Source organism: Dipodomys merriami, unplaced genomic scaffold (genome assembly GCF_024711535.1).
Source record: "Dipodomys merriami isolate MVZ:Mamm:240054 unplaced genomic scaffold, mDipMer1.0.p SCAF_4, whole genome shotgun sequence".
Taxonomy (NCBI): Eukaryota; Metazoa; Chordata; class Mammalia; order Rodentia; family Heteromyidae; genus Dipodomys; species Dipodomys merriami.
The window spans coordinates 38,936,432-39,008,520 of record NW_027205603.1 but is presented as its reverse complement, the minus strand read 5'-3'; the positions used below and the strand labels follow the sequence as shown (position 1 = coordinate 39,008,520).

General features: G+C 38.8%; 1 protein-coding gene and 1 non-coding gene across 3 annotated transcripts; one reads left to right on the top strand and one right to left on the bottom strand.

The window, feature by feature from the left end:
• Window positions 1-4,189: 4,189 nt before the first annotated feature.
• LOC138806371 (U6 spliceosomal RNA) lies at window positions 4,190-4,296 on the bottom strand. The gene has a single exon (XR_011365824.1). It is a non-coding gene; the product is annotated as a U6 spliceosomal RNA (small nuclear RNA).
• Window positions 4,297-16,999: 12,703 nt separating this feature from the next.
• On the top strand, window positions 17,000-55,406 carry Armc1 (armadillo repeat containing 1). Of its 2 annotated transcripts, XM_069990813.1 has the most exons (7): window positions 17,000-17,190; window positions 23,053-23,273; window positions 32,568-32,659; window positions 43,596-43,785; window positions 50,922-51,038; window positions 51,125-51,199; window positions 53,189-55,406. In XM_069990813.1, the coding sequence occupies exons 2-7, from the start codon at window positions 23,091-23,093 to the stop codon at window positions 53,378-53,380; spliced, it is 849 nt and encodes a 282-aa protein (XP_069846914.1). In that variant the 5' UTR covers window positions 17,000-17,190; window positions 23,053-23,090; the 3' UTR covers window positions 53,381-55,406. The 2 variants fall into 2 exon arrangements, with proteins under 2 accessions (XP_069846914.1, XP_069846915.1); XM_069990814.1 differs by lacking the exons at window positions 17,000-17,190; window positions 43,596-43,785 and having other exon boundaries at window positions 23,122-23,273.
• Window positions 55,407-72,089: the final 16,683 nt, after the last annotated feature.

Sequence of the window (72,089 nt, the reverse complement as noted above, 5' to 3'; positions counted from 1 at the left end):
GTACAAAGATGGTTTCAAAAGCCTGTAACCACACCCTGAGTGAGCCTTCAGTATAACAGGAAGGTGAAAGCCTGTGTAATCTAATGTCTTCGTGGACAAGGGGCCTAAGAGACTCGTCTGAGTCTGTAAGGTGGCTCAGAAAACACTAAAAGTTGGACCGAGTTCTTGGTGTTAGGCTTGCTGAAAAAGCAAGAGCCTCTGAGCTGAAACAGGTGGGCGAATAGTAACGTTTCAAATAAAGGTGGCCTGCTTCTTCTGACATATTTTGAAGGTCTACTTGCTGCTAATGCTTGCGTTTGAGGCTCGCTACCTTTCATCAGCCCGGTTCACATGGTCCTATGTTCCTTTTTAAAAGGAAGTGCCTGAAAGTGTCCAGCAAATGAAGATGTTTTGGAGTGGTTTTAGTACAATAGTGTTTGAACTCAGGGATGAATGCTCTACCACTTGAACCACACATCCAGCCTTTTTTGCTTTTTTGTTTTTTTTCTTTTTCAGATAGGCTCTAGTGCTTTTACCTGGGGTCAGCCTTGGACCATGATCCTCCTACATATTTATCCCATGTAGTTGGAATTATATGTAGTTGGAAGTATGAGCCATTCCATCTAGATTTTTTGGAGACAGGATTCTTACTGTGTAACCCAGGCTGACCTCTAGTTTGTGACCCTCCTGCCTCACCTCTGAGTGCTGAGATTACAGTTACAGAGCACCACACTCTGTATAAGTCCTATCTTTTTTCCCCCTAACTTCCTACTTCCCTTCCTTTACACTTTCCTTATCCTAAGTGCCCTGGAGTGGCACTCGACATTTTCGGAATCAGGACGAGATTGAACTTGGGTCATTTCATCTGATTGTGGAATGGCTTCCAAGAATTCTCATAGCCAACCTGTAGCTATCTCACTCAAAGCTGTGACACAAATTCTTGGTAAGTTCCTTCCATTAGAACTATGTATCTGGTAAAAGAAAAAGATAGTTTTAAATGCTTTCAGCAGAAGTTAATGTAGGGGAGACATCTTCCAATCATCTCACCTCACCCTGGGTCAGTGGGACACATGTTAAGAAGTTAAAATACTGTTAAATAATGCTAAGTCACTTTTGTTGATTATTTGCTACAAAGAAGTTGTCATTCAACAAAGCAGTTTATGAATATAGTGCATCTTGAACAATGCCACCCCTTCAACATTCTCACCCATTGCTCACAACCCTTACTCTCACTTTTTTTAATTTTGTAAGATATACACAGATTATTTTTTTTATATCTGAGATCAGAATTCATTGGCTTTCACCCTACCAACTGAGCCACACCTCCAAGCCCATATATTGAATTTTTTTGTTGTTGTTATTTTTTTTTTTTTTTTTTTTTGGTTCTGGTCGTGGGGCCTGAACTCTGGGCCTGGGCGCTGTCCCTCAGCTCTTCAGCTCAAGGCTAGCGCTCTACCACTTGAGCCACAGTGCCACTTCCAGCTTTTTTTCTTTTTGCTTATGTGGTGCTGAGGAATCGAACCCAGGGTCTCATGCATGCAAGGCAAGCGCTCTACCACTGAGCTACCTTCCCAACCCTATATTGAATTTTTTATTGCGTTCTCCCCAACTTTTTCTCTTCATTCACCTACCTTCCACCCCTCTCCCCTTAACATTACCCCCACCCCTTTCAAGTACCCATTTCCTGGTGTTCATTTTGTTGAATCTTAATTTTGCCTTTCCAAGGAATTATACTGTTTGGATCTCTTAATACTAATGATTAGCTTTTATTATAAAAGCCCTTTTTAGTGCTTGTTTTTCCTTTAAATAAGCTAAGATGTTGGGGACCAGGACAACTTGAGTCCCTAATTGAGAGCTGTTAGATCCTACCCTGGTACCCCAACTACCTTGAGTGAAGGTCCATCAGCCTAAAAGACACTAGACTACACTCTTGCCAGCAACAGGTGCTTTGACACTCCATGGATGCTTTGAGGAAGCTACATGACAACCATTGATGCTTACTGCCAAAGCACAACTGTAGTTCCTAAAAATATTGTTCCAACCATGACTGTTTCAGTTTGAACCAAACTTTGTGTCATCACAAGACGTGGTGAACTGTAGATGACTCTGCAGCTACTTCCACCCAGGCTAGAGCACTTCTCTGGCTCAGCAGAAGGCACATAAGTGGTCCAAACACACTGGCACCCTTGCCATTCCCATTTCTTTTTTATTTTTAATGTTTTTATTGTAAAAAAATACTGTACAGAGGGGTTACAGTTACACGAGCAAGGTAATGAGTACATTTCCTATCAAGCATTGTTACTTACTTTTTTTTTCCCTACTATCCCTTCCCTCCCACCTCCACAACTACAACCCCCTCCACCTAAATTGTGAAGTTCATTTTTCAACATAGTGTCTTGTACATCTCATTATTACAATGGGTCAACCTGTATCCCTATTTAAGCATTGCTATTCCCATTTCTAACTCATAAGCATATCATTGGGCACCCTGTGTAAATTAGTAGGGAGATATCCTCAGCTATTAGGTACTCACTGGTGTTACAGCATTGGGGGAAATAAAAGGCTTCTCTCCAGTGGTCTTTCCTTGGCTACTTTGGATCTTTATAATTGCTAGAGTGGGCTGAGATGACAACAAGAAGCAGTAATGGAGTGGTAGCAACAGAGTGATAGCAATAGTATGTCAAGAGAGTGCCTGGAGAATTCCAGAGAAAAAAGCACACAGATAGACAATGTGAAGACACAGAAATATGCAGCCATACATGAGATTGGACTGATGCATCTGTAAGGCAAGGAATCCAAGATTGTAGGACACCACCAGATGCTGTGCTTGTGGTTGAATCCAGGGCTTCATGCATGCAATTTGCATTGAGCTACATCTCCAGTCTTCATTACATTTATTTGTTTAGTTTTTGCTATATGTGTGAAACTTCCCATAATATCTTTTTTTCTTTTTAGGAATTTTATTTTTTTATTATTTAAAAAAAAAAAAAACATGGAACCACCTTACCCCAGTCAAAATGGCCCACATCCTAAAGTCAGCCAACGACAAATGCTGGAAGGGATACAGAGAAAGAGGAACCCTATTGCATTGCTGGTGGGAATGTATACTAATACAACCACTTTGGAAAACAGGCTAGAGATAGCTCAGAAAACTAAATATAGACCTCCCTTATGACCCAGCCATACCACTCCTAGGTATCTACCCTGAGCAACAGAAAACAGTATACAAAGACACATGCACCTCCATGTTTATTGCAGCACTGTTCATAATTGCTAAGATTTGGAAACAACCCAGATACCCCACTACTGATGAGTGGATCCAAAAATTGTGGTACCTATATACAATGGAATATTATGCAGCCATTAGAAAGGACAAAATAATGGCATTTGCAGGGAAATGGATGGAACTAGAGCAGATTATTTTGAGCCCAGTAAACCAAGAACAAAGAGACAAACGGCACATTGTCTCCCTGATATGTGGATGCTAAAGCTAAAATACAAGAAGATATGGCAAAGTAATAGGACTCAAGAAACAAAGGACAGCCAGCCATTTTGTCATATCATTGCTAAATGACTCCATGTTCTTAACCATATAAATGGTAGATATATGTATACAACAGAGGGAAGCCAGGAGGAGGAACAGAATAAGTGGGAATAGCCTACACTAAGCAAAAGGAAACAAATGTAAACATCATCTGATGTGGAAAAAATAACTTGTATTGTCAAAGCTCATAGAATTCGTAATGACAATTTGCCTTGTGAAAGTTAAAATGTGTTTTCGACTCTTAAGTATCACTATTCCACAATACTGTGAAATATGTGAAATTTATGTAATCACCTAATCTCTATTAAAGAAAAAAAGTGACAGAAGGGATGGGTCAAGAGAGATGGGTGACAATGTTGTCAGATACTTTGTACTCATATACTGTTTTGTTGAATGAGAACTTCTTTGTACAACTACTTCAAGAAAATTTTAAAAAATTTAAATGGAATGCTTCACAATTTTTTTTCCAGTCATGGGGCTTGAACTTAGGGTTCTTAGCACTGTATCTGAGATTCTTTTGCTCTACCACTTTGAGCCACAGCTACACTTCCAGTTTTTAGGTAGTTAATTGGAGATAAAAGTCTCATGGCCTTCCCTTTCCTGGGCTGACTTTGAACTGCAATCCCTAGATCTCAACCTCCTTAGTAGCTAGATTATAGCTGTGAGCCATCAGCGCCCAGCTTCACTAATATGCATGTTATACTTGCACAGGGGCCATGCTAATATTCTCTATATCACTCCCGGTTTAGTATATGTACTGCCAAAGTGAGCACCACAATAAAATATTTTAAAAGTGAGCTTGAGCAGAAATGACAGTGAATAGAGAAAATGAAGCTGTGAAAAGCTGCAGGTAAGAAACTATTAGCTATGATCACTAGAAGAGGGTCAAAGAGTTAATAAGCCTTAAGAACCAAGGGTTTCAGACATCCTGAGCACAGGAGGTATAAACACTAGACATTATAGGGCTGATGGTCTCTATACCCAGGGCCTAACCAAGAGTTTATAATTCTACAAGGCACAGGCTGGTGCTATTTGCTGCTTCCCACAACTGCTGGAAGCCAAGAATTACAGTAACTACCAAAATTCTGGGACTACTAGTGGTTAAAGCCAAGAGTGCAAAGCTTTCTACCTGAGTTCCACAGCCACAAGTCTGTGCTTATAAAGCTTGGAGAAATAGACCTTTTGCTCTCAAACTGTAACCCTCTAGGTCTGCTCTAGGCTTTGGGCACTCAAGGGCCCAGAATTTCCAGCACTGGAAGATCTTTTCCTTACGTACAATTTCTATCTGTCAGAGCTAAAAGACCCCACCCAAATGATTCAGAACAACACATTTTAAATGATAAGATACTTTTGATATTTCTAGAATAATTTTACATTTACAGAAAATCCCTGTAATCCCTTCACCAAGTTTTCCCCAATGTTAACATCCTGAATTACCAAAATAGCTAGCATTGGTACATTGTAATTGCCTAAATGCCAGATTTTCTTCAGGTTACACTAATGTAAAGTTGTCACATTTGAATTTAGTCATTAATTTGAAAGGATGATGTCTCCTTAGTCACTTCTGGTCTATGAAAGTTTCCTAATCTTTTCTTGTTCTTATCTTCTCATAATTACAACAATTAAGAGTAACTGATTAGGCATTTCATAAGAGACTCCTTTATTTGAGGTTATTCTTTTTTTTCCATAGATTGGGTTCATAGGGTTTGAGGAAACACCTACCTTATCACGTCATATCAGATTCTGGTGATATTAACCTTGAAAAAGTTGACCATGACCAAGATCATTTATATCCCTTTACTATATTCTCTTAAAAAAAAAAGTCACTCATTTCTCCCTACTCTCAATGGTAATACAAGATTAAACTTTAATTCCTGAAAGGAAATACCTCTATATATTATTTGGAATTTTGTTTGTAAGGGTGATTTTTCTTGTCTTTCTACTTATTTATGTTCAATTATTTATATAGATATGTACATTTTTATGTTGTTATACACACACACACACACACACACACACACACACACACACGTGTGTGTGTGCACGCTGTGGCTGGAGCTTGAATACAAGGTCCTGTGCTCTCTTACTTGGCTTTTCCCCAAGTATGGTGTTCTAGCTCTACTTTTTTTTTTTATTGTTTAATTGGAGATAAGAGTCTAAAAGATGTGTATGCCTAGGCTAGCTTTAAACTGAGATCCTCAGATCTCAGCCTCCTGAGTAGCTAGGATTATAGGTATGAGCCATTAGTGTCCAGCTTATATTATGACTTATGTTTTGCTCAAATTATTTCATCCTTGACCATTGGGAATGCTTTTAAGAGTAGCTCATATTTCTTGGCTTTTTAAAAACTACCTTCTTTTTTTTTTTTTTAGGACCACAACATACTCAGGTTCACCTATATTTTCTGCCTTGGCCCAATCATTTCATTATAACCGATCATTTCTCCAGGGGATCCTAGAATGGTATTTAGAAACCAAACACTAAGTATCTAATTTTCTCATTGCTATTCGAATATTTTTCAGTATTGTATCTGGTAGCAGACAAGGTGGTAAATATATCACTGCCTTGATTTTCAGTTATTTATTTATATCTCTGTGATAGGTAGTCTCCAGTCACAATAAGATATGCCTCCTGGCACTCATACTCTTGTGTGATTTTTCTCCTTGAGCATGAACTGCACGTTGGGACTTGCTTTTATTGGGCAGACTATAGTAAAAATGAGAGAATATCTTTTCTAGGATAACATTACAAAAAGAGTGACTTCCATCTGGCTGGATTGCTTTTGCTTGGTCTCTGCTTTACTCTGAAAGATGCCAGTATTATACCATGAACTGCCTAAAGAAATGTCCCTCAGGAAGAAACTGAGGAAGCTTCTGGCCAACAGCCAGTAATGAACCTCTATCCATCAGCCTGTAGGGAACTAAATCTTGCTAAAAGCCATGTGACCTGAACTTGGAACATGATCCAGTCTTACTGGCTTACTGGAGCCTTGGGATGACGGCAGCCCTGTCTGACACCTTGACTGCAGCCTTGTGAAATGCTCAGCTAAGATACACATGGATTTCTCATGTACTGGAACTTGAAGATAATGAAAGATTGTGTTATTTTTTTGTAGCAATTTGATAGGAAACAATAGATAACTAATAAAAGTTTTGTCTTCCATGAGATAAATGGTTCTTAAATATCATTCTGGAGCTATTTAGAAATGTATATATGTATGTATATACCATATGCACAAGCCCCCTACAATCACTACGGTAATTGTTCCTGGATGGGAGAGTTTGGAAATAAAATTTGAAGGTTACAAGGCACTCTTTTTGGGGGATGTTAGAGAAGAAAATGGACTTTTCTTTTCTCTTTAGTGAATTTGATACTGGAGGATTTGACCCAAACAAATGGCTCAGCTTTTCTCTCAGAACCAAGAATAACTGATATTTCATCTATTTGGCATATTTATTAAAGAAAGGAAAATCAATCAGAAGTCTTTCACAGTGTGACCTTCAAAAACTCCTTTGATTTTTCTGTGCCTCTAGATAGATTCCCAGCAGATCAAAAGATTATAACACTTATTTAGACAAAGAGATTTATCCATTATTAGGCATTTTAGACTATAGAAAGTGACAAAGTTAATTATGAGCTTCTTTCCTTCTAGAAAGTTCAAGAAGAGATTTTCATTAATTCGTGTTGGTAGCCAGTGAGGCTGGTTTCTGCTGTAGAAACAATGTGAACTTTGGAGTCAGGCAGACTGGTACCTAGGCTAATCAGCTGTGTGCCATTAGGCAAGCCAACCAACCCCGCTGGCTCTATTTCCTGATGAGTACAGCAGGAAACAGTAGCCACCTCATAGCCTTGTTACTGATTATGTAATGTTTTTAAATGTTAAGGACAATTCCAGGATTATCACAAAAACCTAAGCCATCACCATGAAGGACAATAGTCAGCTTGTGTGCTTGTGACCCAGTGGTTAGAAAAGTAAAAACCAGACAAATGTCCACATTAGTGTTGTTTCTCACATTAGGTTTAATGACACCTCCACTTAACCTGAAAGTCTAAATGGTATCTTTCTAGAAACAAAGGCCTCTTATTTCTAATTCCATTATTCTCCCCAGTTCTAATTGTCTCTAGAAAATATAACACCCTGAAGTGAGCCTCAAGAAGTGTTGTATTAGAATCCAGGAACCCCTTCTGGATAGTAAAACATCCTCCAATGTGGCAATGAGGTATTGATGGATAGTTCCAGGTGGGCAGAATTGATGCTTGAACTCAGAACCTTAAGTTTGTTAGGCAGGTGCTTTGAACCACACTCCTGCCCATTTATGCTTTAGTTATTTTTCAGAGAAGGTTTCATGTTTTTGTTCAAGATAAACCTCAGACTAAGAGCTACCTATGGCCTCCCATTTAGCAAGGATCACAGGTGTACACCATTTTGCCCAGCTTGGGTGGGGTGTTCACACTTTTTGCCCAGGCTGGCATCATACTTTAATCCTCCCAATTTCTACCACACAGGCAAAATCTACTGTTCCTTTTGGTCCCATAGCTATTTTAAAGTAGGCTGTGTTTTGGAGAGGCAGGGCTGCAGGACAGCCCAGCCAAGTGGATAATTGAAAAGTCAACATCACCTTACTGGGAGACCAAAGTCAGATAGGCAGGCAGTGCTCATTATTATCAAAGCTCCTTTAATCACTATTAAGGCAGATATTGTTGGGAGATGGGAAGATTTTAATCTTTTTTACTCACATAAATCTCAAAGCAAAAAAATTCTTTTACCTTGTTGCCTAATGACAAATCCTTGAACTATTTTAATTTCATCATATAGTTTCTTCTGAACCTTGAAATTATTTTATTCTTTTCAGATCACTGACAGAAAGGTCTGTATGTAAAGACCACAGAATAACTAAAATAAAAATAAAAGAGGGCATGGCTCAAGCAACCACAAAATCCTGAGTTCAAACCCAGGGAATAATTTTTTTAAAAAAAAGATTTCAGAGCCTTTTGAAAATATTCACAATACTATGATCAGATCTTAAACATTATTTCTTCATGTCCCAGTGCCAACTATACATGGCTGGTTTTTTGTTTTGGCTTGTTTTTGCCAGTCCCGGGGCTTGAATTCAGGGCCTGGGCTCTGACCCTAAGCTTCTTTTGCTCTAAGTTAGCACTTTACCACTTGAGCCACAGCACTACTTCTGGCCTTTTTTGTTTAAGTGGTACTGAGGAACGAGATCCAAGGCTTCATGCATGCTAAGCAAGCACTCTACCACTAAGCCACATTCCCAGGCAGACTGTTTTTGTTGTTTTTGCTTTTGTTTTAAATCTAGCTAGATAGCTAAATTGATTCAGGATCTCAAAACCTCACACATTACATCTGAATCTGTGCTCTTTAGTAGTTAGGGTTACATCTGAATCTGTGCTCTCTTTCTTTCTTTCTTTCTTTCTTTCTTTCTTTCTTTCTTTCTTTCTTTCTTTCTTTCTTTCTTTCTTTCCTTCCTTCCTTCCTTCCTTCCTTCCTTCCTTCCTCCCTCTCTCCCTTCCTTCCTCCCTTCATTTCTTCTTTCCTTTTTCTTTCCATGTTCCTACCTACCTTCCTTCCTTTCATTCTCTCTTCCTTTTCTTTCTTCCCTTTTCTCCAATAAAAACTTACCTCACACATTACATCAATGTCCTTCCTTTCTTCTTTCTTCCTTTTTTTCTTTCTTCCTTGCCTTTTCTCCAAAAACCTTACCTCACACATTACATTTGTGTCCTTCCTTCCTTTTCTGTTTCTTTTCCTCCCTCCCTCCCCCCTCTCCCTCCCTCCCTCTCCCTCCCTCCCTCCCTCCCTCCCTCCCTCCCTCCCTCCCTCCCTTCCTCCCTCCCTCCTTCCTTCCTTCCTTCTTTCTCCTTCCTTCCTTCCTTCCTTCCTTCCTTCCTTCCTTCCTTCCTTCCTTCCTTCCTTCCTTCCTTCCTTCCTTCCTTCCTTGTGTTTGCTAGGCTGGTACTCTACCACTTGAGCCACATCTCCAGTCTTGTCTTCTGCTGGTTATTTTGAAGATGACATTCAGTGAACTTTTCTGCCTGGACCAGCTTTGAACTGTAGATTTGCAGATCTATTTCCTGAGTAGTTAGGGTTACAAGGTAAGCCACTGGAGCCTACTACCTCTGTGAATATGTATTTAAATCTTCAAACTTTTGCCTCTGCATTTTGTTTTGTTAAGAAACTGATTTTATCCAGGCACTGGTGGCTCATGCCTGTAATCTTAGCTACTCAGGAGGCTGAAATCTGAGGACCATGGTTCAAAGTCAGCTCAGACAGGAAAGTCTTTAATCAACTACCAAAAAAGTTGGAAATGGAGTTGTGGGGCAAGTGGTAGAATGCTAGCCTTGGGGGAAAAAGTTCAAGTTCAAGCCCAGGACCAATACTAACTAACTAAATAAATAAATGAAAAGAAACGGATTTTCTGTAGTGTTCCCCCACATTCAGAGTTTGCTGATTGTATCATTATGGTGGCAACAAAGAACTGCATTCTTTTGTTATTTTGTTTTGCAAACTCTTAGATACACAGGCTTGATGTGATGCCAATTTTTTCCTGCAAGAATACTTCAACAAGCTAGGCACTAGTGGGTCACCACTGTAATCCGAGATTAGTGGTTGAAAGCCAGTCTAAGCAAGAAAGTTTGTGAGACTCTTATCTCCAATTAACTACCAAAAAGCCAAAAGTAGAGCTGTGATTCAAGTGGTGGAGTGCTATCCTTAAGCAAAGAAAGGAAAAAACAAACTACATATATGATTTTGCTGAATGCAAACTGATTACATTACATACACACACACATCCTCTTCCTCTTCTCACAGTAAAGGCTTTAATTTTAAACCTATTGTGTGATGGATTTCTTGTCCTACTCATTTCAGGTAAAAATCTCGATTTATTTTGGTTTTAAAAATAATGAGTCATGGGGCTGGGAAGGTGGCTCAGTGGTAGAGCGCTTGCCTTGCATGCATGAGACCCTGGATTTGATTCCTCAGCACCACATAAGCAAAAAGAAAAAAGCCGGAAGTGGCGCTGTGGCTCAAGTGGTAGAACGCTAGCCTTGAGCTGAAGAGCTGAGGGACAGTGCCCAGGCCCAGAGTTCAGGCCCCACGACTGGACCCAAAAAATAAAATAATGAGTCATGCATTTTCCAAGCACATATGCTTTTGAATTTACTTCTATAAACATGATTTGATTTTTCAAAAATAAGATTATATAAATAACATTAAATATATACTGTATTGAAATATATACTATTATACATTATATATTATATATTTTTATTATATTGTATAATATTGTAAGATTAAATTTTATATACAATATATAATTATGTGTTATATAAAATACAATATGATATATAAATTTATAAATGAATATATATTATATATTTATGTTACAAATATATAATATATTTATATATTATAAATATATCATTTAAATTTCAGTATTATACATATTATTTATATGTATACTAATATATAATATACATATTATATAATGTACATATGTATATTAGACATGTAACATACATAATATAATATACACACACACATATATATATTTATATATATATATAATATATATATATATGAACTTTTCAGCACTTTTTTTTAATGTGTGTGCTGTCCTGGAGCTTGAACTCAGAGCATGATGACTGTCCCTAAACTTTTTGCTAAAGGCTACCACTTGAGCCACAGCTCCATTTCTGGCCTTTTTGGTGCTTCAGTGGAAATAAGAGCCTCACAACCTTTTATGCCCAGGCTGTCTTTGAACCTTGATCCTAAGATCTTAGCCTCCTGAATAGTTAGGATTACAGAAATGAGACACAGGTGCCCAGCTCAGCACCTTACTTAGATTACATGATGTAGCAATCTTCCAAGTCTATTTCTACTGTTCTAAGTTTTTGAGATGGTGGTAGGGCAGGATCTTGCTATTGTAGCTAGATCAAACTCATGATCCTCCTGATTTAGCCTCCCAAGTACTAAGATACAGGCATGTGTCATCATGCCCAACTTTAATTTTAGTAATGGTTCTATTATGACCTTTAGCTTGTAGACTTTGTGCTATGATTTAATAAAATATTTTACTACTTCCCTTAGTTGCAATAACTAGTATATGTCTGAGTCAAGCAGAAAAGGTCAGATAAGTTGATGTTAGGGAAATGAACCCTAAAATATGTATTCAAATGTTTTTTCTTTCATGCGATTGTTTCTAACACATAAGATTATTTCTTTGTTGCTTTGTATGTCCCTCCCCCACAGTAATACCCTGCTTTCACTGTATTTGATGTTGTTATAATTGTGGAGGGGAAGGGAAAAAAACAAATCGTTTAAATAGGGATACAGGTGGACCCATTGCAACAATGAGATGTACAAGTCGTTATGTCGAAAACGAACTTTACAACTTTGGTGGGGGGCGGGGAGGAGGATGGGATGGGAAGGGGAAACAAAGGAGGAGGCTACAATGCTTGATAAGAAATGTACTCATTATCTTGCCCATGTAATTGTAACCCCTCTGTACAGTATTTTCACAATAAAAAAACGTTTTACTACTGATAAGAGTTGGTTGGCCATTTTTTTTGTTTTCTAGTATAACCAACGTTGCAAAAAACATTTATCTTCCTTATTTGCTAGTATTTATTCCTATGATTTATATTTTTGATATCACAATTGTGAGGTAAAATGTAATATTAATTTTCTTGTTATTGGAAAATTGTAACCAATTATTTATAATTTGACCAAAGTAGTGTGTGTGTGTGTGTGTGTGTGTGTATGTGTGTGTGCGCGTGCGTGTGTGTGTGTACATGTGCTAGACATGGGGCTTGAACTCAGGGCCTGGGCTCTATCCCTGAAATGTACTTCAGACTACCATTTGAGCCAGAGCTCCACTTTTGGGTTTCTGGTGGTTAATTAGAGATGAGTCTCATGGACTTTTCCTGCCCTGCCTGGCTGGCTTTGAAACTCGATCCTCAGATTTCACCTTTCTGAGTAGCTAGGATTACAGGTGTGAGCCACCAGTGCCTGGTCCAGCAAGAAAGTTTTTTTTATAAAATTTTTTTATTACAAAACATTGTTTTGTAAATGTGTAAGACACATGAAACAGAACCCTTTTTGTAGAAGAGTTTAATCAACGAAAATCAGTAAATCTCCATTGAATTCTCTCATAATTTTACAAAAACAAATTTCTCATTGTCCATGGGAAATGGGCTAGAAAGACTGAAATTCTTTTTCCATCATTACAAACATCTGTTGCCTTGAGTTAGCATCACAATTTGCAAAGACTTCATTGCTACATCATCACTAGATTGCCATTCAAACAAGTGTCACCCATGTTCTGGTGGGTAGCTGTGCTTTAGGACTCTCATTGCAAAAAATTTTTTTTCTTTTCTTTTTTTTTTGGGGGGGGTCTGGTAGTGGGGCCTGAACTCTGGGGTTGGGCGCTGTCCCTCAGCTCTTCAGCTCAAGGCTAGCGCTCTACCACTTGAGCCACAGCGCCACTTCCGGCTTTTTTCTTTTTGCTTATGTGGTGCTGAGGAATTGAACCCAGGGCCTCGAGCATGCAAGGCAAGCGCTCTACCACTGAGCCACCTTCCCAGCCCCCCAAATTTTTTTCTTATACTGCATTTAGAAACATAAATAGATTGTTCTTTGGCGGGTCTATCTCTTCCTGGAATTGAGTTTTCTTTCTTCCATAGACATCTGACTAATGAGCAGGGAGAAATATCACTTCTGTATGGCTTATTATTGCATGTGCTCCTTACTAAGTTCATCTTGAGATTGCTGGTGCATGTGCAGAACAATTCATGGAGCATTGAGAATGCATCTTTCACTTAGTAGAAGGGTCACAGACTTGGTAGTACCTTCCCAAAGTTTATCCAGCTGTCTTAACCATGTTTCACAATTCTCAGAGATGTTTGGAACCAACTCTTTAAATTTGTTCAGCATGCTAGGCAACCTTTCAGTTAAATCAAAAGGGCTTGTGAAAAATCCAGATGTCACTTTTATTCATTTATGTTGGTGTCTTCTTCAACATTCACTTGCTTGATTACACTCTCTGTATAGCTTTGTTGAATTATTACAGCTGTTAGTTCTGTGATGTTCACTGCTTTTCCTTGAGGAAAAGCTGCTGCAGGAATTTCTTCCCTCCCTCCCTCCTTATTTTTGTGTCAGTACTAAGGTTTGAATTCAGGGTCCTACACTTCTGCTTAGTGCCCTTCACCCAGCTTAAGACTGCCACTCTACCATTCGGGCTACCTCTACTTCTTGCTTTTTGCTAGTTAGAATGTCTCATAGATTTGTTTTGAACCTCAATTCTAAGATTTCAGATTTTTGATAGCTAGGATTTCAGTTGTGAGAGACTGACACCAGAATTTTCTTCATTTTTTTTAACATCATAATCATTATCTGAGATGGATTACACTACAAATTCACTTAACTTCCTGTCAGTGATCTTGTGTCCATCCCTTTTGTAGTCACTGTTTTCAACTTTATTGCCTATCTTCCACCTCATCTTTCCCTTCTTCCTTATCCCACTGGATCTGAGCTTCCAGTGGCCACTTGCCCTGGACCTCTCTATGTATTTGTGTCTGTGTGACACACACACACACTGGTATTTGCTACAGGTGAGCACTTGCAACTCGAGCCACACACACACACACACACACACACACACACACACACACACACACACACACTGGAATTTGCTACAGGTGAGCACTTGCAACTCGACACACACACACACACACACACACACACACACACACACACACACACACACACACACACACACACACACACACACTAGAATCTGCTACAGGTGAGCACTTGCAACTCGAGCCACAGCTGTACTTCTGGCGCTTGCAACTCGAGACACACACACACACACACACACACACACACACACGAATTTGCTACAGGTGAGCACTTGCAACTCGAGACACACACACACACACACACACACACACACACACACACACACACACACACACACACACACACACACACACACACACTCGAGCCACAGCTGTACTTCTGGCTTTTTGGTAGTTAACTGGAGATAAGAGCCTCATGGACTTTTTTGCCTTGCTACCTTTATGATCCTCATATATTAACTCCCTGAACAGTAAGGATTATAGGCATGGGCCACTAGTACCTAGCTTCAACAAACTTTTTAAGTGGAAAAGGATTGATCAAAAACTTCTTGAAACCATTGCTCCTTGAGATCCTTAGACTCTTTGAGGGCAAGGGTTGTCTACCTTTGAATTCATAGGTTAGATTATCTATGTATGTTCAAAGTGAGGATTGTTAAGTAATTCAATAAATCAAACAGCTAGTATATAAATGTGTCTTAAGCAACTAAGCTATTAAGAAACATGGCATTCCAGCTCTGTCCTGTGGCATGATGTCCAAGACTAAGAACAAGCAATGATTTATAGTGGTTGGTAGTATAATTTCATTGGTGTCAAGTTCAGATACTTTTAGTGTTGGATTATGAATTCTTAAAACTGTAAAGACATCTCTGAGGCCATAATCCATAGCTTAAGAAACTGGTAATTTTTTTGTATGACTGCATGCACTGGTTTTTAATGCCAGTCATATTTTTGTTGTAACAGAAGTTTGCAGGAAGAATTAATCTCCTCAATAATTTAATGACAAAGGCAAAGAGTATGTTTGATTTTAGATTGTGAATTTCTAAAAGATACTCTGTGGAACACATATTCTGGACATTGTCAAAAAATCTGCCACAGAATAGTACTTGAAAAAATGCAGTCTTTTCCCCTAATATACAAATTAACATTAGCAAAAGCAACAAATTTATCAAGTCTATTTTCCTGTTAATACTAAAACATCATTTATTTAACCAGATGGTTTATGTTTAACCTTGACTTGCCCTTTGGACTTTATTTACTTTTTGAGTTTTAAAAAGAGATTTCTACTTTTTTTTCTCCCTTCTCTTTTATTTTGCCAACAGTAGATGGTCTAGCATATTGTTACAAAGGAGCTGGGCATTATTCTTCATATCACTTTTCTCCCCCTTTTTCTTTTAGACTCAGAATTCACCTATCATTACTCTACCTATCATCCTCTTGTGGCTTTGGGAAATCCAAACCACATTAAACTTGTTTTTGTTTTAGGTCAAATGGTGTGACAGAGACTAGTAATTGTTTTCTACTTAGCTTTATTATTAAAGCTACTGTTTTCTTTTGGACTTGATTACAATAGATAACCCCAAACAAGAGAACACAGAGACTTTCAAGTAAAGTAACCATTTGGTTTTTAAATTCATTTATGAGGTATCCAAGATACTAGCAAAAGGATATTTATTCTCACCCAAATTCTCCATTAGAAGTCTAACTTTAACATATGAGTGAGATAGCAGAATCAAACCGTAAAAGGGCAAATCCAAACTATCCAGAAGGGTTGAGTGCAATCAATGCACTATTCTCAAAAATTGGTGTGGGGCATTTAGATTACATGTCGAGAATTTCTGTAAGAAATAAAACCCAAAGCCGGGCACCAGTGACTCATACCTGTAATCTTAGCTACTAAAAAGGCTGGGATCTGAGAATCGCGGTTCGTAGCCAGCCTGGCAGTAAAATGTCCAATTAACCAATAAAAAGCCAGAAGTGGAAGAGTGACCCAAGTGACAAACAGGAGACAATATTAAAGAAAAACAACTATATTTCAATTGGTTTAAAAAAGTTATCACTCCAACGAAGAAAACGGTACTTTGCATCTTTAGCTTTGTTAGCGTGATAGCGGACACGAACATGAGACAAATGAAACGCAGGGATCGCCGAAGGGGACAATCTTGGCGGTTAAAAGACAACAAACTTTGAGCGGGTGCCAGTGGCTCACACCTGTAATCCTGGCTACTCAGGAGAATGAGATCTGAGGATCGCGGTTCGAAGTCAGCCTGGACATAAGGAGTCCGTGAGACTCGTCCTCAACCACCAGAAAGCCAGAGGTGACTAGCCTCGAACACAAAAGCTCAGGGACAGCGCCCGGGCCTTGAGTTCAAGGCCCAGGATCGGCATAAACAACAACAATAAAAAACACTAACTTTTAAAGACGGTTCAGACTCACAGAAGCAGATGAAATGGGAAACTACTTTATTAGCAATGAAAACGTCGCCAAAGGAGGAATCATTCCGTTTAAGTCTCCGGTGACCGCAGCGGAGAAGCCATGCCGCGCCAGGAACGCCGGGAACTGTAGTCAGGAAATGCCGCCGGCTCTCCTTGGAATATCAAATTTCTCCGTTTAGCGCTGGATGGAAGGCGATCCTTGAGGGTCAATCCAGTGTTCTGGGTTCTCATTGGGCCAGTCCTTTGAGCCCTTTCCGTGCATTTCTCCAGTTCACCAATGAGCGCTTCGCTTTAAGAAGGCCCTCTTTGATTGGGTAATTTTCCTCTCTTTGGAGCCACAATTAACCAATGGGAGAGCAAAACCGGCCGAAGCGACAGGTCACTTGGGGCGAGTCTGCAGAGCCTTCCCCACCAGGCCTTCGCTCTTTGGTTCCTTGAGTTAGGCCGGTTGTTTGCCATTGCCCAGGCCGCGGTTCCCGTCGCGGGGACTCGCTCTGCGCTGCCTGGCTCCCGCTACCTCGTTCGGTGCGTCCCTGATGGTGCGACTCGATTTGGACGCCTAGACCTTTGAAGCGGTACGTGGGGTCCAGGGACGGCGGACAAAGCGGTGGGGCGGGGAAGGCCTTGGAAGGCGGCCCCGGTACTGAGGCGGCCGATTGGCCGGGGGAGGAGCGTCGTCGCCTTTGCCCACCGTTCAGGGCGCTGGGCTGCGGCTCCTGGGGCGCTTTAAAACACCCCCCTTCTCGTGCCCGGTGGAAAGGTTAGCTTCCTCTTCGTCCCCCCCGACCCAACTTTGACGAAGCTCTTGCTTTGTCAGGAAAGGATGTCACCTCTTCTGGTTCTCTGGTGACCGTCTCATGCACCCGTAGGTTTTCCCAAGAGCAGAACGGTGTGGTGTGTTTGGCCTAAAAAGCAACTCGCGTTCATATCTCTGTATGGCATCTCTGTGGGCTTTTGTGCTTTCAGCACCTGGTTTAGTGACACCTCCCCAACACCAGGCAGGATTGACATCCTCATAGGAGAAAGTATTTTGCTAGCATGACAGTTGCTGTGCTGACAATTAAGAGTCACTTCACGTTGTTATTTTCCGTGATTTTTGACATCCGTACCAGATCGTTTTTTGAGGAATCTGAAGCTTGGAGGAGGGAACGGAACTCTCAATGAGTTAGAGTTACTATGGAGGAGAAAGCCAGATCTGATTTCAACGCTTGTTTCAGAAGTTGTTTTCTGTTTTTTGTTTTTAAACCTCTTCTCAATAAAGACTCTGCAGCTCTTAGCTTGTGAGACGAAATAATCGTATGACTTAAATGGTGGTCTTGGCTGAGAGGAAAGAAAACCTTCCAGGCATCTGTCCAATTACAGGTGTCTCACACAGATCAAGCTCCTTGCTTCTAGAATGTCACCTCTTCCTTATCTGGAAGTTTGTTAGAACTCTGAGAACCTCAGGCCCACTCCTCCAACTACCCAGTCAGAATTTGCTTTTAACACAAGATGCCTTAGGTGATTCCATAAAGATTAGGGAGCATAGTGCGTGTGTGTGTGCGCGCGCGTAGATTAGAGAGCATTGTGTATGTGTGTGTGTGTGCGCGCGCGCCAACCAGGGGTTTGAACTCAGAGACCTTTGCTCTTGCTTTGTTTTTCACTCAAGGCCGGCGTTCTACCACTTGAGCCACTCTTTCAAACATTCATTCTCTTAGAATTTTTGTCCAAATTTAACTAAACATAAGAGAAAATAAAGGCACATGTCCATTAGTGTTCTAAAGAGACCGAAATATAGAAAGACAAAGCAAAAATAATTGGCTATGAATTTTTAAAAATTTAAATATATTGATTCTGACAAATTTAGCTTAGCAGGCCAAAATCTTAAAATATAGTCATCAATATTTAAGCTAACTCAAAACTAACTTGTTAGACATCAGTTGCTGATTTTAAAATAAAAGGCAGACTGAGACAAAAGAAATGTTAACTACTGTTGACATTAAATAAAAATCTAGGAACATTCTGTTTACTTACAATCTGTGTAGAATCTAATTTCCTATTATAATTTTCCTCACAGATGTATTCCATTTATCTAGACTCTAAGCAGTTTCTTTGGAAGGAAGGGGTAGATTTACTACTGCCTGTGGGTTTTTTTCCCCCTGTTTATTGGATATCTGATAATAAAACAAACCTAATGCCAAATTTGCATAACCTTATGTTGCTCACTCATGAAAGTCTCTTGTAGAGTTCTAAATTATCACGGTTTTATTCAGGTGTTCGTTACCATATTAAAAGGAAATTCATTCTCTTATACAACAATATATAATTTTAGTGGCTCTTATTTGCACCAGAAATTACCTAGTGTGCTTAAGTCTTGAGGCCTACTAAGTAGTGCTGTTAAGATAGATTCCTACTTAGATCTGGTGTTGTACCTAGGAATTTGCATTGTAACAAGATTTTAGTTTATTCTAGTGTAGGTTGCCCAGTACTTATTGGCATTAGTGCTTTCAATAAAAATACAACTAGAAAATTTGTTTGCTTTTGAGCCTAGTGTAGTGTATTAGAAGGTAGGAGAAAGGTTTTGTGTTTTTTTTAAAACTTGCATTATGGTTTATTGGTTGTGTAAAATTGATTTGGGTTATTAATTTTTTTTTTTTTTTTGTCGGTTGTGGGGCTTGAACTCTGGGCCTTGGCGCTATCCCTCAGCTCTTCAGCTCAAGGCTAGCATTCTATCACTTGAGCTACAGCACCACACAATAAACCACTTCTAGTGGTTTAGGAGATAGGAGTCTCACGTTCTTTCCTGCTCCGGCTGGCTTTGAACCGAGATCCTCAGATCTCAGCCTCCTGAGTAGCTAGGATTACAGGCGTGAGCAACCAGCACCCAGCTTATTAAAATGTTTTTAACTAAGTGTGGTGGCTCACGCTTATAATCTCAGTGTTCTGGAGACACAGGCAGTTCTCTACCCTGGAGTACATGGTGAGATCCTGCCTCAGAAATCAAGCAAAGAAAAAAAAAGAATAATAAAATAAAAATGAACTCTTGCCAGGTGCCAGTGGCTAATGCTTGTAATCCTAGCTACTCAGGAGGCTTAGATCTGGAGGATCAAGTTTAAAGCCAGACTGACAGAAAAGTTCTTGAGATTCCATCTGCAATTAACCAGCAATAAGATGGCTCAGGAGTCAGAATGACAACGGTGAGCAATGAAGCCAACCAAACTTGAGGCCCCAAGTTCAAGCTCTGGCACTGGCAAAAACAACAGCAACAAAAACCCTCTTAATATTGAGGAGTTTTACATAAAACCAGTAATTTGGAGGGTACATCTCAGTTTCTGTGTGTTTTTCTTACCTTCATTTAAGTATCATAAGAAATGTGTCATTTGACCACAACTGTGTTAAGCTATGTTCATCAAATTCTTTGATGCCTCCATGCATTCCTGACCTTTTCTGAGACAGGTCCTGGGTGAGTCCTTTTCTTTTCTGTGGACTATAAAGGTTGAAAGTTTTAATTGTACTTTAGTTTATCTCAAAGGAACAGGAAGATATATGTTACTTTCGAGATTTCCATTGAATAATTATTAAGGACATCTTAGATAAGAATGTAACTTTCAGTTGCAAGGCTTATGTTTTATGAAAAAGTCATTTTTCTAGAGTATTTGGTCTTTCACTATGACTTGGCTTTTGGGCCTTTGAGCCTGTAGGTTCCAGTTTGGATAGGACTCTTACTGATGATAGTGCATAAAAATGTACAGAAGATGGCTTATAAACAGATTTTTCAGGACACTGACAATAGAGGCACTTAAGAGACAATATGCCCTAAACTCCTTAGTTTTTTCCTGTGTTATGTTCATTACCTTTTCTTCCATCCTGACTTTAAAATTACAATAGTAACTATAATATTTCATGTTGAGAATAGCAAATACCTGCTATATAAAGTCCTCTTTTCCCCAAATTCTTTGTTTTACATTAGCTTGAAGATTGAAAAAAAATTCAGCTTAATATATTTTCTTTGGAATGTGACTTTTTTTTTGGTCAGTCGTGGTACTTAAACTTAGGGCCTGGGCACTGTCCTTGAGCTTTTGTGCTCAAGCTAGTGCTCTACCACTTTGAGCCATAGTACCACTTCCAGTGCTATGGCTATGGCTTTCTGGTGGTTAATTTGGAGATTAGAGTCTCACAGAGTTTCTTGCCTGGAAGGCTTTTAACCAAGATCTTCAGATCTCAGCCTCCTGAGTTAGGGTTACAGGTGTGAGCCACCATTACCTCCTTGTGATTAAAACATTGTGTGTGTGTGTGTGTGTGTGTGTGTGTGTGTGTGTGTGTGTGTTTAACTATCTTTAATTGTTCAAAGGAGTTACCATTCAACATTCCTTAACAGTTTTAATATTGCTAAGTTGGAATTTTAAAACTTTTAAAATTGCTAAGTTTCTCAAATACTGTTTATTGAATAATACTTTTCATTGATATTTGATACTATGTAACTTTAAACAACTATTTATTGAACATTTACAATGTGTTAGGCACTTAGACTTCACCTTTATATATGTGTTGTCATTTCATTCACCAGTAAGCTATTTGGTAGCTGCTGTGATTAACCTTATTTTACAGCTGAGTTGTGAGTCAGGCCAGATAGGTCTATATAGTGAGACCCTGAATATGTCTCCGAAGGTCATTCCTTGACATTTTTTCTTTAGTTTTGTTTCTTGACTTGCATATTATATTTACTCAAATACTCTGTACTTTTTTTTTGGGGGGGGGGAGGTTGGTCATGGGGACTGAACTCTGGGCCTGGGCATTATCCCTCAGTTCTTGAGCTCAAGGCTAGTGCTCTACCATTTGAGTCACAGCACCACTTCCTGCTTTTTCTGCTTATGAGGTGTTGAGGAATCGAACCCAGGGCCTCATGCATGCGAGGTAAGCACTCTACCACTGAGCCACCTTCCCAGCCCCATTCTGTACTTTTTGTCTGTGTGTGCCAGGCCTATGGCTTAGACTCAAGGCCTATGTGCAGTCTCTGAGCTGCTTTTAATCAAGGCTAGTGCTTTACCACTTGAGCCATGGCTCTACTTTTGACTTTTAATTTTTATTTATTTATTTATTTTTGCTAGTTTAGTAGAGGTAAAAGTCTCACAGACTTTTCTACCTGGGCTGGCTTTGAACCTTGATCCTCAGATCTCAGCCTTCTGAGTAGCTAGGATTACAGGCATAAATGATCAGTGCCCAGCTTTTTAATTTAGTTTTTGTTGTTTTTTTTTTGCAACAGGGTCTCACTATGTAGCCCTGTCTAGACTGACTCATGATTTTCCTACCTTATACTCTCGTGGTGTGGGATTATAGACATGTAGCACCATGTCCAGTTCTCCGTTTACTTATACAGAAAAAAAAATAGACTGAATTTAAAAGGACTTTACAAAGTGGAAGACTACTGCTCAATCCAAATGGAACAGGAAGGGAAGTAGTAGGAGATACTAGTCTGAGCAGGGAGAAGCAGAGACTTGGAAAAAAGAAAAACTACAGTTGAGATATACTGTTCAGATAAACTGCTGGGCACAATGGAAGAATTTTCTTGATTTTTGTGGAACCTTCTTTGACTTTTTTTTTTTTTTTTTTTTTTTTGTCGGTCATGGGGCTTGAACTCTGGGCCTGGGCGCTGTCCCTCAGCTCCTCAGCTCAAGGCGAGCGCTCTACCACTTGAGCTACAGCGCCACTTCTGGTTTTCTAGTGGTTTATTGGAGATAGTAGTCTCACGGTCTTTCCTGCCCGGGCTGGCTTTGAACCTTGATTCTTAGATCTCAGCCTCCTGAGTAGCTAGGATTACAGGCATGAGCCACCAGCGCCCGGCTTTCTTAGACTCTTTTATACCTAGGGTTTTTTGTTTGTGTTTGTTCTTAAATCATTCGTAGATTCAGCAAGCTGAAGTCCTGTTCATAGATAATAAAAAAGCTACCAGTTAGTATTTTTCTCTTCAGCACTGGTTGCTTACTTTTTTAGTTTTTGTTTTCTTCTTCTTTTTTTTTTTTTGCGGCACAAGAGTTTGGACTCAGGGCCTTGGTCTAGTCAAGCACTCTACCACTAGAGCCATATCCCAGCCCAAGGCATTTGTTCTAGACTCATAAATGTTCTAGGGGGCAAAAGGCATGCATGGCAATGTTATACTAAGAAGTATACCAAAGATTACAAGCTTGAAAGATCTTGTTTATTGTGATTTTGGTGTTAAAATATGTATTGCTAAAAGGAAATTTATTGGAAAATTGAGGCTGACATATGTTCTTTAGACATTGCACACACAACTTGATTTCTTAGGCAGCTTCTTATGTTCATTTTAGTTTTCTCAAATTAGAATTTTTTTTTTGTGATTTAGATTCATCTGCTCTTTAAAGATGTAATCTTGGTTGTTTAGCAGGCATCATACTAAACCTCAGAAACCTAGAATTAACTTTGCAAACTTTTTTTTACAGAACTTAAGAAGATTTTCTTCATGTGCATGACATAGAAGATGAATTCTTCCTCCTCCACCATGAATGAAGAACCTGATGCTCTATCAGTAGTTAACCAGCTACGAGATCTAGCAGCAGATCCATTAAATAGAAGAGCCATTGTCCAGGATCAGGGATGTCTGCCTGGCCTTATTTTATTTATGGACCATCCCAACGCCCCTGTTGTCCACTCGGCTTTGCTTGTGAGTTGCCTTTAGCATTTTCAGCCTCAGTGTTTTAATTTTGCAGTTAAGGAGAATTTGCAGAGGTATTAGATGACATGGTAGAAAATTAAAAGATACTATAGCAAATAACAGTTTGTATTACTATAGGTGTGAAATCAGAACGATAGTATGTATGTAGTCCTTTTACGCAAATGGTAACTTATTTATGGAATGATGTGTTTCAGTTAACAAGGTATCTTTTTTTTAAGTGATGGTCCTGGGACTTGAACTCAGGACCTGGGTATTGTCCCTGAGCTTCTTTTGCTCAAGGCTAAGTGTTCTACTACTTGAACCACAGCACCATTTCCAGCTTTTTTTGAGTTTGTTGGAGGTAAGAGTCTCATGGCCTTTCCTGCCCAGGCTGGCATCAAACCATGTTCCTCAGATTTCAGCCTCCTGAGTGAGCCACCATCAGACTGTTTTTGATTTTGAAGTAGGGATCTGCCTCATAATCCAACTCTTATGATCATATTATGCTCTTGCCTCAGCCTACCTTGGGACTACAGGAACATGCCACTGTGCTTGGTTCATGATCATCAACTTTTTTTTTTTTGGCAGTGTTGGGGCTTGAACTCAAAGCCTTGCATGTTGTAGGAAAGTACTCTACCATTGAGCTATATCTCCAGTCCATCACTTACTAAGAAATTGTGAGAATCATATGGGACTGGTACATACAGACATTCAAAAGAAAAAGACACTTTTTCTGCCCAGTGTTCAGCATTGAAATTAGGGCCTTCTGCATGCTAAGCATGTGTTCTACTAAACTATACTCAACCTCTCAAAGACACTTTTTTTGTTTCATAAGTTCTTTAACATTAAATTTACATGTTTAAAATGTACAATTCAATGGCTTTTTCTCACAGAATTATACAACCTTTACCACAATCAGTTTTAGAACAGTTTTTTTTTGTCAGCCCTGTCCCTGCGATCTTCAGCTCAAGGCTAGCTGTCTACTACTTAAGTCACAGTGCCACTTCCAGTTTTCTGGTGGTTAATTGGAGATAAGAGTCTCATGCCTGGGCTAACTTTGAACCATGATCCTCAGATCTCAGCCTCCTGTGTAGCTAGGATTATAGGTGTGAGCCATCAGTGCCTGGCTAGAACAGTTTTATTTTGTGATAGCATCTTGCTATGTAGCTCTAGCTGGTCTAGAACTTACCATGTAGCTACAAAATTGAGATCCTCTTACTTTGGCCTCCTCTAAATGTTTGAATTAGTCTTGGGTCACCATGCCTACTATAAAACATTTTTATCACTTCAGAAAGAAATAAATTTTTACCTTTTACTCACCAGTCTTCTACTCTCCATCTACATGCAATGCTTAATCTATGTCTGTACATATTTGCCTATTATGGCAAAAATACCTGTAGGACTTTAAAAAATATAAATAAAAATATATAAGTTGTGGTGTTTTAAGTGGTTTCCTTAACTTAGCATAGTGTTTTTAAAGTTTGTCTGTACTTCAGTCTGTAATAATATTTCATTTATTTTTATTTTTATTTTTTGATAGTGCTGGGAATTGAACCAAGAGCTTATACATGCCAGAGAAGCTCTCTACCACTTCAACTCTACCCCCCAACACTATTTTCTTTTTATGAATGAGTAATAAATATTTCATCATATGGGTATGCCACATTTTGTTTATCCATTCATGAGTTGATAGAAATAGGAGTTATTATTTATATTTATTATTATATAAGATGAAAAGGAAAGAAGAAAAATTGACAGCATCAAAATTAATAATGCAAAAAGAATTTTCATATGAGAAATATGGGGGCTAGAGAAAAATATTATAAACAGCACAAGATAATCAGACAAATCCCAAAATGTGACAATTTCTTAAAGACAGATAAAACTGATTCATTGGACAGTAAATGATACTAGAAAGAAGAGCAGGTAGGATGTAGAAGAGGAGAGGTATAATAGTAACTTCTATAGGCATAAGATCCATAAGGGGTATATCAGCCAAATGTAATATGTAGAGCTGACTTGGATCCTGCTTTGAACAAGTCAACCATAATTTTATTTATTTATTACTTATTTTTATTCATTTATTTTTGTGTGTGTTGGTAGTGGGACTTGAACTTAGGTGCTTAAGCTCTCTCTTGGCCTTTTCACTCAGGCTAGTGCACTACCAGTTTAAACTGGTTTGCTACATATTAAGACACTGTCTTACAAAAAAGAAATGAATAGCAATTTTATTTATTGCCTTAAGAACAACTCCACTTTTGAGTTTTTGCTGGTTAATTGAAGGTAACAGTCACACAGACTTTCCTGCTTGGGCTGGTTTCACACAGACTTCCATGCTTGGGCTGGTATTGAACCTTGATCTTCAGATCTCAGTCTCCTGAGTAGGATTACAGGCATATGCCACTAGTGCCTGACTTCCATAAACAGTCTTTTTTTTTTTTAACAGTCGTTAATAAATATAGATTAGAAAATGGGTGATATTAAAGAATCATTACTTTTGTAGGATATTATAATTAAGATAATTTTAAAAAGCTAATGACTTAGGGATATAAGGAAATATTTACAGATATGATGTTTTATTTTCTTAGATTTGCTATAAAATACTCCCTTGTGGTTATAAAACATGAAACAAGATTAGTTGATAATTAAATTATAATTATTAATAATTATTAAACAATATAATTTATTATTGAAGCCGAATGAAGGATAAATGAGGGTTCACACACAATTTCTCTACTTTTATGTATTCTAAAATTGCACAATATAAGTTTAAGAGAAAAATCAATGAAATAGGAAGCTGAGCATGGTGGCAAATATTGTAATCCTAGCTCCTGAGAGGCTGAGGCAGGAGGATTCTGAGTTTAAGCCAGTTTGCTACATAGCAAGATAAGTCTTAAAAAAGTAAATAAATGGAATAGAATTTTTACCCACTGTTCTTAAGAATATGTGAGAAGGGTTGGAGGCATGGCTAGAGCATCGAGTACTGAGTTCGAGTTACAATCGGGAACAAAAAAATCCCACAAATTTTCTATTTTCTTCAAATTCCTTTAGTTTGAGCAAAAATATGCGTTTCCCTTGTTGTGTGCTGGTGTTGGCTCACCTGTAATCCTAGCTACTCAGGAGGATGAGACTTTATCTTCAATTGATGAATAAAAAGCTGGAAGTGGAGATGTGACTCTAGTTGTAAAGTGCCAGCCTTGAACAAAGAAGCTAAGTAAGAGCTCAAAACCCTGAATTCAAACCCCACTAGTGGCACATTGAAAAAATATATATGCTTTGCCTTTTAGAAAATCAAACTACACAAATTTGCTATTTTATCCTCACAGAATGACATTTAGACAGCAAACCTGACATTGATATAAGTGGACTGTAGTAACAAATGCAAAATATGGCATGACTCCTTGTTTGGGTCCTGTTTTAGTAAGAAATGCAATACAAATGAGAAGACAGTGGTTGTGGCTTCTAAACATGGTCTTGGTACTGAAGAAAGATTTTTGAGACAAGGTCTTAATAAATCACCAAGTTTGGCTTTAAACTCACTTCTGCCCCAGTGTCCCATATTTGGCCAGAGTGAGAAGTTTTTAAGGAAAAGAATTTCCTAATTACAGAAAATGGTAAAGCCTGGTGAGGATAGTGAGATTGTTCGTCTGTGTTGAGATACTGCTTAGCTTGGTAGCCATGGATTGATATACATACATAGGACTTGATTATGAAACTACTTTTTCTCCCCCACTTCAGGGCTGCTATAGGCCCTGAGAGCCAAATAGTTGGATTTGTCCAGAGTTGATAATTGGCCAGGTAAGTTGGGTAGAATGACTATACAAAGCAATGAGCATCTTGGCAAATGAGTTGTTAAAATGGTAGGCTGAATAGTAAGGGATGTGATGGGCAGGATTTCTCAATGAGTCTGAAGAAAAGGTGGTGTTTTTTTAACTCCTCTTTATCATTACAGTTGGCTTATTGGTATACCCTTTAGTTTTTATTTTAGTTAAATGGCTGCTTTAGGTTTTATAATAATACAGTTTAACTTATCAATTTGCCTTTAAATAAACCTTGCTTCTTTCATGTGCAGTGTTAGATTCATACAACAGTATATTTCCATTTTTCCCATCTTTTGTGCTATTTTTATTATTCATTATACTTTTACATATACTTATGATACCTACAGTGCATTTTTAAAAACAGCTTATCTTTTAAAGAGATTAACATTTTTGAATGTCTTGTATTTGTTTTTATTTTTACCATTTCTGGCATTCTTCATTCCTTAATATAGATTGCAATATCATTCATTTTCTTTCCTGCCTGAAGAACTTCCATTAACATTTGTTACATAGATTTGCTAGTTGTTTTTCCTCCTGTACTTTAAAAGACGTTGCTGCATTATCTACTGGATTTTATAATTTCTAATAAGAAAGCTGCTACAATTTGTTTTTAGTGGACTTTATTTAAAAAAAAAATACTGTTGGATGCTGGAGGCTCACACCTGTAATCTTAGCTATTCAGGAGGCCAATATCTGAGGATCTTGGTTCTAAGCCAGCCTGGGCAGAAAACTCCGGTGAGACTCTTATCTCCAGTTAACCACTCAAAAACTGGAAGTGGCACTGTGGCTTAAGAGGTAGAGCGCTAACCTTGAGCACAAAGAAGCTCAGAGACAGCGCCCAGGTCCCAAGTTCAAGCTTCACAATTGACCAAAAAAAAATTTTTTTTTGCTAGCATATATTAGTTACATGGTGGGGGTTATTTTATTGTGACATTTCCACTGATGAATACAATATATTCCATCCAATCTCACCCCCTTTATCACTCTCCTTTCCCTCATCACTTTTTAAAACCATGAAATAGGTTTCATTGTTCTATTTGATATATGCAGGCTGTAGGTTTATTTGTATATGTCCATGGATAAGTATGCCCACATATGAGAGACATATGTAATGTCTTGATTTTTTTGTTTGTGCTTGCCTTGTCTTGTTCAATATGATGTCCTCTAGTACCATCCATTTGCCTACAAGTGGCATAATTTCTTTTTTTTTCACTATGATGACCTTTATTATCCATCCATATTTTTGAATACCTATTTTGTACCAAGGCAGCATACTGAACACCAGGGATGTCTTTGGAGTTTATTGCCAATGGAATAATAACAAAGGCTGGAAGCTGGTGACCCATACCTGTAATCCTAGCTGTTCAGGAGGCTAAGATCTGAGCATCAAGGTTTGAAGCCAATTGGAGCAAGAAAGTCCATGAGACCCTTATCTCTTCATGTTAGTGGAATGTAGGTTATTTTCAAATAACAACCCTGATTCCTGAAAGGATCCTTCACGTCCATCCCAGGGGATTACGCAGAGGCAGGCAGGCATAGAAGAAAGATTATTATAAGTTTTATTAGAGGAGCCATATTTTCCCAGAAGAGGAAGCACATGGCTTCTGTCCCTATCCAGGTAGCAGGAGGGTCTCTGGGGGCCTTCTTTTTTGTTGTTGTTGTTAGTCGTGGGGCTTGGACTTTGGTCCTGGGTGCTGTCCCTGTGCTGCTCTTCAGCTCAAGTGCTCTACCACTTGAGCCACAGTGCCACTTGTGGTTTTCTGGTGGTTAATTGGAGAGAAGAGGCTCTCAGACTTTTCTGTCCGGGCTGGCTTTGAACAGCAACCCTCAGATCTCAGCCTCCTGAGAAGCGAGGATTACAGGCGTGAGCCACTCGTGCCCAGACATAATTTCATTTTTTGTGGATGTTTGTATGTGCCAGTATTGGGCCTCATGTTCTGTCTTGACTTTTTAGTTGTGGTTGGCACTCTACCACTTGTGCTGTGCCTCCAGTTCCAGTTTTTTCATTTTTTTCTTTTCTTTGTGGCTGTGTAATATTCGCGTGTGTGTGTGTGTGTGTGTGTGTGTGTGTGTGTGTGTGTGTGTGTGTGTGTGTGTGTGTGTGTGTGTGTGTGTGTGTGTGTGTGTGTGTGTGTGTGTGTGTGTGTGTGTGTGTGTATCTTTATCCATTCCTCTATTTTTGGACACCTTGACTGATTTCATTGTTTGGCTAATATGAACAGAGCTGCAATAAACCTAGATATTCAGGTGTCTTTCTGATTTACTTCTTTGGGATATATGCCCATTAGTGGTATGTTAGTCATAAGCAGGTCTATATTTAGTTTCTTGAGGAAACTCCATATTGATTTCCACAGTGATTATGCTAGTTTACATTCCCACCAACAGTATATAAGGGTTCTTCTTTCTCTGCATCCTCACTGGCTTTTTTTTTTTTTTGTCGTTTGTGGGGCTTGAACTCTGGGCCTGGGCTCTGTCCCTCAGCTCTTCAGCTCAAGGTGAGTGCGCTACCGCTTGAGCCACAGCACCATTTCCAGTTTTCTAGTGGTTTATTGGAGATAAGAGTCTCACAGACTTTACTATCCGTGCTGGCTTTGAACTGTGATCCTCAGATCTCAGCCTCCTGAGTAGCTAGGATTACAGGCATGAGCCACCAGTGCCGGGCTATCACTGGCATTATTTGTTGTTTATTTTCTTGATGGCTGCCATTCTGACTGGAGTGAGATGGAATCTCAATGTGATTTTGATTTTGATTTCCTTTATGGCTAAGGATGGTAAACAATTCTTTATGTGTCTATTAGCCATTTATCTTTCTTCTCTCTATTCAGTTTGTGTTCATTTATTAATTGGATTATTCTTTCACTGTTGAATTCTTTTAGCTCTTTTTATAACCTGGATATTAATCCTTTATCTATTGAATAGCTGGCAAAGATATTCTCCCATTCTGTACATTGTTGCTTGGTTCTGGTAATTGTTTCTTGGCTGTGCAGATGTTTCTTAATTTGATATAGTCCTGTTTGTCAATTTTTCTTCCTTGCTTTGGGTAAATTGGAGTTCTATTCAGAACTCTGTGGAGATCAAATTCAGGGGCCTGATCTTACTAACAAGTCATCTACCACTCAGATAACATGCCCAACACTTGATTTTTTTGAACAAGTCTCATTGTACAGCTCATGTTTTTCTTGATTTTCAGATGAGGGCCAGGAAAGCCTCCCCACTTTTGTTCTTCTTACCTCTACCTTGTGAGTGCTAGGATTGCAGATATATGCCACCATGCATAGCCATGCCTGGTAATTCTTCTTTTTGTCAGTTTTGGGGCTTGAACTCAGTGCCTTGTGCTCTTGTGTCATGGTCAGCACTTGAGCCATGCCTCCATGTCAGCTTTTTGCTAGTTATTTTGAGGTCAAAGTCTGGTCATTTGTCTGCCCACGTTGGCTGGCTTTCATCTGCTCACCTTCCTGAGTAATTATAACCTGGTAATTTCTAATCAGATGCCAGACATGGAACATTTTATTGTTTTGGGTTTAAAATGTTTTGTTGTTGTTGTTGTTGTTTTTATAAATGCTTTTGAGATTTGGGCCAGTTTTATTTTTTTAAGACATTCTTGGGCTTTGTTAAGGTGGATCCAAAGCAGCTTTTATATCTGCACTGCTAAGATGAAGCTCTTCTACGGGTTCTCCTGGATGTCTGTTGTGTAGTTAGGTCTTTGTACTTCTGGTTGATAACATTCCAACTATTCTGGCCATTCCCACATTTTCATTAGCACCTGGAAGTTGTGCAATGGGGTACAGTAATATTTCCTTCCACGCATATACAATGATAATAGTCACCCCCTCTGTTAATACTCCTACTCCTTATCTTCATTCTTTCCCCTCCCTTTTATGAAAGCAATTTTGTAACTTTTTGTCTTCTAATAATGGGTTTGAACTTAAGGCCTTGTATTTGCTAGGCAGGTGCTCTTCCACTAGCCCCTTTTGCATTGATTATTTTCAAAATAGAGTCTCATTTTATGCCCAGCCTGGAATGTTTTGGTTTCTTTGCTTTGCTTTTTTTTTTGGTTTGTGTTGGCTCAAACCCATTATTCCTCAATCTTTGCCTCCTTCACAGCTATGAATACAGGCTTGAGCCACTGATCTCAGTTTGCAGTTTTGTTTTTTAAATGAGTGTCCTTATGATCTTTTCATATATGCATCCAATATATTTTGATCCTGTTCTAGCATTCCTCCTGATTTCCCTGCTTTCAGGTAGTTTTATATCCTAGCCATGTGACCTTTTACCCTAGACATGTTCAGATCCTTCCCCTTTGTTACTCTGCAAATTTTAGCCACTCCAAACTCTTCAGAAGTCATCTCTACCCCCTTTACTCAGGAATACCCCTAGGCTTCATTTGGGTCTTCCTACCATGCTGCAGTCTGAAAACTGCCTCTAGTGCAAGAAGAGAGGAGGAATTTTAGGACTCACCTCATCTTCTCTCTTCTCTCAAGGATTATAGTCTTCCTCACGACCTGAGTCTGAAAACAGATATTTATTATATTTTTGTCCTGTCTGCTAGGTTTTTTAAATGTAGCTAGGCAATTTCCAAAGCAGGTAAACTTTTATTGGAATGAAATGAAAGTTACAGCAGAAGTAACCACAGGAAGGAAAAGGAGTTATTGGGTTTGTGACTTCATATATGTCCAGTTTGTGATTTCATAGTTGGTGCATTTTAGTAAAGACCATACAGTTTGAAATTGAAAGGCAAAAAATCAGTGGAAATGAGAAAGGTGAGTGGACTAAGATGACAAGAGTTTGGATAATGTAGACCACAGAGATATTCCCCTGAAAGTCAAGTACCAAAGTCAAGTAATTACATAGAAGGTCTATAGATAATGACAATGTTTAGATGTAAAAAGGAGCAGCTAAGTAAGATTCCTAAAGAAGCAGCACATGAGGGATTTGTAAAAATGTACTTCAGAAAAGTTACACTCATAAAATAGAAAATTTCCAGTTTTTCTTTGTTTAATTAAAGACATATTTGAAAAGTAAATTATAGTAAAACTAGAATCACTTTATTTCATAAAGCTATTGTATGTCTTGTCCCCTTCAGTAGTTTTATTAATGTTTAAAATGTATTTTGTGAGGCAGTGGCTTTTGAAATAAGTCGTTGGGGATTAATAAGTAAAATATACTTGGTCAAATGGTAAAAATAAACCAGAACAACTTAGCTTTGACGTCCTAGATAAGATACAGACTACTTTCAAAGAACAAACTAGGTAACTGTAGCTTGAAGGGTCCTTTCTCCCCGTAGATAGTGTTTTGATTATCACATTTAAAGAACAGTTTCCAAATACTTAAAACTATTTGATTAAAAAATAAAAGTGCTCACACCTGTAATCCTAGCTACTCGGGAGGCCCATTTCTTTTTTTCTCTTGCAGTAAGTTAGTGGCAGTTATATTTTTGATCGATGCAGATATGTGCATTAATCTGTTTATGTTTTTGCTGTAGGCTCTTCGATACTTGGCAGAGTGTCGTGCAAACAGAGAAAAGATGAAGGGAGAACTGGGTATGATGTTAAGCTTACAAAATGTTATACAGAAGTAAGTACAACATGAAGTGTTCCCTAATGCAGTGAATTTTGTTAAATGTAAACTGTTGATAGCAGTTTACCAAAATTTAGTTCTGTTAGTTTTTAATTTTCAAATTTGGTTTTGAAGGTTTTAATTTTAATAAAGAATATCATGTCCATACCATGAGGTAGTTTACAACATAATATTGATACTGATCCAAAACCTGATTCTAACATTGCATAATCTTGATATTTACAAGCCAAGACATAGTTTTATTGACCTGGTACAGCAACAGAGCATCCAAATACAATGAGATACTTTTTTGGGGGGAGGAGGGGGGGAGGGTCCAGTCGTGGGGCCTGAACTTTGGGCCTGGGCGCTGTCCCTCAGCTTTTCAGCTCAAGGCTAGCACTCTACCACTTGAGCCACAGCGCCACTTCTGGCTTTTTTCTTTTTGCTTATGTGGTGCTTAGGAATTGAACCCAGAGCCTCAGGCATGCAAGGCAAGCACTCTACCACTCAGCCACCTTCCCAGCCCTACAATGAGAAATTTTTAATGATTACTTTAGTTTGAGGCCAGTCTCAGCAGAAAAACTTGAAAGACTTTGTCTTGAAAATAACTAGCAAAAAAAAAATGGGGTGAAAACATGGCTCAAGTAGTGGAGTATCAGCCTAGAAAGCACAAAAATCCTGAGTTCAAACTCCAGTATGAAGAAAGAAAGAAAGAAAGAAAGAAAGAAAGAAAGAAAGAAAGAAAGAAAGAAAGAAAGAAAGAAAGAAAGAAAGAAAGACAGACAGACAGACAGACAGACAGACAGAAAGAAAGAAAGAAAGAAAAAGAAAGAAAAAAAGAAAAGAAAAGAAAATTTAAGTTTTCAGGAAACCTTGTAATGAGGTTCATGAAAATCTTACCATCTCACCAAAAGTAATCTGAGCTAATGAGTATCTAAGGTTACAGGCATGAACCACTGGTGCCTGGCTCAAAAGTAACTTTTAATTACCGTGATCTTGATCAAAGTTCTTTCGAACCCAGGATGAAGTAACAAAATATGTTGTACCATGCAGTAATTCTACAGTTTAATAAATGTGATGTCATCTATGTTGTCCTGCTAGCAAATCAATTTCTATACACTTTATAAAACTTCATATAATATAGAATTTTCTCTTTTTTTTAAAAAAAGAAGAAGTACAATGTTTGCCAACACTTTAAATAAAATCAAAACATTTTCCAAGGACTATTGTTAATATCAATGATTATCCATAACTATCATCGTATTTTGGGGTGTATAACCGATAGTAGCCTATTTTTTATTAGAATTATATTCTCTTTATTTTTACACATTAGATTGAAGTAATAATTTGATTAACAGTTTTCATCTATTTCTCGCTTTTGGGTACCTTTCCTAATTGAACAAACAGAATATCTATTCTTTAGATATAATTTTGCATTTTAGCATTTGTGTTACCAGATTCAGATGACTTATACATCATCATTCTAATTTAACTAGTTTATGAACTAATTGGCATCCCATTCTTAATGTAGTCACCTTGCAAATTATAATACAAGAGATTTATTTAATATTTCATAGTTGTTTATTTAATGATTATCCTGTGACAACCAGTTAGAAGCAGTCAGATTGGCATCTTGCTAGTCTTATCAAGTTAGGGGGAGATTAGTTCTGATCTCATGCAACTAAGGAAGTATTGTACCAGTCTGGGTCTGCTGGCTCATGCCTATAATCCTAGCTACTCTGGAGGCTGAGCTCTGAGGATCATAATTTGAAGCCAGCCTGGGCAGATGAGCCTTGGAACTCATCTCCAATTAACCACCAGAAAACTGGAAGTGGAGCTGTGGCTCAAAGTGGTACAGTACTAGCCTTGAGCAGAAAAATGGTCAGGGACAGCATCTAGGCCCCAGTTGAGCCCCATGACTCCTCCCTCTCCTTTCTCTCCCCCCACCCCCTGCAAAAAAAAAATAAATAAATAAAAGAAGGATATTCCCTAGCTCTAGGAAGATTTAGGGAACAATGAAAATCTTATGGATACGTGCTATCTTACTAACTAAAAGAGAGCTTTTACTTCCTCTCAGGTGAGAGAGAGACTACTGTAGTAATAATATCAATAATTCAACCATAAACTAAATATTTAAATAAATGTAAGACATGATTGGAAGCCTTAGCTACCTCCTCATTAGAGTTACAGAGCAACAGAACTTGAGTTCTTAGGGATAAAGTAGGAGTTTAACAGTAGTTAAAAATGCAAGTATTAAAAAGTAAATAATGTAGCTAGTGGCTCATGCCTATAATTCTAGCTATTTGGTTCAAAGGCAGCCTGGGCAATAAAGTCCATGAGACTATTAAACTCCAATTAACAACTAGAAAACTGGAAGTGACACTCTGGGTTAAAGTGGTAGAGCCCCTAGCCTTGAGCGAAAATACTCAGAGACTGCACCCAAGTCCTGAATTTAAGCCTCACTGACCAAAGAAAAGAAAAAAGTAAATAAGGGACATGGTGAGAAAAGGAGGTAGAAAAATAGGAAGAGAGTAACGATGGTATAGGAAGTAGTATCAGAGCACACTATGTTTATGGAGAAATACAGAAGAGTTTGGGAAACAAAAACAATATGAACCAGAAGTGTAGATATAAGCTGTGCTCTGTTCCAACTGTCTGGTGTTCTCCAGTCTTTAGTCCTTAGAGATCCAGCAGTGTTTTCCTAAGTTTAATACTGAGTTGCTCTGAGCAGCAGCCTGCAGAACATCTCTAGGTATAGACTGGACATCTAAGTTGGCTTCTGTCGGGTGAAGCTAATAGGTGGTTATGATCCTTAGTGCTCAGGAGTGAAGCAGGTAGTGTTTTTTTTGTTGTTGTTGTTGTTTGTTTGTTTGTTTTGTAATTCCGCAGTTTTTCTGGTGGGCAGGTACTCCTTGCTCTGCCAGTGAGGCTGTCTTGGATGAGTATTGTGAACAGCCCAGCCAGCATGTTTCTTAACTAGCAGTTTTTCCTAGAGACAGGGAAATGTCTCCATGGGTGGGTCTGCATCTGGATGGCATCAGGCAGCTTCAGAAGGTGGAGCAGATGGAACTTCTGTCCCTAACCTGAGCTTTTTCTATTTGGATGGGCCCTTTCTGTGATGGCAGCTGTCAGTGTGGGGCTCCTTTCAGGTGGGCTGCTTCCAGCAAGTAGTGGCTAAGCCTTTCTTCAGTCATATATATACCTCCTCTACTTAGGAGCTCCGTGTCTGAGAAGCGGTCTAAATTCCCACTGATTTTCTGGATCCACAGTGAGTCTCGGTGGACATTGGGAGAGCAATGGAGGTAGAAAGGAAAAGCAAAACAAATAAACCAGCAAGAAGTAGTGTGTTCTCCCAGCTGGCGGCTTGTGTATATGTCCTCATCCACCCAGTGTGTGAATCAAGATGTATAGGAGCTCCTGTTATAGCCTCATTGCTGAGCAAATCTGCCATCTTGTATTTTATTTATGCAGAGTGCCTCCTGCACACCAGAGCAGTCTTTCTCACCAAATCTCTCTGCTGGATTTAAGGCTTATGGAGGTATGGGCTTATTTACACTTGGAAATGTGGGTCTCTCACCAGGGTACTTGTCCTACCTGTTTTCCCTTTCCCTTCTAAGTTATGTCAAATTAGATGCAGAGGTTTTTTGTTTTTTTACTTTTTTCCCCACTGCTTTTCTCTGGTTCCTTTGCTTCTCTTTGCTCTTTAGCTGCCCTGCCATATCTTTTCAGAACATGGTCTCTCCCAAGTTTTCTGACTTTTTCTCACTCACTAAGTCAAAATTGTGGATTTTGTGGTTGTTGTTGTTGGCCTGTCATGGGGGTTGAACTCAGGGCCTGGGTGCTTTCCCTTAGCTCTTCCGCTCAAGGTCAGTGCTCTAACACTTTGAGCCACAGCACCACTTTCAGTTTTCTGGTGATTAATTGGAGATAAGAGTCACAGACTTTTCTGCCAGGGTGGCTTTGAACCAGGATCCTTAGATCTCAGGCTCCTAAGTTGCTAGGATTACAGGCATGAGCCACTGGTACCCTACTAGATGCTTTTAAAAAGAAAAAAATTAAAAATCACCATCAGACTTTGTTTAATCTTTTTTTTCTTAGTTACATATTTTGAAAAATAAAAATATAGAAATTTGAAGTTTGATTTCAGGAACTACCTGGATATTTTTACCTTATGTTGTTTTATACATAGGTTTCAGAAACATTTTTTGAAGTTTTATTAGTTTCTTAAATCCAAAGCACAATAATATAATTCAAATTGAATTTAAGGCTTAGAGTCAGAATTAAATTGGTAAATACAGTCTGGGCATTGGCAGGTCACCTATTGAGATCCAGAGGATTGAGGTTTAAAGCCATACCCTGGCAGAAAAGTCTGTGAGGCTCCATTTCCAAAGTAACCAGTAAAATCAGAGATGGAGTCACAGTTTGAGTGGTGTGTGTGTCTGAGATTGTGTCTGAGGTTTGAGGCCAGGTCATATACCTTCTACCTTCTGAGCTTTATGCTTTGAAACTCCAGTATATAAAAGATTCTTTGTAATTTTTTTGTGTGTATGCTGGTCCTAGGGCTTGAACTCAGGGCCTGGATGCTGTCCCTGAGCTTTTGTACACAGAGCTAGTACTCTACTCCTTGAGTTACTTCTGGTGGTTAATTGGAGATGAGTATTACACACTTTCCTGTCTGAGCTGGCTTTGAATTACAAACCTCTGATCTCAGCCTCCTGAATAGCAAAGATTACAGGTATAAGCCACTGGTACCCAGCTCTTAGTAACTTAAAATTTTTTTTTGAGTTGCAACTGTCTGTTTAATACTACTATACTATATTCTTTTCTAAGAACAATCTCATAATTTAAAGAATGATAGGAATTAGGTATTTGGGACATTTTGTGGCAGAAGTGAATTTAAATCATCCAGATATGATGTTCATACCTTTTATTATAGTTGTTTCACCTTGGTATATACAAATTGTTTTTTATATGTAATTAGAAAATAGAAATTCTTATTACCTCCAATACACATATCAATAATTGTTTCTAAAGTCATTTGTAAAGGTACACACACCTTAGACCTTTGTAATAATGACTAATCTTTTATAGACAAAGCCAGTGTTGAAAATGCAATTCCAGAAAAAGTTGTGCCTAGAACAGGATAAACAGGTACAAGGAACTCACGTGCTTTACCAAACAGACAGAAAGCAAAATGGATTTTATATTGTGGGACTATGCAGATAGACAAAATACTATCCTTCTTCCCAGATATCTTGCATAAATAACAAAATATTTAGATATCTTATGAATATCTAGATATCTTACCTAAATAACAAAACAGCATTCATGTCAATAGAATGAACTTGTTAGAAAACTGTTCACTGATTTTTTTCTTCATTCTTTATCTTCTCTGTAGTGCTTTTAATCCTTCTGTAGATCTTGAGGTTTTCTGTTCAGAATATTTTTAAATTTTTATTGAGATTAAGTGATTACATAAATTTAATGTCACAAACACATTTTAACCTTCACAAGGCAATTTGTCATTATAATGGTCTATTATGTTTGTGAATTCTATGAGCTTTGAGAATATTTTTATGAAAATCTTGACATTCGTTCTACATATTTACTGGAATTCCAAAAAGACAACTCTTTACATATGTTTGAGTTATCATTCAATTTTTGGCCCATTGTTGGGAAATCTGAGATTTCTGGTTTCCTCTTGGGCACATCATTTAGGAACGAAGTGGCTACTCAGCTCCTTTATTAGGATCCTCTCGACAATGCTTCTTAAAATTCTAGGTTCTTCCTTTACTAGTACTGGGGCTTGAATTCAAGGCCTTTGACCTTCCTTTGGCCTTTTTGCATGACTGGTACTTCTTGAGCCACATCTCCAGCGCACTTTTTATTTTTGACAGCTGCTTGCAGTTTAATTTCTGCCTGGTGCAAGGCACGATTAAGAGGTCTGGACAGCCTGGTGTAGCCAGGAGGGGGTGTCTCTCTCAGCTTTATTGCTGGTGTCTGCAGCGGGGAGTGGTGGGCAGGGCTCTGACACCTTGGAAGCCTGAGCGGGTAGCACCAGGTCAGGATGGGGGCCCAGCGCTGGTGTGGCCGGGCAGGCAGCCGGCTGCTCGCATGGCTTCGGGAGCCAGGCCGGAGGCCGGGGCTGGCTGCGGCAGTGGCTCGGGAGGTTCGGACAGCGTGGATGTCCTGAAGGAAAGCTGGCCCACCGGTGCCCAGGGTCCGCTTGAGGAGAGCCGGGACGGCCTCTCCGGGGCGCCGTGCACTTGCGCCGGAGCTGTTGCTGGGTGCGGAGCCCAGGCCGCGCTGGTAGCCGTGGGTGGCCACGAGCGAGCCCCGCCGGAGAGGACGGCGGCCACCCGGCCGGGGGCCAGGGGACCTGGGCGGCCACCCCGCGTGCCCTCCGCCTGCGGTTACGGATGGTGGATGGCGGGGCCTGGAATGCCGGGCCGCGGAACCATCTTCCAGCGCCAGACAGCGGCGCTGTGGAGGCTCCAGCACACTTTTTTGCTGGTTTTTGGAAACCCTGTGTGATCCTCCAGATCTCAGATCTCTGCCTTCTGACAAGCTGGTTTCACAGGCATGAGCCGCTGAATGCCTAGCTAAAATCTTACCATTTTAAGAACAGAGGAATTAAACATCTTTAACGACTTTTGGGGGGAGGAGGGGAGAGCGGTTGCTCGAGGGGCTTGAACCCTGGGCCTGGTCGCCCACCCTCAGCTCTTAAGCTCAAGGCGACCGCTCTACCACTTGAGCCACAGCGCCACTTCCGGTTTTCTGGTGGTTTATTGGAGATAAGAGTCTCGCGGACTTTCCTGCCCGCCCCCCTCCGCCTCTCCCCGCTTTGATTTGCCATCCTCAGATCTCAGCCGCCTGGGTAGCTAGGATTACAGGAGTGGGTTACCAGCACCAGGCTCTTTAACGATTCTTTCAGAGTTAAAAGCATTTAGAAATGTATGTTATGCTTTAGGAAAGTGATACAAGCGTGAAACTGGAATTTTTGAATATGCTAATGGAGTATTGTTTGATGTAACTGGTTTTACTAGTCTTCAGTAGACAAACAAGTGTGACTATGGTTTTGTTGTATATTCCTTTTGTTTTGCTTTTGTTTTTTGTGTTCTAGTCCTAGGTCTTGAACTCAGGGTCTAAGTACTGTCCATGAGCTTTTTTTTGCTTAACGCTAGGACTCTACCACAGCTCCATTTCCATCTTTTTGGTGATTAATTGGAGATAAGGGTTTCATTTATTTTTCTGCTTAGGCTAGCTTGGAACTGAGCTCCTTATATCTCAGCCTTCTGAGTAGCTAGGATTATAGGTGTGAGTCACCCACTCCAGGCTTTTGCTGTCTATTCTTAACTTTCTTAGTAAAATAGTATGAGCAGCATCTGAAGGGGTACATCCAGTCACAACAATGCATGTTCCCTCTTTGCAAATTGTTAAATGGCTGTTTTTCTTTCCTCTTTCTGTTGCTGCTCTTATGGAAATCAATGGAATTAAGCCCCAAAGCTGCATTTTTACATATTGAATTAAGCTCCTCCCTGGAATATCCAGAATGACTCTAGTTCTGTACTACTTTTGGAAATTTGAGTGAATAGTTCTTTTGGTTTTGCAGCCCTAGGGATTGAACCTAGAGCAAGTATTCTTGCAGTGAGCAGCACCCTCAGCCTGATGGAGTTTTTGTTTTCTTTCGTCACCATTCTCCTCTTTCTCTTTCCTCCAAAAAAGCTAAGTTCCTTTGTAGAGCCTCTTTTCAGAAAGGGTGCTAAAGAAATGGTTACTCACAGGCATGAGAATAATGAGAAAAGGAGAAGCTAGTTTAAGGAAACTGCTAGCAGAAGCACCTTCCCTCCGCGCCCCCCCCCCCTTTTCTTTGTTAAATTATTTGGACCAGTATGGTAGTTATTAGTCACATGTGCCACTTTAAATGAATTAAAATTAGGTTAAAGGTCAGTTTCATGGTTGAAATCTTAGTACAAAAAAAAAAAAGTTGGTTCTCTCAGTTATACTAGCTGTATTCTTAAACATTCAGTAGTCCTGTGCCTAGAACCAAGATTTCCACTGTCAGAAAGTTCTAATGGACAATGTTTTTCTGAAACTTCTGAGTTTTTATTTCATGAATTTTTTCTTTCTTTTTTTTTTTTTTGGAGTCTGGTCTTGGGGCCTGAACTCTGGGCCCGGGCGCTGTCCCTCAGCTCTTCAGCTCAAGGCTAGCGCTCTACCACTTGAGCCACAGCGCCACTTCCAGCTTTTTTCTTTTTTGCTTATGTGGTGCTGAGGAATCAAACCCAGGGTCTCAGGCATGCAAGGCAAGCGCTCTACAACTGAGCCACCTTCCCAGCCCCTGTTTCATGAAATTTTTAACAGATTTTATTGTCAAATGTAGATCTATTTGTTTCTTAACCGCTTAAAATTTGTAAAGTAATACTATTACTAGCAGTTTCTACTTTACTGGCTGTTTTCAACAGTGGGTAAACAGTGGTATGTCTACTTTGCAGATCTGTAATTTGAATTAAAAGACAACTTTTGTTTCAGTGCTAAGAATTGAATCTAGGACCTTACAGTGCTAAGGATTGAATCTAGGGCTTTATGTAGGCAAACATTTCTATCACTGAGCTACATCCTCTTCTCTCCAAATCAACTTTAAGAACAATTTAAACTATGTGTATAGTTGATAAAAGGTAATTTGGGTGGGAGCAAAAATCTCACTGACTTAGAAAAAAGTTTTACTTTCATTTTTCATTTAATAGGAAAATTTAAATCTGATTCATAAATGAACTAGTTTAACAAAAAGCATATAAAAAGATATGACTTGATGATGGAATACTTGCCTAGAGTACACAAGGTCCTGGATTTAATCCCTAGCACTGCAATTAATTATCAGTGAATAAACATGACAAAAAGAAAACATTTACAAAGTTTTGAAATAGCATGTTATAGAAAAAAATAGGTGAGGATCATTAATTGCCTCTTTTATTATGTGGTGGGATGATAAAAACATGGAAAAACTATTGATGCTAGAAAAGGGAAACAAATATACTGTTTTTCTTTTTATGGTACCAGTCCTGGTGGGTTGAACTCAGGACCTGGGTGCTGTTCCTGAGCATTTTTTTTTTTTTTTTTGCTCAAGGTTAGCACTATCGCTTGAGCCACAGCTTTACTTCTGACTTTTTTGGTGCTTAATTGGAGATGAGATTCATGGACTTTTCTGCCCAGGCTAGTTACTAGCCTCCTTTGTAGCTAGGCTTTGTTGTTCCTTTTCTTTTTCTCTTTTATATTCTCATACCCTTTATGTCTGGGCTAATAATTAAAGTGTCTGAGCACCATGGTGACTTTTTCAATATACTGTGAAGCAGCTATTATAAAGAGATGTGATAACTTAAAAAAAATCATTTTTCTGATAGCTTCCTACAACCTAGGGCTAAAATCACCTAGAGTAATTTACCTGTGTGATTAAAAACAGCTCAGAACACCATCTTGTATAATATCTTGTGTGTCTTCACTGGACATGTTCTAGTTATATAGAGCTTTAATTCATTCAGTATCATTCAGTAAATGAACAGTTTATAAAAAATTTTATTAAAGTTACAAAGAAAATATTCTTAAGGCATTTATACACATAATACAGACATAGTAGAGGGGAAGAGAGAAATGAGGGGCAGGTTTGTAGAAAATAGGGTAGTCAAGGAAAGATTTCAGAAGTAGAAGTAAGAAGCGATTCTGGCTGAGGAAAGGTGTGAACAAAGTTTAAGTTTGAGAAATATTCCAGAAAATAGAACAAAGAAAAAAATATAAAAAATTCATTATCTTTCTAGGAGATAGCCAAGTGTCATTGTCAATTTACCTGGAGAATTATAGTATAAAGGACAAACAAAGCAGATGTAGTCAGATCAGTGGGATGGTTTTTTTTTTGTTTTTTTTTTTTTGGGTCCGGTTGTGGGGCCTGAACTCTGGGCCTGGGCGCTGTCCCTCAGCTCTTCAGCTCAAGGCTAGCGCTCTACCACTTGAGCCGCAGCGCCACTTCCGGCTTTTTTCTTTTTGCTTATGTGGTGCTAGGGAATCGAACCCAGGGCCTCATGCATTGCAAGGCAAGCGCTCTACCACTGAGCCACCTTCCCAGCCCAGTGGGATGGTTTTTTAAGGCCTTGTTAGAAGGTTTGTACTTAATCATATATAAGCGAAATGAAGATTTTCTTGCAGCTGTGTATATTTACTGTTTAATTAATGAAACTGATTAATAAGAATCATTAGATCTGTGCTATTTAGTATAATAGCTACTCACCGCTTGTGGCTGTTAAAATTAAATAAAATTGATTTTTTTAGTTGTACTAGCCACATATTAAGTGCTGAATAGTGAGACAACAGTGCAGCTGTACACTCTGTCAATCACTGAGAAGGATCTATTGGAATCAGCAGTAGATGTTGATATAACAAACTGTGTAGTAGGACTTAAAGTTTAAGAATGCAGAAGTTCTGTTTATGATTTATTATTATGTATACTTTTATGAGAGGCAAAATATAAAATAAGAAATAAAATTAGTTTGAATATAATAAATATAGTTAGCATATTCAAAATTTTAATCAATTGATTTGTCTTTTGAATTTTTAGCTAATGTGTTTTTGGGAGTAAGGCAACCTTCAGATGGAGAGTTAACTATTAGTAATAATCCATTAACATGCCATAAGCTGATCTTGTCAGTTGATTCCCTGTTGTGATTTTGATTAAATGTGCTTTTGTACTACTATAGTAATAGATTTTGAATCTCAATGGAACATGTTTAAAGAGAAATTAGAAGACTGGTATAGACTAGATGCTTTTTTAACAATCATTATTCTAAAATTTGTTGATAATTTTGAAATGGGTATCAGGATAAAGGAAACAATGCTCCTCAAAATTGATAAATAAAATGACAATTAATAGAAGTGACTAATTTATAATTTTATGTCTCTTTTCAAGGACTACAACTCCAGGAGAAACAAAACTCCTGGCCTCTGAAATCTATGACATTCTTCAGTCCTCCAACATGGCAGATGGTGATAGTTTTAATGAAATGAATTCTCGTCGAAGGAAAGCTCAGTTTTTTCTGGGAACTACAAACAAACGTGCCAAAACAGTGGTTTTGCATATAGATGGTCTTGATGATACGGTAAGACTTACAAACGTGTGGTTCATGAAATAGAGAAATTCTAGCTTTTTTTTTTTTTTTTATTCGTGTCCCTTTCTAACAGTCTTAGGAAAAAGTCCCAGTATCAGTATTTTATTTTATTATTTATTTTTTCCAGTTCTGGGGCTTGAACTCAGGGTCTGGGTACTGTCTCTGAACTGCTTTTGCTTAAGGCTAGCATTCTACCACTTGAGCCACAATGTCATTTCTGGCTTCTTCTGTTTATGTGGTACTGAGGAATTGAATCCAGGGTTTCATATGTGCTAGGCAAGCTCCGCTATCACTAAGCCACATTCCCAGCCTGTCAGTATTTTATACTGATAACCAGGGTCACTTTGTGCTCAAGGGTTCATTTAATTAGATGATATACAATTTTAAATGTTTGTAACTCATAATTGAGCTCCAGAATATTTGAAGCCAATTATATAAACTAATGCAAAGAGAAACAGACAAATTTACTTTAGAGCTAGAAGTTTCAACACCATTTTCTTAATAGAAGTTTATAAAATATCAGTAAATGGTGTAAAGGGTCAAATAATGCCATCCATCAACTTAACCTTATTTGATATTTATGGAATATCTTACCCCAAAACAGAATAATAGTCTTCCATTTACATGCTCAGTGAATGTTTCCTGGTTTAAACCTTGTTATGAGCTATAAAATAAATCTTAATATATGGATTTAAAAGGAACTAGAAATCATTATGTTTAGCAAAGTAAGCCAGATTCAGAAATACAAACTATGTTCTCTCTCATATATAGAATCTTAAAAAAGATAAAAGGGCAGGAATATGGGAGCAGGCACAGGCTCTCAGTTCAAACCCCAATACTAGCTGGGTGCTGGTGGCTCATGTCTATAATCCTAGTTACTCTGCAGGCTGAGATCTAAGGATTTTGGCTTGAAGTTAGCCTGGGCAGGAAAGTTCGTGAGACTCTTATCTTCAATAAACTTACAAAAATAAAGAAGTGGAACTGTGGCTTAAGTGGCAATAAACTTACAAAAATAAAGAAGTGGAACTGTGGCTTAAGTGGCAGAGCACTAGCCTTAGAGCAAAAATGCTCAGGGACAGTGTATAGGCCCTGGGTTCAGAATCAGCACACACAAATCTCAACAACAACAACAAACAACAACAACAACAACAACAACAGTACTGCCTAAAGAAAAAGTTTCAAAGGGATAAGTGTGAGTAATTTAGTATAAATATGATGATAAGTACCTTATGTACATGTATGAAATACACCCATTATTGTGTATATGGTATGTATACACTAACGTAAAAGGATTAAAAGGATAGAGACTATATAAATTCAAAATAATAAAAGTATCTGAAAAAATCTCTACAAAATTTGGGAGATTAACATGTCTAAAATTCCATGGTTCACTGAATAAATCAAGATAATTAGAAATGAATATATATCAAAATTTGTAGTATAGTTGAAACAGTATTTCACTAATACCAAATGCTCAAATATTTATATAAAGAAGGAAAAAAGGTATAAGGTCAGTAACTTAAGCTTCTACTTTACACTTGGAAAAGAAAAGCATATTAAAGCCAAAAGAAGAAAAGAAACAACAACAAGAAACCCCAAATCAGTGAAATGTATATAGAGAAAAGTCAAGGAAATTGAAAGGTGGTCTTATACATGATTAAATAAAATTGATACACCTCTGGCTGAACTGATGAGAAAATAGAAGATACACACTAATAATGTCAAATATGAGAGAAGACACCAGGGTAAACCCTATAGATGCTGAAAGAATCATATGTAAACATTTTAAATAACTTTAAGCCAATAATTTTGACAATGAAAATAGAAAGGCCCTTATTAACAAACCTTACTTAGAAAAAGTTGACTAGCTGTGTTTTTTTTTTTTTTTTTTTTTACAAAAACTAAATTTATTGTTTGAAAACCTTCCTTCACACAAAGAAAACTTTAGGCCCACATTATTTTACTGTTGAATTAGCTTTGTTTTTTAATTTTTGAGGCAGGTTGGTTTTTATTGTTCAGCCCATGCTGGCCTTGATCTCAGTCATTCTGCCTCCTCCACCTGATATGGGGATTAAGTGTACACCACCATTCCCAACCTCTTCACTGGTGAATTCTACAAACAATTTAAGAACACTTACATAAAATCTTTCAGAATATTATATAACTTTAGCAGTTGTTCTCCATAACTTGTAATTTTTTCTGTGCTCATTCTACTTTATCTGCTTTTCATATTAGTAATTTCAGTTTCCTTTTGATTAGTGTCTGTCTTTCTTCACTTTGTGTTTCTATTTCAAGTGGATTTCTTCCAGGCCTCACATGTTTGGGATTTGCTTTGTTGTCCAATCTGATATTCTCCACTTGTACAATTGGAGGACCGGCCTCTCCGCTGGAACTGCGGACCTTTTAGGAATTAGGAAAGCATTGCCCTAACCTGCAGCACTACTGAGCGAGGACTTCTTGGGGCAAAGGAACTGGAAATGGTCACAGATCCTCCAGAGGCCCCACTGCAAGGCCTGATGTTGGGAAATTATCTTTTCATGCCTGTGGTAAACCCCTGGGTGTGGTCTTCCACTGAAGACATAGCCTGTTGTTTCCTACAAGATGGTGCTCACCCTGCGTTGCAGGCCCCATGCACGTCAGGAGTGGCTCTGCAGGCACACAAGAGTGTGGGCCACAGGCTCCACCTTCCTGTCTTTGGCATTAATGCCACTAGAACCCTACCTGAGTCCTGTGCGTCTGGCCACAGATGGGCCATATTTACTCAGGAGAGTGCTCTTCATAGTGGAAATAGTTCAGTGTGAGGAAAAATAAAAATAGCAATGGCTTCATATTAAAAACAAAACAAAAAATCTTAATTGCTTTCTATTTGTCCTGTCCTGTTTTTTTTCTTTTCCTTAGACTAATTGGATGTTTTTATATTATTCCTCTTTTTGTTGTTGTTGTTCTTAGTATATATTTTTTATTGTAAAGATACTGTAAGAGGGGTTATAATTACATGAGCAAGGTAATGAGTCCATTTCCTATTGAGTACTGTTATACCCTCCTTTATTTTTCCCCTACCATCCCTTTCCTTCCCACCTTTTTTTCTATTTTTTTGGTCCCAGTCCTGGCTTGAAATTAAGTTCCTGGGTGCTGCTCCTGAGCTTTTGTTCTCCAGGCTAATGTTCTACCACTTGAGTACAGCTCCACTTCCAATTTTTTGGTGGCTAGACATAGCAGTCTCAGGGACTTTTCTTCCTGAGCTGGTTTTGAACTTCATTCCTTAGATCTCAGCCTTCTGAGTAGCTTGGATTATAGGTATGAGTCACCAGTGCATGGCTATTATTCCATTTTATCTTCTTTGTTGATTTATTAGCTGCAGTCCTCATTCTTTCATTTAGGCTTTTGTTTAGTGTTTATTTTCTAGATCTTTGATTTAATAAAGTCTAGCTTCAACTAATATTTCATGTAGTATGAAGTACTTAAATTTCTTCTCTTTCTGCTGTTATTGTACATGTTATAGACCTCCCAACATTGTTTATTATTTTTGCTTTAAGCATTCTGTCTCCTTTTAGAACATAAAAGTATTTTTTATCTACCCACATATTTACCACTTCATTATGTCCTTTTACGTTGACCTGGATTTTCATTGTATACTCCTTCTACCTGAAAGACTTCTTTTAACCTATTATAGTATATACACTTGTATCTCTGTTGGTAATAGAGATAGATTCCTTTTTAAATTTGAGATAGAACTTAGTTGCCATTTTATTTATTTTTGCAGTGCTGAGGGATTGAACCCAGGACCTTGCACATGCAGACAAACCCTGAGTTTGAATTATACTCCCAGCTCCAATTCATCTTTTTTTTCAGTCAGTGCAATTTGATCTCAGGGCCTTCAGCTTACTAAGCAGGCCCTTTATCACCCGAGACATGTTCCTATAACCATTGGCCATTTTTGTGTATGTGTATATACCAGTACTGGGGCTCAGACTCAGAGTCTGGGTACTGTTCCTTGCTCAAGTCTGTCACTTGAGCCACAGCTCCACTTCCAACTTTTTGGTAGTTAATTGGAGTCTCCTGGATGTTCCTTCCCCTAGCTAGCTTTGTATCTCCAAAGAAATAGCTTATCTTTTCAATGATAAACTTAAATTTTTTGAAATTTGTTTTGAAATAGGGCCTCCACTGTATAGCCTTGATCTTTTCTTGAGTTGCTCTCTCTCTTTTCTTTCTCTCTCCCCCCCTCCCCCTTTCCCCATCTCTCCCCCACCCTCCCCCCTCCCTGTCTCCCTCTCGCTCTCTTCTTTTTGCTTTGGGTTTGAACTCAAGGTCTTGGAATATGTCTTGGTTTTTTTTGCACAAAGCTGTGCTCTCCCTCTTAAGTCATCACCTCCACTTGAGAGATAAACTTTTGATATCACTGTTTCTTTTTCTGTTTTTCATGTTCTATCTGCTTCTCCCAATTCCTGCTTCTTCCTCACTTTGAGTTTAGTTTGCTTTATTTGCTTCCTTCTTAGAATGTAATGTTAGGTTTTTTTTAGTTTAATTTGCTTCTTTTTCTTAGAAAGTTAGGTTATTGATTTGGGATTTCCACTGGGTCCAACCACCATGACTAGCAAAAGCAAAATAAAACAAACCTCACACTTTTAGTAATACTGTGCTTTCATATATTGTTCACTGTCTTCTGCCTTTGTTTTGTTTCTCCTCAGAATTCTGCTTCAGAGCTTTTTCAAGGTTTCAGGTTTTTACATTCAGGTCCTTGAGCTGGGCACTGGTGGCTCATGCCTGGTGATCTTAGCTACCCTGGAGGCTAAGATCTGAGAATTGTGGTTTAAAGCCAGCTGGGGCAGGAAAGTTTGTGAGACTTTTGTCTCCAATTAACCACCAAAAAGCTGGAAGTGAAGCTGTGGTTCAAGTGGTAGAGTGCTAGCCTTGAGCAAAAAGAGTTCGGGGGCAGCACCCAGGCCCTGAATTAAAGCTTTATGATCAACCTCCCAACCTGCCCTGAATCAAAGACCCCGAGGTCCTTGATCTTTGAATTGATATGAGTATATAAGAGAAATAGGGGTGCAGTTTCAGTTTTCTGCATGTACATATCTCAGGTTACTTTCTAATATACATACATTGAACATCAATGAGCTGAAAAATTGACAGACACTGTGTCCAGATCTCAAGAAGAAATTTCTCTCTGTATGGCCTTCGCCTTTGTGTAGCTTTCATCCCATTTACTCTCTCCTGCAAACTGAATCTGCCATGGCCTCTGAACTCTTAGCTCTGTTCCCAATTTAAGGAGACTGCTGGGTTCTGCTTGGTTTTCATGTTACTCAGACTCTCAATGCTATGACAAAATACTTAACAGAAACAGATTAAGGGAGTTATTTACTTTGGCTCACAGTTTCTATCCATGGTCCCTTAGCACCTTCATTTGGACATGAAGTTAGGCAGAACTTAATGACAGCCAGAGTGCATGGTGAAGGAGGCTGGTAACCTCATTGTGTCCAAGAAGTATAGAGAAAGTATGGCTGTACTGATGGGCTTTTTCCTTTGCTACTTTAGATGCCAGGCTGTGGATGGGCTTTTTCCTCTTTTTTCCCAAAGAAGTTAATCTTCTTTGTATATACTCTTGCATTCTCACAGATACACCATAAAGTGCAATTTACTAATCTCATAGGGGCTTTTTCCTTCTAATCAAGCTGATAGAATTAGTTATCACAGTTCCTCTTCCTCAGTTGCAGCATGAAAACATTGCTATTCTTTCTTTTTCTGTTTTCCCTCCTTTCTTTTATCCATACTGGATTTTGAACTCAGGGCTTTTGTTCATTTAGGCAAGTGTTCTACCACTTAAACCTTTTTACAATAAAGGTTAACTTTTTGCCTGGTCTGATCTGAACCATAGTTCTGTTCTCACATACTGCACAGTTGTGCTGACAGGCACACACCACTGTGTGTGCTTTTCTTGGTTGAAATGAAGTCTCATGTACTTTTAAGCCTCCCAATCTCAGCCTTTCAAGTATCAAGTATTATAGGACTGAGGCACCTGAGCCCAGCTGGCCTGGAAAGTTTCTGGGCAATAAATTGCTATGCTACAAAGATCACTTTATTTTTTTCCTTTTTTTCAGGGATACTTGTTTTCTAATACCTAGACTTCATTGTGTTTTAAATTATGCTTTGTCTTTTTTTTGATACTGGTTCTGGGACTTGAACTCAGGGCCTAGTGCTGTCGGTAGTGCTTTTGTCCTCAAGGCTAAGTGCTCTGCCACCTTGAGCCACAGTATCATTTCCTAATTGGAGATACGAGTCTGAAAGACTTCCTGCTGGGGCTGGCTTTGTATCACAATCCTCCCGAGTAGCTAGGATTACAAGGGTGAGCCACAGACATCCAGCCATGGTTTTGTCTGTTTTCAGTTGTTGATCCTGCAGGGTAAATCTGGTCTATTTACCCTATCTTGACTAGAAGCAAAAATTCCCCAGAAGTTTGTCTTGAGCTAAGTTATATAATTTTACATATTTAGTGGTAATAGTTTGAACTGGTGCATTGCCATTCACCTGTTTAGCTGTACCAGGTATGTTACACTAAGTTATCTTTTCTACTTGTAGCATTTAAATGCTTAGGTTCCTGGTTTAAAATTCAATTAAGTGTCAGGGGTAGCCTTCCACATGAAACTCTACACCAATATGGAAAAAATGGAAATAGACACATTTGCTTTTTAAAAAAGATACCGTTATGTACATGTAAAAGTGTTCCATATTTAAGTTCACAATGGATGGCATTTGTGGTCCTGAAAGGTTGGTCCCATAAGATTATAGTGGAGTTAAAATTTTTGGATTGCCGAGTATTTGCACTGTACCTCTTCTGTGATAGATAGATTTAAATATACCAGTATTTATCATTGTGTTACAGTTGCTTGCAATAATGAGTATAGTAACATGCTGTTATGGGTTTGTAGCTTATGTTATATGAGTGTGTATGTGATAGGCTCTACTATCAAGATTTGTGTCAATATGCCTAATAATATTCTTAGGAAAACGAAGTTAACAGAAAATGCATTCTCAAAACATATCCTTAAATGACACATAGTTATAATAACTAGTTCACTTTGGTTTATTGACTTTACTATTTTGCCTATTCTTCGCTTTTACTTTTTCAGTCTCGGCGAAATCTTTGTGAAGAGGCTTTGTTAAAAATTAAAGGTGTCATCAGCTTTACTTTTCAAATGGCTGTTCAAAGATGTGTGGTGCGAATCCGTTCAGATTTGAAAGCAGAGGTTAGTATTTTCATTGGCTGAATATGCTTTTGAGTTTCTAGAAAACAAGTCAATATTCAAAATTGTTATTTTTCATCCTGGCCCAGGCTTTGGCATCAGCAATAGCATCAACCAAGGTCATGAAAGCTCAGCAAGTTGTCAAAAGTGAAAGTGGGGAAGAGGTAAAAGTATTGATTTTCTTTATATCTAATTCATATATTTTAATATTTTGTATGATTAACAGGTTTCTAGCATTTCAGCCAGTAGTTGCTAAAAATATAGGAATATAGTTTAGTAATACAGAGAGAAGTTTTGTGGAATTCAGCTTGTTCTTGTGAAGAAAACTCTTACCACAATGGAGATGTCTCGCTGTTTTATTAAATAGAAGATATATGATTTCCTTGCACTGATTTAAAATACTTTATAACTTTAGATTTTCCAATTCAGAAAATAAAGATGCAACCCTTGAACAAATAAATATAGGGAAAATTTTGCCTATTGCTACTTTTTTTGTTGTTGGTCATGGGGCTTGAACTCTGGGCCTGGGTACTGTCCCTCAGCTCTTCAGCTCAAGGCTAGTGCTCTACCATTTGAGCCACAGTGCCACTTCCAGCTTTCTGGTGGTTTATTGGAGATAAGAGTTTCACAGATTTTCCTGCCCAGGCTGGCTTTGAACCGTGATTCTCAGAACTCAGCCTCCTTAGTAGCTAGGATTACAGGCATATTATTGCTACTCTTTAAATGCATTTTTACAGGGAAAAAGATCTGTCTTAAGCTCATTGCTCCCCAAATAGGAAGTTCATGGGTCTCCAGGACACAAAGTGACTTGGTATTGTTTTAGTTGTCTTTACAAAGGTTGCTCATTTGCAACTAGAATCTCAGTAGAATGGCATTTGTACCCTTACTTGTAGTTCTTCTTTTCTATGTTTACATAGAAGGCAAGGTAAATATGAGCAAAAAGTGCTTTATATGCATGTATGAAAATAGAACAGTGGATGGGGCTGGGAAGGTGGCTCAGTGGTAGAGCGCTTGCCTTGCATGCCTGAGGCCCTGGGTTCGATTCCTCAGCACCACATAAGCAAAAAGAAAAAAGCTGGAAGTGGTGCAGTGGCTCAAGTGGTACAGTGCTAGCCTTGAGCTGAAGAGCTGAGGGACAGTGCCCAGGCCCAGAGTTCAGGCCCCACGACTGGACCCCCCCCAAAAAAAAAAAAGAAAGAAAATAGAACAGTAGAACCTGTTAAAATTATTTACAAGGGAGGAGGAATAAGAATGAGTAATAGAGGAGGTCAATTTGATCAAAATACATTATATATACATGTTGAAATATTATAGCAATACCCCTTTGTTCAAATAATGCGTGGTAATAAAAAAAGGGGGAAAGCTGGGCACTGGTGGCTCATAACTGTAATCCCAGCCACTCAGGAGGTTGAGATCTGATGACTGAAGTTTGAAGCCAGCCTGGGCAAGAAAGTTCCAAAACTCTTATCTCAGGCCTGGCGCTGGTGGCTCACACCTGCAATCCTAGCTACTCAGGAGCTGAGATCTGAGGATCATGGTTCAGAGCCAGCCTGGGGAGGAAAGTTCATGAGACCCTTATCTCCAATAAAACACCAGAAGGCTGAAAGTGGCACTGTGGTTCAAGTGGTAGAGCACTACTAGCCTTTACCTGAAGAGCTGAGAGACAGCACCCAGACCCAGAGTTCAAGCCCCACGACCAACAAAAAAAAAAAAACAAAAACAAAAAAAAAACCTTTTAATCTCTAAATAATCACAGAAAAAGTGCTATGGCTCAAGTGATAGAGCACTAGCTTTGAGCAAAAAAGATCTCAGGGGGCGTGGCCAAGGACTGGCAAAAAAAAAATAAAAAGCACAAAGCATTTGGGAATAAAGATGGCAATTAGAATGTGGAGTAAAACTGACCTTTAATTTATGATACGTGTGTGTGTGTGTGTGTGTGTGTGTGTGTGTGTGCAAAAAAAAATAAAAAGCACAAAGCATTTGGGAATAAAGATGGCAATTAGAATGTGGAGTAAAACTGACCTTTAATTTATGATACGTGCGTGCGTGCATGCGTGCGTGCGTGCGTGCGTGTGTGTGTGTGTGTGTGTGTGTGTGTGTGTGTGTATCACATTAAGTTGATTTGATAATAGCTCCTAACATCTCTACATCAGATGCTAGTCCCATTCCAAGATACTCCTGTGGAAGTAGAAGAGAATACAGAGCTGCCGGACTACCTGCCTGAGGATGAGAGTCCCACAAAGGAGCAGGACAAAGCAGTATCCCGAGTTGGCTCACACCCAGAAGGTGGAGCTAGCTGGTTAAGCACAGCAGCAAACTTTTTATCCAGATCATTTTACTGGTGACTTCAACTTCAGTTTGGGGCTCAAGGACTGTCTGAACCAACAAGGGTCCAGTTTTCCATTGTTGTGGTGAACTGTCAAGTGCAATTTGCAATAAGTTATCATGAAAAGTTTTTAGATTACAAAATTGCGTATGCTGCATTTTACATTTTATCTCACTGAGTGGTAAAAAGAAAAAGTCGGAGGCTACAGGTGAAATATGTTTATGAAGGTATTTTGGTTTTGTCTTCCTTTGTTTAATTGCCTCACGTTTATAAGAAAACATGGGTCCACTGTTAATACCAAACCTGTATGTGCAGCTTTATATTTTATTTTACATGAAGCACGTAATTAGGAAGACTCATTTTCTCCTCAAGCCTCAGGATCTTTCTGAAGAGAAGTTTTATCAGAGCTCAAGTTGTGCATGAATTACTGAACATTTTTCTCTGTTTTTCTTCATGAATGGTACATGCTTTGGTATTCTTCACTGAAAGTTGAAAGCATTTCTTGCCCTTCCTTTCCCCAATACCTATCCATCTGTGCCTTTTTTATTTTGCCAACCATGTTTATAGAAAGGACATTATTAATGACATTTTGCAAATTGAAATATGTTTGATCTTAACAGTCCCTTAAAAAACAACTCTACAAAAAAAATCTTTGCAATCTTATTAATTCTAATTTTAATAAGGTTAACAAAGAAACAGTTAAGAAGGAGGAAACGTGTAGTAGCAAAGTGCTTTTGGAACTGTTTGAATGTGACCAGATTGGTTCTAGCTCCTGTTCACTTTGGTTTATATCAGCTCTTGAGTGTGAAGTCCACCATGTTATTGTAAGTGCTCTCTTGACCTTTGTGATTACATACTAGGTCCTGCTAGAAGAAAATAATAGAAGCAAAGAACTGACAGACTTGAAAAAAGAAAACAAAAATGCCTATAAAGCCATAGTGCCACTCTTGGTAGAGTCTGACTATAAAATATAAATTACCTGGCAGCAGCCAGTTCAATAAGTGTTTCTCTACATTGCCTTTTGTGATTTATTACGAAAATACTGCAGTTGTACTGAATGAAAAAAAAGATCCAAATTATTGCTTATAAGGAAATCAGCATTGGTCATTTAATCTTGTTTCTCATGTCTAAATCAGAAAACTACTTCAGTGAAGGTAAGAAACAACTTTCTCACTATGTATGTATGTACATACACACACAGACACACACACAGACACACACACAGACACACACACACACACACACACACACACACACGTGGGGTATTTTTTCCTGATAAGTCAGAGCAAATCACATGTAAGTAATGCTTTGTTACAAGTTATAAAATATTTGACAGCTAAGATTTTTTTTTGGAAACTTGGCTAAATCCAGATATGTTTTAATTTTAAAAACTAATAGGGAAAAATTGAAATTCATTTTCATCACCATGTACAGCTGCTATTTTACTACTTGGAAATGTGAAGTGAAAATTGGACCCTGGAGGGTTTCTTTGCTTCTCTTTTAGAGAAAATTTAAAGCATCCAGTGTTACTGGAGAAAAGTAATTGTAAAATATTATCATCAGTAAGAATCTTGAGTTCACTAATGTTTGATCTTCTGAAGGGAGAGGTATTGAGGGTCTCAAGAACAATATTTTTTTCATGTGTCTGGTCTCTAATTCAAGTGATACGCACAAACGAAATATAAGCTTTCAGGGCACATATTGCTTTAAATGCATAGTACTACTTGCTGCCAGACCAGATGTATTGGAAAAACAAAACAAAACAACCTCCTTTCTATAACCATTAAAGTGACGTTTACTTTGTTTTAACAAGTTTTTATTTTATCTTGCCACACATCTGCTTATTTAAAAAAAACAAACAGACTATAACCTTTTGGTAGTAATGGTTAAGTACAAGTAGGCATTTCAGCTTGATGTTTATGTGTTCTGATTCTAAGTGTTTTTCTTTTCCAGGTCTTATAGAGCAGTTAAGGCAACTATAATGGCATTTTTTGAAATATATTGTAAAATAAAAGGTAACATATTAAAAGCTAAATGGATATTCATTCTTGTGGTATCTACATTATTGGTCACTCTTAGTTTTTTCCCCCATTTTCTTTCAGTACTGAGAATTCAATTCAGGGACTCAGGAATGTTTGGCAAGTTCTTTTAGCATTCAGTCTCCAGTCCAGTGATTATACTCTTAAACTTATTTTTGTGAGGTGTTTTTTTTTTTTTTTTTTGAATGAGTCTTGCTATATCCCATGTTAGCCTCAAACTCATAATCCTCCTTGCCTCAAGTCTCCCCAGTGCTAGAGTTTCAAGTCTGTTTCACCATGCCTACCTGACTCTTAAGCTTGTATATACACATACTGCCCAATCACTCTATCAGTTCCTTGCAATGGAATACCAGTTTCATCTTTTCCCAGCATTACATCTTCCTCCCCCTTTCTCCTTCCCTTTCCTTTCCTCCTTTCTTTCTTCCCTTCCTCCCCTTTGATCTGCACAGGATTAGATGCTCTGAGCCTGAACCTATACTCATTGTAACACTCAACACATAATGTTATAAAATTGGGTATACAGTAGTGTCTACCAATTTGAGAACATAACCTTTTCTATACTAACATTGTAACTCTATATGACTAGCTAAGTAATTGGGGGGGGAGCAAATGAACAAAAGTGTTTAAAAATAAATGGGACCTACTAATCAGCAAAGGCAAAAGCAAAAATGTTCAGTTATATATGCATGCTTGTTTCTATTATTATTGTTTAATATTTAACAAATTCATTTATTTTATCTGTGTGTGTGCACTCCTCCCACCCCCCGTCCCCCCATCCTTTCTCTCATCCTGGGACTTGAAATCAGGGTCAGGCTGCTGTTCCTGAGCTTCTTTGCTCTTGTCTAGCACTCATCACTTGAGCTACAGCCCCACTCTGGCTATTTGGAAGTTAATCAGAGATAAGGGTCTTATGGACTTTACGGCAAGGGTTGGCTTGGAACCTTCATCCTCAGATTTCTGAGTAGCTATGATTACAGGCATCAACCACCAGTGCCAGATGTTTGGTTATTTGGTTTTGTGTGTGTTTGTGAGAAAGGGGCATAATGCTTACTCCATTAAATGAAGATAGGATGAACTCATTCTTAATTCTAATTTTCTGTGTAGTCCTGGGGCTAGAAGAACACAGGACCTGTGTTTGCTGTCCCTTAGTACTTTTGCTCAGAGTGGGTGAATTGAGCCACATCTCTGATTCTGGCTTTTTGTTAATTAATTGAAGATAAGTTTCATGGACTTTCTTGCCTGGGACTAGTTTCAAACTGAGGTTTTTATATCTTAACCTCCTGAGTAGCGAAGATTACAAGCTTGAGCCATCTGTGCTGGCTTCCCTGATTTTTTTTTTTTTTTTTTTTTTTTTTTGTCCGTTATGGGGAAATGCTTGACTGGAGTGGAGAGAGATTTTCAACAGCAGTATCATGGTGTCATTTGGCAAAACGTGTTGTAAGGAGATACTCCCAATATTCTGAGTCAGTAGCTACATGATGGTATAACTGAACTGAGAGACATAAAGAGAGTATGATTGTGGGAAAGCTCTGTATACTTAAATAATAACATTAAGAAAATATAATAGAATTGTGGGCCAGTTGAAAATAGGAGACCAGGGACATGTGTCCTAAGAAGGAGAGCCAGGTGCTGGTGGCTCACGCCACTTAGCTACTCAGGAGGCTGAGATCTGAGGATCACGGTCCAAAGTCAGCCCGGGCAGGAAAGTCCATGAGACTCTTATCTCCAATAAACCACCAGAAAACTGGAAGCGGCGCTGTGGCTTACGTGGTAGAGTGCTTGCCTTGAGCTGAAGAGCTGCTGAGGGACAGTGCCCAGGCCCAGAGTTCAAGCCCCCACAACTGATAAAAAAAAAAAAAGGGAGAAACTGAAATATTTGTGTTGGTGAAATGGGTCCAAGAGAGAGAGGAGATAGAAAAAACAAACAATAGTTGATATAGGATGAGATTCAGAAGCAAAAGATATCCCGGATAGGGGTGGGAAGACTGGCCTTTGGTAGATGAACTCCATTTGTCTCTCCTTACAGCAGAAAGACGCCTTTCTGGATTGAAATTGTAATATTTCTTGTATTAATTCATTATTGATTTTTTTCATAGCACTCTTCTTAAGGGAAGTTGAATTAGTTTATATCTTAGGGCTATTTAAAATTAATCAGTTTAGTCACTAGTACTTTTTCTTTTGGCATGAACGAGGTCATTTCAGGAAAGATCTTCACACTACTACATTGCTTCCTTAGGTCTTTTCATCTGATCCCCATTGGTCTTTATAGTGGGTCTCAGCCTTGGGTTCACAACAGAATGATGCTTTTAATAAATAGTGCTGTCTGTGTCTCACTCAAGGGAGTTAAGCCAGAGTCTTTGGGGGTGGGTGGAGCCCTTTATTTTCTAACCACATTTGAGTAGTATACAACCAAGCTTGAGGATGCCAACTTAGTTTTGATACTTCCAAATCTAATGGTGCTCTGCAATCTTATAAATTCAGTAGATTTATTTCCTCCAACCTACTACTACAAATATTTAAAACTAAACTTGTATATAAGACTTTGATAGTTAATTGGCTGTCTTTGCTACTTCTGTATTTTTTGAGCTCTGTTTGGTTGTTGGTGTCCTCATTTTGTTCTTGGGCTTATGTGTGATGTACTTCACATTATAAATGTGGCTTTCTTCTAACATTTAACACAGTGCCATCTATTTCGTAGCAGATATTCTTTGAGGTTTTTAACCTTGAAATTATTTTAGTGTGTATATGAACATTTATATACATGTATGTATATTCATGTGCATGAATATGTCTTTTAGAACTACTTCCCAGATATGAACAGAAACATATTTGACTTTCAGGCTTGTCTTGCTCAACATGTCCTTCAGTTCCATTTGTCTTTAAATGGCATGATTTCATTTTTCCTTGTGATTTTGTAAATTCCATGGTATGTATGTACCATCCTTCCTCATCCATTCATTTGTGTTGGGTGTTTTGCTTGATTCCACAGGTTAGATAGTGTGAACAGTGCTGCAATAAACACAGATACATGATTTATGCTTCTTTTGATAATGCCCAATAGTGGTATGGTGTGGTAGATGAAATTTCAGATTTTTTAGCAACCTCCACCCTAATTTCCATAGTGGCTTGCACTAGCAGTTATAAGAAGGGTTCCTTTCCCCAATCCTTGCCAGCATTTGTTGTTTGTTTTCTTGATGATAGCCATTCTGAGTGGGATGAGATGGAATCTTAGTGTGGTTTTGACTTGCATTTCCTTTATGGACAAGGGTGTTGAACACTTCTTACATACTTATTAGCAATCTGTATTTCTTCTTCTGAGGACTGTCAATTCACTTGTTCACTAATTAATTAGGTTATTTCTTTTCATGTTTAATTTTTTTTTTACCTCTTTGTATATTCTGAGTATCAATCCTTTTTCTGTTCAATAGCTCAAAATTTTTTTCTCTCTCTTCATGGATCTCCTCTTTGTTCTGCTAATTGTTTCTTTTGCTGGGCAGAAAATTTTAATTTTATTCAATTCCATTTGTTAATTCTTGCTCTTGTTTTCTGGGCAGTTAGAGTCCTATTCAAATAAATTACTTGGGCCTATAAATTCCAGGTTTTTCTATGTGTTTTCCTATACTAGATTTAAAGTTTTAAGTCTTACTTTGAGCTCATTGATCTGTTTGGAGTTGATTTTTCTCCAAGGCAATGAGTCCACTTTCAGTCTTCTGTAAGTGGATAACTAATTTTTTTTGTGTAGTTTTTGGCTCTTTTGTTAAAAATTAGATAGCTCTAGTTGTTTGTGTTTTGTTCCTAGGTCTGATAGTCCATTGGTCTTAAGGTCTGTTACTTTTTGTTACTATGGTTCTGTAATATAATTTGGAGTCTGGTATTGTGATACTCCAACATTGCTCTCCTCCCCCCCAAAAAAATTGCTCTTGCTACTTGGGGACTGACATGCTTCTGTATGAATTTTTGGACTGATTTTTCTATTTTAGCCTTGAATAGTATTACTTATTCTAAAATTAAGTGCACCAACAACACATACACTCTAAAATGGTTGAATTAGCCAGAATCTAGACATAATTGAAGTAAAAAGATATTGATTTAAAAGGCAAGACTATAACTCAACAATTTTTTAAGTTCTTTCTGGGCAAGATGCTTAGAATTATATAATTGAAAATATTTAATAACATAGACATAATATTTTATTTTATTTATTTATTTTTGGGTCCGGTCGTGGGGCCTGAACTCTGGGCCTGGGTGCTGTCCCTCAGCTCTTCAGCTCAAGGCTAGCTCTCTACCACTTGAGCCACAGTGCCACTTCCAGCTTTTTTCTTTTTGCTTATGTGGTGCTGAGGAATCGAACCCAGGGCCTCAGGCATGCAAGGCAAGCGCTCTACCACTGAGCCATCTTCCCAGCCCCAAGAAATAATATTTTAAAGCTAGCAACCAATCAAAATCCATGAGTAAGGATTTAGAGGTATCGTTCAGTTGGTAGAGCACCAGCCAGTGAGTGAAAGCATCAGGTACCAAATTTCAGTCCTAGTCTTGGACCAAAAACAAAAAAACAAACAAAAATCATGAGTAAGCTAGGTGCCGGTGGCTCATGACTATAATGCTAGCTCCTCTGGAGGCTGAGATCTGAGGATCACAGTTTGAAGGCAGCCAGGGTAGGAAAGATTGTGAAACTCTTATCTCCAATTAACCACCAAAAAGCTGGAGGTAAAGCTGTAGCTCAGGTGGTAGAGCACTATCATTGAGTAGAGGAAGGTGAGCGATAGTACCCAGGTTCAAGCCCCAAGAACTGACACAAAAAAGCAAAGTAGTTGCAGTAAACTTGTATTATTGTTTGCTATCTTATATAGGTTCCAGTCTATTACACAAACAAAATTGTTTTGGATTATACATGTTGGCTAGTGGATATTTCTTGCATATTTATAAGTTATATTAATCTTAAATGCTAGAAACAAAATCATTAATAGAAAAGCACTGATTTTATACACACTGTAGCAAGTTATTGCTGTTTTTTCACCTGCTTCTGAGGAATGCATTGGATGTGTCTATAAGTGATTGTGTTCATGTATAACAATTATGAGCACTTACTATAGAGAAATGGTCTTGACTATGTAATTTCAGATGCCTATAATTTTCAAAACAATGAAGGCACATAACTGACTATAAAGTGGAAATAGCAACCATTCGAGATAGTTGAACATTTATTGTGTCATTTACAGAGGCAATCTCACTATTAAATGTAGTCAGAGTATGTGCTTTTCAGAATTCAGGTATCTATAATGTATATTACAATTTATAAGTAAGAAATACATGAGTGTAGTAGATATATATTTATTTTTAATACAAGTTTATATATAATAAGGATTCTTTGCCTGTTTGCAAGGAATGGTTCCAAATTTAATGAGATTTTACAATTAGTTATGAAATTTCACCTTAAAAAATTAACTATTGAAAACAGGTTGGTTCTACACCTTTTTAGATTTCAGATTCACATGCATTTTAATTCACATGCATTTTAATGGATGACTCTTAGCAGTCTTCATTGGTTAAGGCTTTCTGGCTTATAGTTCTTACATGTAATTGGATAGGGGCTCTGCAGTGTACTATTAAGATAAACATAAGCCTAACAACTTTCAAAAAGTAAGTCTGAAGCTAATATGTAAATATTCATGCTGTGTAAAATTAATATTGATAAATCTGAAGCACTTAGAAAATTCTGCATGAATATATAAAATTTAGAAGTAGTGATACCCAGATTTTCACTTACATTTTTTTTTGGGGGGTCCAGTTGTGGGGCCTGAACTCTGGGCCTGGGCGCTGTCCCTCAGCTCTTCAGCTCAAGGATAGCGCTCTACCGCTTGAGCCACAGCGCCATTTCTGGCTTTTTTCTTTTTGCTTATGTGGTGCTGAGGAATCGAACCCAGGGCCTCATGCATGCAAGGCAGACGCTCTACCACTGAGACACCTTCCCAGCCCCTCACTTACATTTTACTGTCAGGTTGAATACAGAACAATCTACCGTGTAGTCATTGGGATGAGTGGTGAGGTACAGGATAGGGAGAGAGAAGAAGTATAATACTTGAGTTTTGGAAGTGGAGGTATGGCTCAAGTGGTAGAGGGCCAGCCTTGAGCGAAAACGTCAAGTGAGAGTATAAGACCCTGAGTTCAAGCCCCAGTACTGACACACAAAAGTAATAGTAATTTTTTATTTTGCCAGCCTTGGGGCTTGAACTCAGGGCCTGGGCATTGTCCCTGAGCTTCTTTTGTTCAAGGCTAGCAATCTAGTACTTGAGCCACAACACCACTTTTGGCATTTTCTTTTTATGTGGTTCGGAGGAATCGAACCCAGGTGCTTCATGCATGCTAGGCAAACACTCTACCACTAAGCCATGTTCCCAGCCCCCAAAATAATTCTTAACTTTAGAGTTTTGGCTCAGACACTTCTTTAACTTAAATGAGCACAGTTTCTGTGCATTATTATTGGAGTTCTAGCTAAAATCTTACACTGAATTTATCTCATCTCCTAAAGACCTAATCCATTAAACTTAGTATCTTTCCCAACTTTGTCCAAGACTCTTATCCTGTTGATATCAGAGATGCTTGTAGGGGATATAGGTAGAGAGAGTTTCAGAAATGTCTGGGGATACAATGATGCTTTGTACCTATATGTGAGTATAGTCCTAGTAACTGTAACAGGAAGGGACTGTTGGCATTTACTTTCAGTGAATCATTGATGTTGAAAATTAGCCTGCCAAAATGTGAGTAGGTCAACACTGGTAATTCAGTGAGTGCATACAACTAATAAGACCACAACTTTACTGGCCAATAAAAAAGGTAAATTTAGGGCTGGGAAGGTGGCTCAGTGGTAGAGCACTTGCTTTGCATGCCTGAGGCACTGGGTTCGATTCCTCAGCACCACATAAGCAAAAAGAAAAAAGCCGGAAGTGGCGCTGTGGCTCAAGTGGTAGAGCACTAGCCTTGAGCTGAAGAGCTGAGGGATAGCGCCCAGGCCCAGAGTTCTGGCCCCACGACCGGACCCCCCCCCCCCCAAAAAAAAAAGGTAAATTTAGATCTTATGTTTTACATCAGACTCAAGATTTTTTAAAAATTAAGACAAAATACTCATTATATGTTTACTAAATATCTAAGAAAAATTGCTACTAGGAAATCCTGAAGTCCTAAATTGCTAGTGGTAGATGTTTCTTTTAGTAATTGCCAGATGATCTACTGCAATGGGGGCTGGTCAGTCTAAAAACTCCTTTCTTATAAGCGTTAAACATCAGAAATAATTACATTTATTAAGTTATGATATATGAGTAAATATATCAAATTCCTTCTATCAATTTAGAATTTTGGGGGGGTACTGGTGCTTGGAACTCAGGATCTTATACTTGTTCAGCAGGCACTCTACCCCTTGGGGCACAAACTCTATTTTTTGGTTTTAGGTTATTTTTCAGATAGAGTTTCATGTTTCCCCTGGACTAGCCTTAGACTGGGTTCTCCAACTATGGTTTCTAACACTGAGCTTAATTTTGGGGAAAAAATTTTTTTTAATTAAAAAAAATGTTTGTGAATCTCAGTAGCTTCCTTCCCACCAACCCCCAGCAACCCTCATCACTGCCTCCAAAGTGTCTTTTGCTGTGTAACTCAGGCTAGTCTCAAACTTGGAACCTTCCTGACTCAAATTATAGGTGTGTGCCTCTCTGTCTAGCAAAACTATTACCCTTTTTCTGTGTAAAAGCAGAAGTGAAATTCGGGTTGGTTACTTGATCTTTACCTTAGATTAATAATACTGTAAAGGAAAGCACAGTTGTAGGAGGAAAGACTTTTTAAAACTTATTTTTGCAAGGTAGATAGGTACACATTTCTGTAGGATAGATACACATTGCTAAAATAATAGAATTTAAATTTCCCAGGCTGTTGTTTTGGTCACTGACTGCTTTGCTTTCTCCTGTTTTGGATTTAATGTCAGCAGCTAAAATAATAATACAGCAACTATTTTGTATACTTTTCATTCTTCTACAATATTCTTACCGAAGTTAGCTTTTGATCCAGTTGTTAGGAAAATGAGAAAAATTATTCATTTGACTTCTGGAGTCAAGAGACCTCATTAACTGGTCAGCTCTGGTCTCATTGCTACCTGACTTAATCATACTCTTCATTTTCTTATGCAAAATAAGACTGATAACCACTTTGATTTGTTTGAGGCTTAGCTTAGACATTTTTATTTTATTTGAAATGAATGCATGCTTTTGATTTACTAATCTCAAAATAATATTAGCTATATAGCCATATTTCTAGTAACATTTTTGTGTGAACCTACCATGAAGAATAAATATGGCTTAAAACTATCTTTGTCATTTCGAAGGGCTTGGTATTTGGTATTTATAGGAAACAAAGATGGAGCCTTAAAGCGACAGCTTGTTTTGTTGCCTTTGTAGAGGGAAGTTGCCCATGGCAGCTTTCCCCATGTTTCTCCTTGTTGTGGATTACAGCCAGGGCCACAACTCTTCAGAAATCAGAGATGGTAAGTGGTGACAGCTCTCTCAGCCTAGATTATTTGCCACTAAAAAGTCCTGCTAACAACAGAGATAACTTGTAAACTACTAATGCTGGTAGTGATGCTGATATATTATTTTAAAATATCCCTTTGTTTATAAATTTAGCTGAGGTTTTCTGTTACTTGTAATCTCGGCATAGTAATGCAGAAATTGGTACTAGGAGGATATGAACTATTTGAAGGTATTTATTGGTATTTTCATAATCTGAGTGGGAGACCCAGATAATGCACATTCAAATTTTTGGAATCTGTATATGTTGGGCCTGAGAGAAAGTTTGAAACTGGGCATCTGACTCATGCCTAATACTGGCTACTCGCGAGACAGACCCAGAGGATCTTGGTACAAGTGAGATGAGCACCAGGCAGAAAAGTCCAAGAAACTCCATTTTGAAAATATCCAGTAAGAAGCCAGGGTGGAGGCATGGCTCAAGTGGTAGAGAGACAGCCATGAGCAAGCAAGCAAGCCCCGTAAGAGAATGAATGACTAAATGAGAAACAGAATTTAAGTTACGTAGTCCCTGCTGCCTCCCCAGTTTTTCTCAAGCATATTTCCCAGAGTAAGTGTTGAAGGAGGCAGTATTCTGCTGTTCCCTCAGTTGCTCAGGGTTTCTTTGTGCCTTGCAGTGTGAGTTCACTGTGCAGAGTGTGATTCTAGTGTTTAAAGATAAGTATTTTTTTTTTTAAACAAGATGGCTTCAAATTCAAGCCAACTACTTCATCTGGTGCTCACTCAAAGAATGAGCCATCTGTTGGAACAGTGAAAGAAAAACTGGCTGTGTTGGACATATTGAGAATCTGTCTCCAACATAGGCTGTAAATGTTGTATACTGTATTTTAAAGGTGACTTTGATTTCTAAGCATAATTTGGACTTTATGAGATTTTTTTCCCTTGTGTTTATAATGCTATGTAACAGCTCTATTATAATAAATGCTACAACTTTTCATTTTCCTTTGTCACTAGATAATATTGATACTTGCAATCATTTTTAATCTTCCAAAGTCTGTAGAGCCAGCTTAAAAATACCTTTTCATGGGGGCTGGGAAGGTGGCTCAGTGGTAGAGCGCTTGATTTGCATGCCTGAGGCCCTGGGTTCGATTCCTCAGCACCACATAAGCAAAAAGAAAAAAGCCGGAGGTGGCGCTGTGGCTCAAGTGGTAGAGCGCTAGCCTTGAGCTGAAGAGCTGAGGGACAGTGCCCAGGCCCAGAGTTCAGGCCCCACGACCGGACCCAAAAAAAAAAAAAAAAAACCTTTTCATTAAGGTCATTAAAATAGTGACATGAATATAAAACGGTGTTTTGTGCAAATATTTAAAAAGTTTGTGTGAAACGAATGTCATATGCAAAGTGAAGACCATTATGAAATTAAAATAAATCCAAGTCATGTCACAGCCTTAGATTATTGCTACCTGTAATCAGTCATCCTCTGTCCAGTCCAGGAGGCTATGTTGTCAGGGTTATCTGTGAGCTTAAAGGTGAGGCTTTAAAGCAGAGATAGCAAACTTTCTGAAAAGGTCCACAACAGGCTATAAAATCTCTGTTATCAAGCTACTCAGTTCTGCAGTTTTACTGAAAAAGCAGGCATAGGTAACGTGAATAGCCAGCATGATGGCTCACATCTGTAACAGTACTTGGGAAATAGAGATGGGAGAATCACAATTCAAAGCTAGACCATCTCAGCAACAATAACAAAAGCTGGGCATGATGGTTCCATATTTGGAACCTTAGCTAGACAGAAGTCATAAGTAGGATGATCCAAGTCCAGACAAGGGCAAAAAATCTGGAGATTCTACCTGAAAAAAAAAAGCAAAGAGACCTGAAGGTATGGCTCAAGTGGTAGAGCACCAAGCAGGGGGTAGGCTCACAGTGGAAGTCCTAACCCCAGTACTGTGTGGGGAAAAAAACTAGGTGTGGGTGGCTCAAGACTAATTCTAGCTACTTTGGAGGTAGAGAGTGGGAAATTGTAGCTCAAGTCAAGCCTGGGTATAAAAGTTTTCAAAACTCCATCTCATCCAATAGTTGATAGTGTGAGATTGATACCAAAAACATGCCACACCTGAACTGGGTTGTTTTTTTGGTATTGTATAATGAGTCCATGGGCAAAGAGAAACAAAATGGCAAGACTTCATTGAAATAAAGGATAAGCAGCGCTCCCAGGATGGGAGATCTGCCTGCCATGGCATCGGTTGGCCTTGATAAAGTGTGTCTGGGTGAATGTTATGTGAGGGCCACATCAATCCCTAAACCCTATCAGAGGCTCTTGAAGCCTGTACACATTCTTCCTCAGTACTTTAGCCTCTAATTGGGTGCCTTCCAGGTGCATACCTCTGGGGTTCAATCAGGCTACTCTTCATGTGCAAGTCTTTCCTGGGGGCAGTGGGCCATGATGCAATGCCCAGGGGCCTACATACACGATTGCTCAAGGCCATGTGAGGAATGCTGAACCTCTATACTAAGTGAGTCTTTGCCCTGACTGCGTAGCTGAGCCAGGCTCTTTTTCTGCTCTCAAAATCCCACAGATTAATGCTGAAGTTCCGCAAGATCACTCCCACTTCAGCTGTAGGTCAGAAATCCCAGGATGTGACCTGGGCTTCTGCCCAATTGCCTGTATATTGAGTTAGCCCTGACCTTTCTATCAGGTTTAATTAATTTCCTAGGACAGCTCATAAAACTCAGGAAAACACAACTTTATTATATTAATAACAGATTTAATAGAGGATACAGATGAAAAGGCAAATGAAGAGAAGCAATGGGCAATGTCTGGAAGAATCAGAGTTGTCCCTTAAAAGTGAGGTGTTGCTGTCTTCTTGCCACATGGCTGTGCTTTTTAACCCATAAGCCCTCTAAAACATCTTTTTGGGGCTTTATGAAGGGGGCTTTAAGTGGGTATGATTTGTTATATTTGATGAAGAAATGACAGGCTGCATTTGACCCACTGGCTGCTGGTAGCTAGAAAATGATGGTGTAGGCAGTGGTTCTTAAAGTGTCATCCCTACCAGCAGGTTAGGCAACATTAGGAAACTCATTAGCAATGTACTCATTTTCAAAGCAGATTCTCAGAAGTCCCCTCTCACTCCTACTCACCTTGCTGCTGAGTCCGAAACTCTGGGGAGGGGATCTGGCAATCCAAATGTTTAGACTAATCCCAGAGGATTTGATGCCTGTTATAAAGATCTAGACTCCTATAAGGCCAACCTGAAAACTACCAGGGAGACATCTTTGGCAATGTTTGTATTGGTGCACAAGATAATCTTTTTTTTTTCTTTTTTTTTTTGGGGTCCGGTCATGGGGCCTGAACTCTGGGCCTGGGCGCTGTCCCTCAGCTCTTCAGCTCAAGGCCAGCGCTCTACCACTTGAGCCACAGCACCACTTCCGGCTTTTTTCTTTTTGCTTATGTGGTGCTGAGGAATCGAACCCAGGGCCTCAGGCATGCAAGGCAAGCGCTCTACCACTGAGCCACCTTCCCAGCCCACAAGATAATCTTTTGAACAAGGAAACAAGGTAAATATTCTATTGAGTCAGGAAAGATTTCTGTAATGGTTCTGGTAAGGAAATCTTACTATTTTTTACTTTCAATTTTTGAAGTTGTCTTTCTGTTAAAATATATTTGAGTGCATTCTGAATTACTTTTGAAAGAAAATATTTCTTTGAGACCAGCTTTCATTGTACTCTCATACGTTTCTATGTTTGTTTGATTTTATTTATTTTTGTTGGTTTGATTTTTTTTCCCCTCTGGTGGCACTGAGGATGGAACTCAGGATCTCATGCCTGCAAAGGCAGGTGCTCTACTGTTGTAGCCTTCCATGTGTATACACACACACACACACACACACACACACACACACACACACACACACACACACATATCCTGTGGTTAAGAGTTTCATTATTTATGATTATTTCAAGTGTGCTTGTAATCTATCTTCCACAAAACTTATTATCAGGATATTCAATAGAACCTTTGTTATTTTGGAATTTCTGAAAAAGGCTAAAGCTGAGAACAGTGGTTTTGAGTTTCTCCCATATTCTATGCCAAATTCTAGATTTACTCTAATCAACTACCTCCAGAGTGTATATAAGGAGAATCTTGGAAGAAGGTATCAACCTTGGCCTTCAGGGGACTCAGGTTACCTAGCAGGCCATCACTTCCCCTTCCCATTGGGGAAAGTAAAAGAAGCAATCTGAAGCCTGGGTGTGGTTATTGCACACCACTAATTGGCCAAGACAGAAGAAGAGGGGAGTGCTGTCCATCCATCCCATCCTGTGTTGGCAGACTCTGGAAGAGATGTCTGTCTGGTGGTGATTTAGACTCCCTGTGAAGGAAGGGCAGGGGACTGGACAGTTAAGTCAGGTGAGAAAGCAACCCATTGCTGGAGGGGTTGAGAACATTTAGTGCCTGTCAAGATCAAAGAGGCAGAGCCTCCTCCTCCCTGAGGGCTTCTCAGTACTCACAGGAGCTTGGGGCGAAGCTGACTGTGACCCCAGAAGAACACACTTGTAGCTATTTGAAAACCATCAACATCAGAACTAATTCCAATAAATACAAAAAGGAGACACTTCAACCACCACCACCACCAGCAAGTTAGAGTGGCCTTTATATAATATTGTGATTAACCTTTTAAAAATATACATTTTATTGTTACTGTAGAGGTGTTATACAGAGGGGTTACAGTTACAGGTAATATAATGTAATCAGGTAATGTATACAATTCTTTTTAAACCATGTTTCCACTTCCCTCCCTTTCTCCTAGTTTTTCCCTCCCATCCCCACCCACAAGATGTATAGTTCATTTCCACATAGTGTCTAGTGAGTACCCCTGTTGTAGTTGTTCCCCCTTTGTTCTACCTTTTCTATGCCTCACGTACCCTCCCAAAGACAAACTAACACACAAGACAACAAGAACAGCCCTACCACCACCAATAAAAAAATGTTTCCTTTTTTTAGAGTTTATTTCGTAAGCTATTATTTTATATGATCATATGCACATAGCTATTGAGCCTTCCTTATCTGCTCCTATGCATGTCCTCTTTTGGCCTCACTGTGTGACTGTTTAGAGACCTGCATAATTTGTCATGTCCAAATGTATTTAAAAAAAATCATTCAGTGTGTATACTTGTAAATTTATAGACACATTTTAGTTACCACAAATGAGGGTTTCTTGGGGTCTGTCTTGTTTTGGTTAATAGTTTTTCCCAAGTCTTTCTATTTCCATACAAATGGTACAATATCCTTCTTTCTGATGGATGAGTCAAAATCCATTGTGTATGTATACTAAATTTTCTTGATCCATTCGTTCACTGAGGGGCATCTGCGTTTCATTGTAGCATTATTTTGATTCATCGTACCTGTTCCTCAATCCAGCCTTAAGGAGGAAGAGAAGTCATCACAAAGACAGGCATTCCTGTTAATAAGTCTCTGAAGTTGTTGTACAGCTCAAGATTGAGATGAACATGGGAGTAGGAATAGTTGGGGATTTGTAATAGATATGAAGATCAAGAAATGTGAACAAGCTGGGTATCAGTGGCTCAGGCCTGTAATTCTAGCTACTCCAGAGCCTGAGGTCTGAGGATTGGGGTTCAAAGCCAGGGCAGGAAAGTCCTTGATACTTTTTTCTCTAATTAATTTTTTTTTTAAGTAGAGCTGTGGTTCAAGTGGTAGAGTGCTAATTGTAAGCAAAAAACCCCTCAGAGACAAGAGTCCAGGCCTTCAGTTCAAGCCCCTGGACCAACACAAAAGAAAGAAAGAAAGGAAAAGGGAAAACACAGAGAGACAGAGATGTAGAGCACTCGGATTTTATACTTCTTAATAAGAAGTTAGTCTGCCAGCATTTCAAGTCTGCTAGGAGAAGATGTCAGAGTCTTGGGTTGCACACAAATGGCTCATTACTCATGGCACAACAAAAGCATGAGTCCAGATTATTTCCCTTGCCCCCATGTCCTATGCAGGTGAGATAACATGAACACATGCATAGGGTTCTGTTCCAGCAGAAGTCAGACCCAAGAGTCCAGGCTTTCTGATCAGGCAGCAAACTTGGTAGCAAACAGCAGACCAGCCAGTCCCCTTCCTTTGATAGTAAGCAGTTAGATGGTAGTTTTCTGGGCTGGGCTAACAAAGAGGCAAGGGATTGTGTCATGGTGCAAAATTTAGGAAGACATTTATCCTTAGGTTTGTGCAAGGGCAGACTTAGTACCTTCTTAAATCTTGCACTTAGTGCACTTTGCTTGCTTCCCTTGGCCTGGCTCCAGTGGTCACCTGACTCACCAGCTTCTTATATAACTAGCCACAGAATTTACTCAGTGTTAGAGGACAGACACATCCACATCTCTAAGAGAGAGATGGAAGGAAATTGGTGAAATATACCAAAGCTCAAAGCACTGTTTTCCTAACTCTTGTGCCTGATCCAGACCCAGATTACAGTTTTGGCATTTTTAAGGGACTGTAAAATAAACAATTACACCACAGAAATCATACATGGCTCACAAAGCTTGAAATAAGAAATAGAAGTTTGTTGCAAGGCATTTTATCTAGGCATTAAAAACAAACAAACATGAGAGGGACACAAAATGGGGATAGAAAAAAAGAACATTTACTCTCCAAAAAGATACAGATTTTCAGTAACATTATTGTATAAGCAGACTTCTTTTGTCCAACTTTAAAGGCAAAAAAATGTGCAAAGGTTCACATAGGTAGACACACTGCAGAAAGGAAAAGCAGAGGACCTGTCCCATGGTGGGATGGATCTGGACCGTTTAATGCCATTGGAACCTGTACATATGTTGACTTCATTTCTGGCCCCTGAAGACTATTAAGGGCCTCTTTCTTAAAAAGAGGAGAGAGAGAGAGACCAAGGTGTTGGCCATTCCAGTGTTCTTATCCAGGGCTGCTCTCTGAGAGGCAATAGGAAATGGTTTTCTAGATATGTTTGGCCATTGCTCAACCCTGACCTAACCTTGTGACTGGATAGATAGGTACAGTACTATTACTGTAAATACATGTCCATCTTGGGACCAGGAAGAGGCAAGGGAAAGCAATAGCACAGGTGTGATCACTTCGTTCTTCTACAAGTAATAGTTGGGAATAATGAGCAGGGTATGTGTGCGCGCGCATGCGCGCTCATGCTGTTCCTACAGCTTGAGGTCAGGATCTGAGCATTGTCCCTGGACCTTGTTGTGCTCTAGACTAGTGCTCTACCACTTGAGCCACAGCCCTACTTTGGCCTTTTTTTTTTTTTTTTTTTTTGAGTAATTATTGGAGATAGGAGTCTCATGCACTTTTCTGCCCAGGCTGGCTTTGAACTGTGACCCTAACACATCAGCCTCTTGAGTAGCTAGGAGTGTCAATGGATGCAGGTGAGGATTTGTGAAGTTTCCCTCTAAAAGTAGGAACTCTTCACTCAGAGTCCTTGACTTCAATGGCAGAATAAGAATTTCTGGGCAAGTCACAATGGTAAGAAAACCTGGCAGAGCTGTATTAAGTATAAGCCGACAAGCAGGTGAAAGATAGACAGACAAGCAGAAGGCAGAGGCACACTCTAGAGTGTGCGTGCTCTCAAGGAGAGAAGATCCTGGGCTTTGACAACAAGTGTATTTATATGATAAAGGCAGGGTCTGACTTAAAGTTATGTAGATAGGTGTTTATCTTTGCTCCTAATTACTCTTGCTGTTACATTTTTACCACCTGTATTTTAAATATATTATGTTTGGGCATCCCTTTTAGGAAAAAATGCATTCTGTCATATAGTTTAAAACTGGTGTTTATACTTGAGAGAGAATGCATCCTGCCACAAATGTTTATCCTTTGAGATAAGCACTTTGTGCCAGGTGGAGTCATTTTTCCAAGTATTTGCTTCTCCAACATGCATGTCTTTTTAGGATGTCCTTTCTCAGTTTTTAGAGCACACTGATTGTGGGGCCAGCAGGCAAAGTCAGGTGAAGAAAGATGCTCTTGTTCTCCCCCACCCCCACCCCTTGAGTTAACATTGCAGCTTTTGAAAGAATGCAAGAGTTAAAACAAAGAAGATAGTGCTATGTTTCTAAAGACACTTTCAAAATTCCTGGATGCCATTTACTTTATTTTCCCTAGTCCATCTTGCCTCAGGAGTACAGATGTAAGCCAATGATGTCTAGCATA

Coding starts and splice junctions, on each gene's coding strand:
- Armc1 (XM_069990813.1), top strand. CDS start 23,091: ATGAATTCTTCCTCCTCCACCATGAATGAAGAACCTGATGCTCTATCA. Junction 32,660..43,595: donor TTACAAAATGTTATACAGAA/GTAAGTACAACA, acceptor TCTCTTTTCAAG/GACTACAACTCCAGGAGAAA. Junction 51,039..51,124: donor GTTCAGATTTGAAAGCAGAG/GTTAGTATTTTC, acceptor ATCCTGGCCCAG/GCTTTGGCATCAGCAATAGC.